The sequence below is a fragment of the Xyrauchen texanus genome, chromosome 3, assembly GCF_025860055.1.
Source record: "Xyrauchen texanus isolate HMW12.3.18 chromosome 3, RBS_HiC_50CHRs, whole genome shotgun sequence".
NCBI lineage: Eukaryota > Metazoa > Chordata > Actinopteri > Cypriniformes > Catostomidae > Xyrauchen > Xyrauchen texanus.
The window spans coordinates 25,939,439-25,998,484 of NC_068278.1; the positions used below are offsets into that span (position 1 = coordinate 25,939,439).

At 39.8% G+C, this 59,046-nt stretch overlaps 1 protein-coding gene across 3 annotated transcripts; it reads left to right on the forward strand.

The window, feature by feature from the left end:
• Positions 1-1,232: 1,232 nt before the first annotated feature.
• Positions 1,233-56,821, forward strand: LOC127622787 (disabled homolog 2-like). Of its 3 annotated transcripts, none has more exons than XM_052096878.1 (14): positions 1,233-5,689; positions 24,507-24,705; positions 32,022-32,170; positions 34,791-34,889; positions 36,302-36,433; positions 36,659-36,742; positions 39,667-39,690; positions 43,787-43,819; positions 44,357-44,419; positions 48,377-48,985; positions 49,616-49,763; positions 50,092-50,568; positions 50,958-51,037; positions 54,776-56,821. In XM_052096878.1, the coding sequence occupies exons 2-14, from the start codon at positions 24,624-24,626 to the stop codon at positions 54,842-54,844; spliced, it is 2,049 nt and encodes a 682-aa protein (XP_051952838.1). In that variant the 5' UTR covers positions 1,233-5,689; positions 24,507-24,623; the 3' UTR covers positions 54,845-56,821. The 3 variants fall into 3 exon arrangements, with proteins under 3 accessions (XP_051952838.1, XP_051952847.1, XP_051952844.1); XM_052096887.1 differs by lacking the exon at positions 1,233-5,689 and adding an exon at positions 8,004-8,193; XM_052096884.1 differs by lacking the exon at positions 1,233-5,689 and adding an exon at positions 10,162-10,346.
• The last annotated feature ends 2,225 nt before the right edge of the window (positions 56,822-59,046 follow it).

Consider the following 59,046-nt stretch of genomic DNA (forward strand, 5'->3'; position numbering starts at 1 on the left):
CACACATCCATCCGCCTAATGGGACAGAGGGCAATTTTGTATGTTCATAACATGATAAAATGTGCCGCTCACAGTTGGGAAGCGGTTCTGTGTAATGTGAGGCTTTGAAGTTGGAAAGCCCTTTATTGAAAAGTGTGAACGTCTCATGCATGTGCAACGCACTCTGTAATTCATTACAAGATATTATGTGCCGCTCACCATTGGGAAATGGTGGGCTTTGAAGTGGGGAAGCCCTTTTTTAAAAAACAGTGAGCGTCTCGTGCGAGCGCTGTTCTCTTCTTTTACAATCTGTGTGTGTTCATACATGATATAATGTGTCGCTCTCCATTGGGAAGCAGTTGTGATTAATGTGAGACACTGAAAACAACATTTTGAACAACAATATTCCTTTCCCGACAAACAGCAGTGGGGAAGAGGGGAACAGTATTGTGTGTCAGGATTTTCCCTTCTCCGCGGGCTTCCGCTGAGGCAGCTGCTTTCGTTTGGGTCAGGGCTTGTATGGTTTTCCCAGCGGCTCAGTGACGACAATTGGCGGCGCTGAGGCAGCTGGTGTGGGGTTTTTAGCCGAGCGCTGGACCGAACCGGTTGCGATGAAGTGCTGCTCCATTTTGGCATAAAATGTCTCAAAGGAGATTGAGGGGCTCGCGGGGTGTGTGCCGGTGTTCTGGCATGTGGACCACCTCAAATTCATCCTTATGGAACACTTACACAACGACATTTAAAAAGACGCGAACACATAAGAAATATATTTATATTTCACCAAAAAATACAATAAACAATTGCTTTGTAAGGATACACAACACCTGCCGAAGCGTTGTGGGGAATCAGGATGCTGAAGCGGCCCGTTCATCAGCCAAGCATCAAGCAGCAAGGCAGAGTGATGTTCGCTGGAGCTCTGCAGGGGAGCGGAGAGTCTTCTCGTTGCCATGAAGATTCCGCCCGCTGACACGTGTAGTCGACGGCGAAGCAGTAGAGGGCTTAGATGACTGTTGAATTGCTGTCTTGAAGGAAGAAAATTCTGAGGACTGGTGTTTGTGCGTCTGTTTTTATAGCGGACAGGGCTCAAACGCCATAGCCAATATTAGAATATTGGCATTATTTTAGAGAGGTTTCAACAAGGTTGTGTGGAAATGCATAAGCACGCAATTTCAAGTGTACTGAGTCGTATGGTAGCTGCCATTGTTTGGCAGTAGAATAATTTGAGGACAGTGACGTAATGTACATATTTCCAATATTTTATTATGTAAAAATCTTTATTACACCTCAAATGACAAATTTATATTAATGTTAATATTAATAAGTAAATCCTCACACTCATTCTCTGGAATGGCTCGGGTATGCCATTCACAGGTTATACGGACAACGCACCACTGATTCATACAAATACAGTAATGTAGCGTATTTAGGGGTTTCAATGAAAGTTCGCTAACTTGTTGATTTAGTAGTGTTGTGTTATGTTATTATCTTAGCTGTACTGCCTTTACAATATGGCGTCAGCAGGTTGCCCATGCGTGGTAAATTGCACCGGAAGGGTCTGTTTAGGACTTTGTAGCCATAGCAACCAACACCAGTGATTGGTGATCTGGGTCAACACTAACAGTTTAATCGATGCCTATGGACGTCAGCATGTGTACATTACCATTATTTGTAAGGGAAACAGCATGTGTGATTTCTACATTACTATGTAAGGAAATTTATAATGGAATCAGTCGCGCTTGACAACGGTTATAATTTAGATAAATGACAAATAACTAGATTATTTGTCTGAATAAAATTCTACACCATTAAAATCATAATACAAAGTCTCGTTGTATCAGATCACAATTTCTACAGTAGGGAATTAGCTTTAATAAGAGAATTATGATTATTTATCTTATTGGAGTAATATTATTCTCATGGCTTATTGACAATAATATTACACATATAGGTATAGCTTTGAAGTGAAATCTTTTAGAAACATGGGTGAGATTATTTGTCAAAATATACCACGGTCAAAATATCTTTAAAAGGAAAACATGAATAATTAATCTTAACTCGTTATAATTCATTATGAACATTTGGATCGGTTAATAGAATTAACTTGAGGTAGCTGAATTAACATTACTATCAATTTATCTGTTCGTCCAGCGAACACTCAGTATTGATCATCTATCAATTCTCAGAAAGGATATTTTCCATGACCACACAAAAATAACTCTTCCTTAGCATGAAGCTGAGCTCGAATCGTTAAATTTACATTCATTTACAAGCAGACCAGAATCAACTCGCAAGAATGTACACAAAAGATTATTTAACTAAAATAATTACACATAACTAATCTAAACAAAGACATACACACAAATCACTCATACATGGGAAAGGGAAAAATTACATTAAATCGGAACAGACTAAGGGGAATTAAGTTATGAAAAGAGTCACTTAGCCATCTGAGGGAACCATCCATTTCTTAATTTAAAAGCACCTTTGTTACAAAGGGTGTTCGCTGTCCCGTTCCGTTCCCATTCGGCCCGTTTCGCAGTTCTCCCGATGGCCAGTCCATCCCTGATCGGCCCCAAATTGCGTTGGCCCACTGGGAAAATGCCCTGTATGCCAGATTACCAGTCCAGCCATGGCTTGATGGTTCATTTGGTCGATGGTGTTGTACATGGCTTGAGGTGTTGAGGCCTGCCGGCCTCGGACCGGATTGTCCCGGTCCCACACGAACAGCAGCAGAGAGTCAGGGGAAAGAGCCAAGGGAAAAGAGAGACAGTAAGAGGTGGGACATGTCTTTTAACTTCTGCTGGAGGTCCCTCCTCTCGAGTCTGGCTTGACCAATGAGAAAGGTGCAATTTCCAAGCGGACAACATTCCTTTGTTTGGAAGCTGACTCATTTGTATGATTGGGGTTAGTTTAAGCCCCTTTATGCTCTGATTAATATAGCAAGCATACAATGCATGCTGTCAAAATTATACATATATACCATTGTGCAGGATGTCACACAAGGATTAATTTGGTAGGAACATGATACTAAATAATTTTACATTAGCTGGTAGTCCTGTCATAAGTCATGCATAAAACATTATACAGTACAAAACAAAAACACTTTATAAGACAGTAATGATCCTATACACAATGTCCTGGGGATACACATGTGAAATTATAGACAGTTTGTCTATAATTTAATGAAGAAATGTCTGTCATTCTGGGCTTTGAGTCCATTTCTTATGGGGGAAAGATTGCTCTGGCATGCAGCAGATAACTTCCCTTGCTTGGAATGTCACTGGGGGTCCACTCTTTGCTGGTCCAGTAGCAGCAAAGACAGTGTTAAGGCTTGATAATGATCAGTGGGGAAGCAAACATAACGGAGTCGGCTTGGGCCTATTTGGACCTTTGCTTGTTACAGCCTTGAGATATCTGTTGGTTTATTCATTAAATAATGAATAATTGTTTGTCTGATTGGTCCAGATGCTACAGTAAATACTATATTACGTTGATTTTCTGAGCAACAAGTGAATTATCATTATTCCATATGCATATACAAATCATACAGTACATATTTTACATGACATTATTTACATTTAACATTGCTATTTGAAAAAATAACATGAAAGTAAACTATAGCAAATACAACACATGAACAGAATGATATGACTATTGTCATTTTGGTGTAGTTTTGAAATTATGTAAATTGTGTTATTATTGTGTTATTAATTTATAGTTTACTAATTTTAAACCATGACATGCACTATACATATGTAATATTGACATTACATTCATGATGTTAGCCAGAGAGGAACGGCCCCCACAGTGAGTCTGGTTTCTCCAAAGGTTATTTTTCTCCCATTAACCAACATCTTATGGAGTTTTGTGTTCCTTGCCACAGTCGCCTTCGGCTTGCTCATTGAGGTTATTAATACAATTATTATTTAATTACTTATTTTTATACACGTATAACAATCATATTTTAACTAATTACACAATGTTGACTCATCGACATTGTAGACATTACAGTTTTATCGTCTGTTAATGCCTGATCTTCTGTAAAGCTGATTTGAAATGATGTGTGTTGTGAAAGGCGCTATACAAATCAAATTGACTTGACTTGTTATTCAGTGCCTGAGAAAATATTGAAATGTATCTTATGCGTAGATTATGTGTTGAGTGTGTCTCAATTTGTGCTTGACAGCCAGTTGCATCTCATTAAATTTTAGTGTGAAATTAAGGAATTCTGTTCTAGATTTGTCCTGATTTATTGATTTATCTCTTTGATATATGGAAAATAAAACATCAAAATATATATTATTTTATTATTTTGTATTGAAGATATTTTGAAATTGTTAAACTATCTGGGCATTTTGTAGGTCCAGTTTTGATAGATACGTGACGGGTCTCTAAAGACCTGAATATGTAAGATTTGTTTGGTAAATTCCGTACATTTAAGGGTTAAGTCGTTTAAAATTCAGTATTTAATATAGTTGTCAAAACAATATTTTTGTCCTGACTGACTGGAGTCTGTTCAAATACTGTGCAAGGATCATGAACTGCCAAAGGAAGTACTGATGCTGTAACCATAAACTAGCATTTATTTTCAGTGAGGTACATGTTGTTCATTCTAAAAACTGACGTCAGGGAACAGAAAACATTCCCTCCAGCAGAAGCAGCAGCAGTGCCCTCTTTAGGGCCATGATTGTAGAAGTTCCCTGGCCTGAGGTTTTATGAGATGAGGGAGTAAAAAAAATAACATGAAATTTAAATACAGCAAAACAAATAACGAACAAAATGAACAACTCAGCATAAGGATTAAATTAATCTACATTCCCCACAGTGTTTCCAATATCATGGTTTCAAACAATGTTCTCTCAAACTGCATAGGCCTACAGCAAAACCTGGACTAACAATAATGTAGATTTAACTTTCATCGTCAATCAAATGGAATACTGAAAAAACAAACTGCCTCTCTCTCACACACACACATGCACATGCTGAGTTAATCTAAAGCATTGGCTACAAATGATCCACAAATCCAAGATATATAATACTTAAAATCAAGAGAATGTAGCATTTTCTTGTTTGAGAAGGCTCAAACAATTCAAACTGTGAAATTGTGCAATGTAGCTATAACTTGTTGATGGTAAGAATTTCCTAATTTCTGTGACTGGAAACAGCAGTGGAAGGTTATGTGGTCATGTCTTGGTACGATTGCGACGATTTGTCACATAGAAAAAGTGCTCAAACGAGCAAAAAATATTATAATGATCGGAGCTAGAGGGAATCAGCATAAATTATGACAAATGCATAACGCAATAAAGCGAACTATGAATTAGCCTTCTGAGAAATTGGTGCAATGCAACATTCATTGAATGATGATGCGTCAGGGAATGTCGAGAAGACGCAAGAGAGCATCATAGTCTGGTCCTCAGAGGGTTCAAATTTCACTTTGAGGGGGAGTTACCGAATCTGCAGTAACATCAGAGCGCACTGCGCAGCAAAGCTGCCACCATCCCGGGTAGAAGACCATATACAGTCAAGCTCTTTTACATACATCCAGGGAATAACAGCCTTTATTGCCAACACCTCAAACACACATACCGGGAATAATACCGGTGACGCGTCGACTCTATCTCGGCTTTTTTCTCTCTGCTCGTTCGGCAAAAGGCTCAGGAGTAGGCTATGCACGGTCCAGGTTCCGCTACATATATGCTATCTGAAGGTGAGTGTAACATTTTCCCATTAATTAAATGTAGCCCGAATTTCAGTCGTCAGAACATTTGGTAGCTATCTCCACCGACCATTGAAATACATGTCTCGTGCGGTAAAATGAATTTCAACAAACTGATAAACGAACTGGAGAAAAAAAAAAGAGGTTGAGGATTTATTAAAAAAAACAAAAAAACAACTCTGGTATGTTTCTTTTTAGGAGCTCGTTGTTAGGTCCGTTATGTTGACTGTATCTTTCGCAATGCCGTTTAGGTATTTACAGATTTCCCGAATCTAAACTCAAAATATCCCCACAGCTGGCAGATGTGCGATGGGTTTGAAGGTTTTATACAGTAGGTTAGGTTACATGTTGCATGTTGTTGAATTTTCGATTTAAGATGAGCTGAAATATGTGCATTTACCGGCATTTCTGTCGTCCATATATTCTTGCCTTTTCAGACATTTACAGGTATTCCTGATCTAGTTTCACAGATCTTTACATTTTATGTTTGTGTAGTCCAATCTCAGATCTCAGTATTTAGAGTATGTAAATAGAACCTGTTGATAAGAAACGGTTCCCTTTGAAATCAGTGTGGAAAATTGACAGTAACAGGCTGGTGGTCTGATCTAAATTCACAGATGTTTGCATTCATCACCAATCTTCTACGAAAAGAGTTCATTATGACAAAAGAGTAAAAGGCTATATGGGTAGCATATAGCAATCTAGTAGGAAAGGCCTAGAGCAGTTGTAACACTTTTTGCTTTTTTGCTGTACTGCATAAATACTGACCCCTATAATCATGCCTTTATTTGTCTACTAACAAAATAAATGTCAAAAACATATACATATTTCCTTTTTTTCCATAATTAGTGTGACAACAAGGAGCATTACAACTGTCCTTGTGCCTGGAACGGTTGTAACACTAATTTGTAATGTTCTAAATTAGATATTAGGCCTTCAGTTAAGTGAAATATACTGACACATTTTATACTCTGTGATTGAATGCTTGCATCTAATGCTTCCTTGCTTACGTAGCAATTCTAACACATCAGCTGGAACTCCTCTCTCGGTTTTCCTAACCCTAATACAAGGCATCCTGTGACATTCACACATATGCAAACAAGCAAAAATGCACATTTACAATCATAAACCTACTTAACAAAATCATTTCAACTGCATAATGTACTCGGTCTGCCCTATTGCATAAAGCAAGTCTTGCAATAGCATTGGGTGTTACTTAATAATCTTACTCAGGATTTTTGAAGGTTTTGACATTATCAGTTTGAAGGGACCCAGGACTGCTCAGAGCACCATATCTTCATAGTCTGAAGTTCGACTAGATTTCTTAAATGTTTACTGTCCAATTTGAATTTTGTAACCTTTTGGCAGTCATGGACATTAGCTTTTGTATTTTGCCATTCGAGGTGCATCATCTGGAACATTGTACTCCACAAATTCAGTTTTTCAGCAGAACCACAGGAGACTATTTCAGGTCTTATGTGTGTAACAACCTTAAATAATATGGTGCATTAGTGGGACAAAAAGGACATAGGGCTTCAGCTGTGCTGTTTTAAAGGGCACATGAGCCTTGGTGACTCAGTTTACTTTTGGTCCCAGGTATGTTTTTAGTTCAAGGGAATGTATGTCATTAAGTCCTGGTTGATCTTAATGGCAGAGCATGATGTGGAAATGGAAAGATGTCAAGTGTGAGAACTGCTAGAGTAGAGTGAGAGTGAGAAGACAACTGAAGAAAATGAGAAAGATTTCACTGACTTAAACTGTAAGACCTAAAGTTTATACCTTTCCCTATTGCTCCACCATCCCCCATAGTAATTTTAGAAGAGGAAATGCCACAGTAAATACATTCCTTTTCCTCACACAAAGCTGGTAATGTTGAAAGTGTAACACTTTTATAGTGAGTTTACTTCCAAAAGTTTAAAAACTTGAAACCTGAAGTTATTAGAAACATTGGTGCAAAATGTCTTTGTCCCTCACATTGGACATGGACACATTCATTCAATCACTGAAAAAGGGAAATGTGCTTCTGCTGAAATATGTGTAAACGACTTTACCAAGGACAAAGAGCCAACACTGAGTTTAACCATTTAAAAACTTGAATTACCATTTCAAAAAATTATGCTGTGTATGATTCAGTTCAAGACGTTCATTTTTCATCTTATGGTACAATGTGGTGCAGTTTTATTGGAACCAGATGTTGGCACTCAACTTAGTTTAGAAGGAAAGACAAAGGGGAAACTATCTAAATCTTTTGATTCCAGCACCTCCCTTATTCTCTCTTAATAACAAGAATACCATATTTCAGTGGAGAAAGTAAACAGAGAGAGAAACAAAGGCAACTCTCCTTTACTTGGTTCTTAATAAGTGTCTTCTCCACTATAACTCTGCTGTCTTTTCCTACCGCTGTGGCATTTTATAAGACAAAAGGGACTGCTATTGTATTTCACTGTAGACAGATGTAGGTCAGTGGAATTTCACTGTGGTGGCCACATGCTGAGGTAAGTGACCTTTGCTCCAAGTGTTTATTTGTACTGCACTTTCCCCTCCTAAAAATGAATAAAATTAGGATTTTTCCTTTATTTCAAGAAAGTGGTTTCGAACCAGATGTGGAACAATTGTTGTGTGCATGATCTACTAGGATAACACTTGACCTGTGCACCTCTAAAGAACAAAAACATGGATGGGCTTTAAAACACACAGCTTTGCTTAATTTAAAGAACATTAACTTGTGAGTCTCTTCTCTGGTACATCAGGTTCAAATTTCTGCATGGTACCCAAGTGACAAATGCATTGAGTTCTTGCTCATTCACTTTCATTGTATGGAAAGGGGGAAAAAAGATGCTATGAAAGTAAATGGTGACTGAGGCTAACATTCTGCCTAGCATCTTCTTTTGTTTTCACTGAAATAAAAAAGTAATGTTGATTTGGAACAACATGAGGGTGATAAAAGGATGACAGAAATTTGAAAGGTGAATCCCTTTAACCTCGTGCGACCCCACCTCCACATGCGTGGACATTGTAATTTGGCTTCGCTATACGCAATGCATAATTTAAATGAATTTCTGACTGAAGACTGTTCACAACACACTAGACTGTCATTTAAGAGTAAAAGTTTTGGCACACCGAGTCACATGACACAACAACATGATGTCGATTTCCATGAAGTGCTTCAATGGGCACAGAGCCAAAAAAAGTGTCTCTGGTAAGAAATGTCTTTAAGTTTTTTTTATTGAAACCTGTTTGGGTGTAAAGAGTAGCATCTCTAAAGAGTTTCGTTTGATATTCCACTATAAAAATTCATAAAATATTTGTGCGCCGGTACGCTGATAAATACGATGTCCACATAAACGGATTTTGGGACATTTTTCCCTCAAAAGTAGAAAAAACATGAATAACTTTCAACATTAACACATCTGTGGGTTATTTCCCTTAATTTTAATATAGATTTGTTTATATTTTATTTTGTTATCACTGTACAATATGGTTCTATTCATTAACTTTAGTAAATGCATTCCTAGATTCACTGTGCATTTTCACATTGAGAATAAATGGGTTCACCCAAAAGCTGAAAAATGTTGCTTTCAGAGGCTTTATACGTGGAGATAGGATGAAAAAAAGTAGCATTTCGAACTGTTTTGAGACCAGTGCAGACAGGAAGAACACTAGAGGTTAAGTCATTTACTAAATAGGGAGCATGGGATCATCCTATAGCTCTCTGGGCAGCTAAGTTCATTCACTATTAAAATCCAACCAAAATGTCCAACCATTGCTTGATATTATTTACAATTTCACAACTTAGTCCCACTGTCTACATATGTGGACAACTATTTTCTCTAGAAAAAAACATATTTTTGCATATTTAGGTGCTACTTGTTTCAAATCAAAAAGGGAAATGGAAAATGGACACAACAGTCACGCTCAGGTCTAGGAGGTTAATATACGGTGTCCGTCCCTCACCCTATCAGACCATTGAAAGGTTGACATCTCCTAGCCCAACTATTCTTGATCTGGACAGGACATTTGGAAATAATCATGTCAATGTGCTGCTTACCCATTAAGACCTTTAGTCTTTCCTGAAAAACCTTTCTTTAAACTTTTATTTAGAGGTTCACAAATTTCATAATTTAATACTCTGTAAATACACTGTGTCCAAGATTACAGAACACAGAAATTCTTAGTTTGTTGGTTCAGTAGTTATTGAGTAATCATGTGTGTTTTTCAACAGTTTGTCCTTGTAATTTCAGTAAATGTTGAACCAAACAGCTTATATGGAGGCCACCTACCTCGATCAGAATTATTGTGTGAAGAGAGGATTTGCATTTTCTCAGTATTTTATGAAGTGTTTGTTGTGTCACTACTAGATGAACCCAGCTGTTATGATGATATGATTAACAGAAGTGTTATGGGTTAGACTTTGTACACCAGGCATTCCAATACTTTTTCACAGGTCTGGAACCCCTGTATGACCACACAAGCAGAGTGCTAAAATTATAGTTTACTGCAATCCTGAAATGTTTTTACTCATTTAAAAATCGACTTATCATGGGAGCCTATGCTGAGAAGATTAAATATGTAATGATTTCCTGTGAGATAGGATTGCGTTTACCTGCATATTACAACAGAAAACAACTCCCAGAGACTTTAACAGAGGGTATGGTTTTCCTCTTCTTCTGTGTTATTAGAGAAGTGACAAACTAGCTGGTATAGTACTGTAGTACACTGCATTGTAGCAATTTACCATTCAAGTATTCAATTGGAATTTGGTAGCACAGCTTGTATTGTTTTTTGTTTGTTTGTTTTTTGCTTGAGTTAATTACTTCTGCTTGTGTTATTCTCATTTGTGAGTCGCTTGGATAAAATTGAATAAACATAAATGTAGTAAAAAAATATATATTTTTGCCTTTGAAGTTTAATTGTGTTTTATATAATATTTTAGAACTATTTTGAACTGGTTTGTCATTTTACTTATTGGGCTGATTATCCGGCCAAAATTAAAGTTCCCCTACTGTCGCTCTCTCCACGTTGTGTCAGAGAAGCGACACTAGGGGTCTCTCGAGTGCCGATATTCACCTCTGGACTATGAAAAAAGGCCAATGAGAGTTGGCAACCAGTATTTGCATGTCCCGCCCCCGGACATACGGGTATTTAAGCGGCGCAAATATGGGAGTTCATTCAGAAAAATTCTTCAGAGCCGATGGTCGTGCATGCAGTCTGCTGCGAGTTACACACCAAGTTCCTGTTTAATCCTCTGACGCTCTGCATGCTGTTGGATCTGACGGCGCACAACAGCGGCTTTCTCATTCGTGCACGGCTGTGCATTCTTGCCCCTGGGCGCTTCGACAGCGCAGACAATTCGAAAGAGTTATTCTAAAAGAGCAAAACACAGCGGCGTTGAACGTCCTTCTCAGGACGCGTCTTTTTGTGTAGTTTCTGGATGCGTTGATTCTCCCCACCTCTGAGGGCCATAAAAACTGCCTTGCATTCCTGGGTTGCGATCACACGCAGGTAGCGTTTTTATGAATGGTCTATGTTTTCAGTACGAGAACATAGCCATGACAGCATTGCGGTCGTAGGCTTTTTCTTGTAGTGAGAAAAAGCCACTTCAGCCGCCCCCCGCGCCTCGCCTCCTTCCTACGGGATTGAGGCAGGCGCCGCGGGCGATGAAAGCGATCTGGGGACAGTGACTGGCTCCGTTTCGCTGGGCGAACCCCCTCGAAACCCCCCGCCTCCCCGGCACGCTTGCTTGTTTCCGTCCGAGCTCGGGATGAGCATTCTCTCCAATGGGTTATGTTTTCAGTGTGAGAACATAACCGCGGCAGCGTTGCGATCTCTGCTTTCTCTTGTAGTGAGAGAGAGCCATTTGGCTCTGGGGAGAATAACGGGACGCTTTCGCCGGGTAAATCCCCTCGAAAACCTCCCGCCTCCCCGGCACGCTTGCCTGCTTCCCCCGAGCTTGAGATTAGTGCGGTCCGCTTAACAGCCTACCGTCCGGTCCCTCGAGCTCCCCGGCATTGGATGATGACATCACCGCTGCATCGGAGAGCGTAACAGCGGCGCCGAATGCGGATAACTCGCCTGGGCCGCCACCTTCGGGTCCCCGCCCAGTCTGAGCCTGACGCAAGAAGGTCCGCTATGCTTCCCCGGGCTTAATTGGTTCCTTGGGCATGTGCTCCGCTCACAGCCGCGCCCCCCCGGATTCCTTCCCGGATGTGCATGACGAGCTGAGCAAGCCCAGCTTCCTCGCTCCTCCGCTCTCGCAACCCTCGGTGGTAGAACGGTCCCAGACCGCTCCCCCCTGCACGCCATGGCCCCCTCCTGCAAGTCCACCGGGCCAGGGCACTTCAAATCTGCACTTGGGTGGTCCTGTTCTTGACGTGCTGCAGGAACTGCACTCAAACAGGCGATGGCCACTCCGTGGTCCAGAAACGCAACGATAGACAGGCAGTACGGGAGGCAGACAAAGCACGCTTTCTCAAACGCCCCCGTCTCCCAGCTCCGTCCATTCGGCGACACCACTTGACGACTTCACCCAGCAGTCCTCAGTGGTGAAGAAACAGACGAAGGCTATTTTCAAGCAAAAAAAAAAAAAAAAAAAGAGCATCCTGCCCTGCCGCAAACCTGCCGCCAGGGGCCATGCCCTGTCTGCTCGCCGAGGGCGTCCTCCTGCGGCTTTCTGTTCCGCACCGCTGCGGAGCCCCGCCGGGTACGTCTAAAAAACCTGTCCCCTTGGTGAGTTTTCACTGCCCAACCTGTCACGCTGGCTGCACCGGACCATTCGACTCGGTTACGCAATTCAGTTTGCCAGGTCTCCGCCCCCCTTCGTGGGCGTAAATTTTTCCGCAGTACACAGCGAACATGCCCACTCCCTGCACAAAGAAATCGCCTCCCTTCTATTAAAGGACACGATAGAGCCTGTCCCTCCAACCAAAACGAAGAAGGGTTTCTACAGCCCTTACTTCGTTGTACCCAAGAAAGGCAGCGGCTTACGACCGATCTTGGACCTGTGAGTTTTCAATCGGACCTTGTCCAAACTCCCGTTCAAAATGCTCACCCAGAAACAAATTCTATCTGGCGTCCAGCATCTAGATTGGTTTGGAGCGGTAGACCTGAAGGACGCGTACTTCCACGTCTCAATTCGCCCTCGACATCGACCCTTCCTAAGGTTCGCGTTTGACGGCCAGGCGTATCAGTACAAAGTCCTCCCCTTCGGCCTGTCTCTGTCCCCTCGCGTCTTCACGAAAGTCGCAGAGGCAGCTCTTGCCCCGCTCCGAGAAACCGGCATACGCATACTCAATTACCTCGACGACTGGCTCATACTGGCCCACTCCCGAGAGTTACTATGCGCACACAGAGACCAGGTGCTCAGCCACCTCAGCCGTTTGGGGTTTCAGGTCAACTGGGAAAAGAGCAAGCTCTCCCCAGTCCAGAGCATCTCTTTTCTCGGTCTGGAGTTAGACTCAGTCCCAATGACAGCACATCTCTCCAATGAGCGTGCTCAGTCAGTGCTGAAATGCCTCGCTTCCTTCAAGCCAGGCGCCATGGTCCCGCTAAAACGTTTCCAACAGCTCCTGGGCCATATGGCATCCTCCGCGGTGGCCGCGCCGCTGGGGTTGATGCATATGAGACCACTTCAGCACTGGCTCCGGACTCTAGTCCCGAGACGAGCATGGCGCCGCGGCACGCACAACATAAGTTACCTCTGCCTGCCGCCAAACCTTCAAACCCTGGACAGACCTCTGCTTTCTAAGGGCAGGAGTACCCTTGCAGCAGGTGTCCCGACGCGTTCTGGTCACAACCGACGCTTCCAAATTGGGTTGGGGCGCCGTATGCAATGGGCGCGCAGCCGCAGGCCGGTGGAACCGAGGCCCGCTGCGCTGGCACATCAACTGCCTAGAGCTGCTGGCTGTTTTTCTGGCCCTGCAGAAGTTTCTTCCGTTAATTCGGAACAAACACGTCCTAGTCAGGACAGACAGCACCACGGTCGTAGCCTACATAAACCGCCAAGGCGGAGTACGCTCCTTCCACATGTCACAGCTCGCCCATCGTCTCCTCCTTTGGAGTCAGCAGCGACTGGAGTCACTGCGCGCCACTCACATCCCCGGCAACCTCAATGTGATAGCGGACGCGCTGTCAAGACAAAGCTTGCCTGGCGGAGAGTGGAGGCTCCACCCCCAGTCGGTCCAGCTGATTTGGCACCGGCTTGGCAAGGCTCAGGTAGACCTGTTTGCCTCCCAAGAAACCACCGACCGTCATAGATACAATCAATCAAGCCAGAGCCCCCTCTACCAGGCATCTCTACGCTCTAAAGTGGCGTCTGTTCACGGACTGGTGTTCTTCCCGAGCCAAAGACCCGCAGAAGTGCGCAGTTAGGTCAGTGCTCATGTTTCTTCAGGAGAGGCTGGAGAGGAGGCTGTCCCCCTCCACCCTCAAGGTGGATGTCGCCGCTATCGTGGCCCACCACGACACGGTAGACGGCAAGTCTCTTGGTAAGCACGACTTAATCGTCAGGTTCCTAAAAGGTGCCCGGAGGATAACTCCCTCCTGGCCTAACCTGTTCCCCTCCTGGGATCTCTCGGTCGTCCTTACGGGACTCCAGAGACCCCCCCTTCGAGCCGCTTGATTCAGTTGGACCCAGGGCCCTCTCTCTCTCAAGACTGCCCTGCTGATCGCACTCGCTTCCATCAAGAGGGTCGGGGACCTGCATGCGTTCTCTGTTAGCGACGCTTGCCTGGAGTTCGGTCCGGCAGATACTTTCGTGATCCTAAGACCACGACCGGGCTATGTGCCCAAGGTTCCTACCACGCCCTTCAGGGATCAGGTGGTGAACCTGCAAGCGCTGCCCCGGGAGGAGGCAGACCCAGCCCTTTCACTGCTGTGTCCAGTACGTGCTTTACGTATTTATCTGGATTGCACACAGAGCACCAGACACTCTGAGCAGCTCTTCGTCTGCTTTGGGGGACAGCAGAAAGGGAACGCTGTCTCCAAGCAGAGACTCGCCCACTGGGTTATCGACGTGATTTCCCATGGCTTGTCACACCCAGGCCGTGCCCCCCTTGCGGGTCCAAGCTCACTCCACCAGGAGTGTTGCGTCCTCATGGGCACTGGCTAGGGGCACTGCCCTAGCAGACATTTGTAGAGCAGCGGGCTGGGCAACACCTAACACTTGCGAGATTCTACAATCTCCGAGTTGAGTCAGTATCGTCCCGTGTTTTCTCAGGTACCGAGCCCGTAGAACTCGGTAGCACGCCCACGATCTGACCGGGTGAATCGCCGGGTGAGTGCGCCTTCATTCCCAGGAGATCTCAGGTTTGGGACACTGGTCGATTCCTCCCTAGCCCTCGTGGGTCGCAGTTCAGCGGAGGAACTCGCCGACCCAAGCCACTGTGGGTACCGCAAGCTACCCTGTACTGGTATAGGTGCTTCACAGGTAAGGCCTCCTTCGGACTCCCCCTGTGTGTAACGCCACGGTTCTGTCCCCTCTGGCGAGCTGACTCCCGTGTTTCCCTTAGGCAGTCACGGCTGCCTCGGTTGCCGTGCTGCATGTTCCCCCCTCTATGAGGCTGGATCCACCACCGCACCAACTTTTCCACATAGGTCCTGAGTCAGGCCTCTGATGGGTTTGCCACTTAAACTTGCCTCCCCTGTCGGGTAGGCGTGGCATCCGCTAGGGTCTTCTCCGCCCTGAATAAGGGCTAAGACCCCCTTCCCTCAATGCGTTTAAGGGCCCCGGCCTTAGTTGCTCTATGCGAGAAACATAGAGAGAAAAGAGGCCCGGCCAGGCTTGGCCCGTTCCCCCCTCCAGGGTAACGATAAGGAATCCTGATGGCTTAAATGGGGCATTGGGGCAGGGTACGTGCAGCCTGATACAGTTGGTTGTCCTGCACGCAAGAATACCTGCTTGCTCCTGTATCAGCAGTTCACGTACACGGCTCAGCGCATGGCACTTTTATAAGTGGACCCCTAGTGTCGCTTCTCTGACACAACGTGGAGAGAGCGACAGAAGGGGAACGTCTGGGTTACGTATGTAACCTCCGTTCCCCTATGGAGGGAATGAGACGTTGTGTCTCCCCTGCCACGTCGCTGAGCCGAGCCACTGTTGTGGCCGGACCATTTCCGGCTCCTCAGAAAAATCCTGAATGAACTCCCGTATTTGCGCAGCTTAAATACCCGTATGTCCGGGGGCGGGACATGCAAATACTGGTTGCCAACTCTCATTGGCCTTTTTTCATAGTCCAGAGGTGAATATCGGTGCTCAAGAGAGACCCCTAGTGTCGCTTCTCTGACACAACGTCTCGTTCCCTCCATCGGGGAACGGAGGTTACATACGTAACCTAGACGTTTTTCTTAGATACAATCAATTCCTCTTTTGAAAAAGTGGATTGTAATTGCTTGAAAACTCCTCGGAGGCTTTGTGTGTGCTGTGTGCCTTACCCTCATTGTGTTTGATTATGTGTCTTGGATGATGGATTGTGTGTTTGCTGTGCAAATCCAGCCTGTAATAGACCCTTTTTACAGACTGTGGTGACGTATTTATGCCTTATTTAGCAACATAAATCTAGAAGTTTTTTATAATTGTTATTTCAAATTATTTAGTGTAAATTTATAACATTATACTCTGTAGAATATTATGAATAATAGAATAATGGGGGGTGCTGAGGGAGTAACAGAAAATTTGGCCTCTTTCTCTCTTCTGACTGCTGTAATCCACTGCTCTCTATTTCTTTCCATAATCACAACATTATGGAAAGTTGCGATTGTGTTGGGAGTTTTTTTATTTTCTGTTGGAGCAAATGGGTAAGCAAAAATTATATTTGCTGTGGTCTCCCATTCAACACTATATAAGTTTACCCATCTATCGTTTTACTACCGTATTCCAAACCCAGATATGTGAAAAGGGTACATTGCACTACCATGAAGACAGTTTCCCATACCTTTATTAATGGCAAATGGGTGCCAAGCAAATTGTAATCAAAAGCGAGGAGGTTAACCCAACGTGACTCTACCATCCCTAACAACCAGGCCAATTTGGTTGCTTAGGAGACCTGGCTGGAGTCACTCAGCACTCCCTGGATTCGAACTCGCAACTCAGGGGTGGTAGTCAGCGTCTTTACGCATCCCTCCTTTTCTTTAAAAAAAAAAAAAAAAAAAAAAAGCAAAAATGGCGGTTACAGTGAGGCACTTACAATGAAAGTGAATGGGGCCATTTTTTGGAAGGTTTAAAAGGCAGAAATGTGAAGCTTATAATTTTATAAAAACACTTACATTAATTCTTCTACTAAAACTAATGTATTATTTGAGCTGTAAAGTTATTTAATTCGTAATTTTTAGTCGCTTTAGGTTTTAGGGTTTGTTGAAATTATATTGTCATGGCAGCAAAGTATTACATTTGAATATAACTTTACACAGGAAAGGTTAGTAAGTGATTGTAAAGGGATCAATGGAAAGGAGGAGGCAGGAACCGGCTTTTCAATATAAATAATAGTTTAATGATAAACTTAAAAGAAGACACAAACACACACATGACGGACATGTCCGTAAACGATCTCTCTCTCCCGCACGATCCCCTGCAGTCAGCCTTTATCCCTCACGGAGACATAATTAGCCTAATACGGGACCGGGTGTGTATGATCACGACCCCGCCCCGCCCTGCCCTGCCACAGATTTGATCACATTAAAATCATGTTAACACACATTTTGTTTACGTCTTGTGGCCATACTGTTAAAATAGTGAGTATTTTAACATTTACCGATTGGCCCCGTTCACTTCAATTTTAAATGCCTCACTGAAACCCATATTTTTTCTTTTCTTTCTTTTTTCTTTTTTTAAGAAAAGGAGGGGCAAGTCAAAATACATTTTTGTGGTATTCATAACTATGCCTCAAATGCTGTCGATTGAAGTTAACTTGTATTGACCAGGGGATAATCCTTTAAAAATTAGTCTAGTAATTTGACTAGAATGATTAGTGTCAGGTCTATTTTGCCAATTATTTGTATTGCTGATAATTAAACTGCATGTTTATGGTTATAAAAGTGCTTGTATAAATATAAATGCATTTTCAGTCAAATCAAGTCAAACCTTCTGCAGACCATTTGCTTTACGTACAGTAAACTAAAATTCTGTCATCATTTACCCACCATCATGCCGTTCAAAACTCATATGACTTTTCCCCTTGGAACACAAAAAAAGTAATTATCAACATGTCAAAGCTGAATTAAAGTGCTAGGAACCAGATGTTACTACGTTTCCCCCCAGCTTCTGCTCTGATCTCTATCCTCAAACACTTCATTATTCTCAGTCAGTTTCTAAAGGAGTTTGAGGTGTACTTACGCCATTAAATACATTGATTGGTCTTGCATGTGGCATGGGGACAATCAGTTCCATGTTTCTGCTTCCTTAGTTCCCTGTGTGTTCCCTCTTGTTATCCAGTGTGCTGTTGACAACTGACAACGCACCCCTGGAGATTTTTTTATGTCGAGCGTGTTTATCTCCAGAGTGAGGTCCGAGATTCCTGGCATAGAGCAGGGGAGGATGTGTCTTAGCTTTCCTTTTTTTTCAAGTCCAAATTTACACATGCTCTACAGCTTATTTACAGTGGGGCCAGAGAGTCAAGGAAGAGGAAAAATGGTGTTTATACTCATTATTTGTCTTCTCTGGGGGTATTCATAAAAAAAAAAAAAAAAAAAAAAAAAAAATCAGGCTCCTGGACCCAGTACTGGAGACCTGCCGAGATGCCAGGCAGGGGATTGAGAGATAACGAGGTCTTGTCTGGCAGCAGCAAAGAGTAAATATTGATGTTTTTCTTGTGCTCAACTTTGGCCAGTAAGTACAAATGTCATCTAAGAGTGGGGAAAAGGTTTTAAAGATACATGTCATCATATACAGTTAGAGTTATGTTAGAGAATGTTTCATACAACCGCATTTTAGGATGAGGAAAATAATTAGCTTAAATGTTACAAATCTAAAATTGCTTCGCTATAGGCCAACTCTAGTTAATCAATGTGACTAACTGGGCAAACTTACAGTATACCTCATCTGGTGACCAAATGGTTGGACAGAACATATTGTTGACTAAGTTTTATTGGCCAGCAGAAGAGCATAAATTCTCTGTTTAGGCCAAACGTTTAACAGACTGTCCAAATTACTGCTTACTCAAAAGCTGTACAAGGCATTCATTGGAGTATTTTCACCACTGTTTGTGGGATGGTTGTGGATGATGTGTTTTTATGATACATTTGTCACTTAATTTAGTTTTTTTATATGTGTTAAAATTGCCTATGGATACTTGATTCTTTCAAGCAAGCTAACATTATCAAAACACCCCACCAGCCTTCAGCTATATGTAAGATTTGTCTTGGGATGCTATTTTGAACCACTAGCTCATGTAAACATATACTTTATAGGAGACGTGACTGAAAATGTAAATTTGTCCACATTTGTCAAGCACCAGAAAGACGCAATAACATAAATCGCAGTTTATACTTGTTAGATCTAATCACACTTTGTATTTTATCTAGTGTTTTTACTATGAACCCTTGCTTTTTGTTTCATTTAGATATTCACTTTTGTGCACCAAAATAAATGCATTATTGAATTGTTTATCACTCTTCCCAGTATGCTGTACTAATAATATGATATAATGCCATTTTGAAGATATCTTTGCACTTTCCAAAGCTTTTTGTATCTCAGCAGTGTATTCCAGGGAACTTCTGTTCAAGTCACATATATGTTTATGTCTGTATCTATGCATGTAAATGTGTAGTTGACATAACATGTCCAGCTTTTGTCTTTTAACAACATTAGGTAAAATGTATATGCATGCAGAAGGGAAAGTGCATACTTTAGTTGCTTTGAGTTGTTTTGTTTTTTAAAAATGTCACCTTTTAATCACCTTGTTTTTTTTACTTTAAATGGTCCTGTAGTGTGATAAATAAAAGTACAAAGTAGTTTTGAGGTCATGAGGTCATACCTGCATGCATAATAGCTATAAAAGAATTATCAAAATGCTGTTTTAAATAGAGGATTCCAAAAGTATTAAATCTCAACTACCCAAAGGTTAGTGGGCTACCACTTTGTAATTATTCTCAATGTCCAGTATCTAAATATTTATTTAGCAGTACTCTTAATTATTTCAACTGTACATTTTCCTCCTTTTATTGACAGCTTAATAGGATCAGGGTATCAGCTATTTAGATACCAAGCCTTGATTCATGTTAGAACATCTATTCTGCAACTGTCTTAATAGAGTGCTAGAATTCCACATACTGTACTTTCTCTTCCTTCCGGTTCTCTTTCCATTTTCCAGAGATGGAAAGTCACATGTCTGTAAAGGACACTACACTTGTGGATATTTTGTGCCAAGGTTGCTCTGTCTCCCATAGGTTGCCAACAGCTGTTGCCCTGGGAAGATCCGCTGGTACTTTTAGCCTCTTATAATAGAATGTTCTAACCAGTTTTAGATGCCCAGCAGAAGTTTAGGGTCATATGTGGGTCGCTGTTGTGAGAGTTCAAGCTGATTATGGGTTAAGTAGTATTTATATCAGGTGACATGCAAAAGCATTTGCATTTTGAGTCTGAGACTATATAAAAGTGTAGACTACTGGAAAACAGAATATAGCCTTTTTTACAAATGTGAATGGGATTTTGTTTGGATAGCTGGACAGCATGACTTTACGGTGGCAATTAGTCTCTGCAAAACAAGTTTACTCCAGTCACTAAAAAAAATTACTCACATCAGAATAATTTTTATTGCACCCTAAACATTTATTGGTCTTCTATCTTTTTGATTCATGAATGACTGCTTTGTTGTTTTGTAATTATGTAACATTATTGCAATGTTGTTTTGAATTCTTGGAACGATATTTAGTGTTGGAGCCTGTTAAAGGTAAATGCATTTTGAGTTAGTGGAGTAGACAGATGAAGGCAAAAACATCCCAAATATTTCCAAGTAGGAGTTGCCTAACAAATGTGCAAAAATAGCCAGCCTGTGGTATGTATAAGGTGGAGACTGAATAGATTGCATTGCAAGGGAAGTTCTGACTTCCTGTCTTTGGGTACAGGGCGGGATAATTGCAATGCAAAGATAGCATGAGATAAAGGCCAATGGTTTTATAAAAATCTGCAAAAGATATCCCAACAAGAATAGGTTAGAGACTACACAAATGTGTTCACAACCTCAGATAAGTCTTGAGAAGCAGTTATCTGTAATAGTAACTCAAAGCATGAATGTTCGGTTGGGTGTTAAAGGCAGCAAGAGGAGTGTATTTATGGTCGAACAATGCTGTGACTCCAGCAGAATGCTCGGAGTCCAGGATGTTTATCCAGCTTCATATTAACACAGCCACTTTGATTTCCATTATTGCTTGTGGATGTACTGCGTTTACTGAGATGAAACCAGAGCTAGTTAACATGTTATTAGAAGGGTTAAAAAGGTGGTCTGTGCATGTTTAGAGAGCAAGTCATCTCTAAGCTCACACTGAACAAGGTCAACCTACATCTTACATGGAATCAGTTATTGTGTAGTCATGCTGTAATGTTTATGCTGACATATAGCCAGTTTTTCTAAGCAGTTCTACTCTTATTTTTTCTCTGGTGTAAGAGTAAAAAGTGGTTGAAAAAAGTGGGTTTCTCTGCATGGTCAAAGCTCACGTTAGCCTGAGAGTTTGGTTTGTTTGATTTATTGTGTAATTTAAAAGGGATAGTTCACCCAAATATGGAAATTATATTATCATGTACTCACCCTCATGTTGTTCTAAACCTGTATGACTTACTCCATCTTTTATGTCAATTTAACAAAGCATAAATGTAACGTCAATTTAGTATGGTATAATAATAATCATTATCAGTAATGTGGAGTGATGTGGAGAGAGAAGTAAAAAAATATGGAAATAAACACATTGAGTGATATTGAGACAATTTGAAATAATCATAGTTATAATAATAATAATAGTTGTAGTTGTCATAATAATAGTAACAATAATAGTAGTAGCAGCAGTAATATTAATTATTACTAACTATAATAGAATTTGGCAGAAGTCGTAGGGCGGGGCCGGATCATGATTCTACACACCTGGTCCCTTATCAGGCTAATCAAGCCTCCGAGAGGGATAAAGGCCGACTGCGGAGGATAGTGCGGGAGAGAGAGAGATAGTTTACGGACATGTCCGTCGTGTGTGTGTTTGTCTTTTGTTTAAGTTTAGCATTCAAATATTATTTATATTGCCAAGCCGGTTCTCGCCGCCTCCTTTCCATTGAACTGCATTACATAGTAGTAGTAATAATAATAATAATAATAATAATAATAATAATAATATAAATCTCAGATTTATGACATTTTAGATCAGTCAATAAAGTGTTTGCCGATGTACACAACTCTCTAGGTCTGGGAGCCGCTCCACTACCGTCAGCGAGTACAACCAACAGACCCCCCGACACAGACACCAATCCCAACACCGATCCACCCTCTGTCTTTCTCTACAGAGGATGCTGGGGCACCACTACAGGCACCTCAAAACCTGAACTATTCCTTTAAAAGAATGTTCCAGGTTCAACACAAGTTAAGCTCAATCAACAGTATAGGTGACATAATGCTGATTACCACATAAAAAAATATTTCTACTTTTAAAAAGTGTCAAAATAGCAGATACATTAATGCACTTACAATGGAAGTGAATAAGGCTAATCCATAAACGTTATAATACACACAGATTCAAAAGTATAGCCACAAGACATAAATATTATAAATGTTAACATGATTTTAGTGCAATAAAATCAGGGATTTAAGGGTTTACCTTAGGGCGTTACATTGTAATGAAAACAAAGTTGCAGTTTTTAATAGAATTTTAGCCCGATAAGGTTATTAAGTGATTTTATCATCTTAAAATGTCTTGTGGGTATTCCTTTGAAATAGTGAGTATTTTAACATTCATGTATTGGCCCCAAGGGCAAGTCAAAATAATTTAGTCTTATGCCACAAATGCTGCAGATTGAGCTTAACTTATATTGAACACAGAACATTCCTTTAAGTTAAAATTGCCATAAGATTCAACAGTGTGATAAGCTACTCTTTGAATTGTAATATTTATGGACTGGCCCAGCAATTCCAGCCATTTTTGGCTTCTTTTTCTTTAAATGAGAGACGAGCAGTGTTGGGTAAGTTACCCAAAATAAGTAATCCACTACAAATTACTAAATACTTCTCTAAAATTTAATCAGATTACTTGTTTTACTTTTAAGTTACTTTCTAATTAACTTAAAAATCATTTTGTTCGTGATCTCATTTCTAAATGACAACGATTCTGCAATGTATATTAAAGTTCCAGTGGCATGAATTTGTAAGGCGGTCAAATTTCAATTTGACATGCACTTCAGGATGCATTTTTAAATGTTGATGAACTTTATATGGCATCTACAAAACGCAGTTCTCCTGCACGAGACGCTGAATAAACTAAAATGCAATGTCAAAAGAAATTTGTCCAGCACAGTGGTTTACAAACTGCAGGGTGCAGCCACGATTAGCTAGGAGTGTGACAGAATCTCTGTTCTGTTCAATATTTTAATAGCCAATGATGCTAAAAAAAATGACAGCATTACCAAGATCTGAATAAATTCACTTCCCATGTGCTGTTTGATTACAGCCGACTGCTTTCAAAAGCTCACATGCGTGTGTCTGGCTGCCCATGCACTTTTGTCTTGTGATGAATGCAGCACTCCTGTACGAGGCCCTGCACTGTTTTTAATCAAAATACCCCTCTTTAGGCGATATTAATGCAAACACAGCTGTTAATGAATTATGAGCGTGTAAACAGACAGGATTAAATCTGCAAAAGCAAACACGGTCGTTAATGTATAAGCAGGCGGGACAAATTCTTCAAAAATGTTAGATCTGTGCGATATCTAAATGTATATAAGCTGCATGCCGTCTGTAATAGGCATTCAGGCATTCTTACTACATCAGATCAGTATTAATGTAGATTTAATAATCACACAGTAAAGAGTCTTTCATTTGAATTAAATGACCTTTTTTAATGTTTTATATTATTATATTTTTAATGTTTAATTGTTAATTTTGCTAAAATATTTAAAGCACTGTTTACGCTGTTCTCTATTTAATTATTGGCTGATTAATAATTCCTTTACAAGCTTGAAGCAATTTTTACAATTGATTCACTGAAGGCCTCATTGTTTTAATTTAAATTGTTAATATTTATTTAAAATATATATTTATTTTAAAACAGTGTTTTATTGCATATTTGCTTACAAGCGCAATGCCAAGTTAACATAGAACTGTTAATGAAGCCTTTTTCTGCTCGTTTTGATTTTAATTAATTTTTTTGTTGTGAAAAACAGGTTAAATAATTTTTTAATATGCAGTTTCTTTAACAGGATTGTTTGTTTTTTTTTTTTGTTTTTTTTTGCAATAATCACAAGGTGCTGTTTGGTTTGTAATGTATTCATTTCGTTCGTAATGCATTTTAAATGTATATATTTGATTTACAAATGTATTTCATAGTATTTTTGTATAGAACAAAGAACATTTTGTCAGAAACTCTATTAAACTACACGTTACTTTATTTAGTACCCTTATGTCCAGGTTTTGTAAATATTTTTCGTGAGTCGTGAGAGACTCGTGATCTTTATTCTATGCAAAAAAATAAAAAAAATTGTGATTCTCAATTTATCCAGAATCGTGCAGCTCTAACCTAGAACAATATAGAAAAAAAAATCTAGGACTAAACTGTTTCCTTGGATTTTTTACTTTCCAGCTTCTACTAAATCTATTTCCTATTTTGCTTTCTTTCCCTCTCTACTTAGTGTGGACAATGCTGAGCGCAGCCCACTGCTGAATCAAGCTGTGGTGCACATTGCAGAGAGGAGCGCATTACCTGATCCTGTCTTCACCCCAGGTTTGCACAAGGCTGGCCTCCTAACATGTCCACAGAAGTGGAAACCAGCACACCCCCAGTGGAGCAGGCACCTATTAAAACACCCTCCAAAAAAGAAAAGAAAAAGGGTATGTAACAAGGCAGGGGCGCTCGCTCTGCACTTCTTAAATCTTGCTTTGTCAATATACATTTTAAACATCAAGCTTCAAATGGTTACAAAACTTTTAGACCATGTGGGTCCATTACAAATGTTTTCGCAATATATTGTTGTAAGAAGGTACAAAAAACTGAGAGTAATTTCATCTTTGTGTGAGCGACCTAGTTGTGTCTTCTAACAGGACACAACTAGGGGGATAGTGAGTGTCTCCTGGTCAACTTTACTGTGAATCTCTGAGTCGGAGCTGCTCCCAGTGCCCACGTCCCTAGAGCACCTACAAAAACCAGGCTTGATCCACAACAAACAGGCAATGAAACTTTTCTGTGAAGTGAGACTAAGCCTTCATAAGAGTTTGCCTGAAAATACTTCTATTGTGCTCGCCTCCTTCCCAGATGAAAAGGCTGCTTGTATAGAGCTTTGATTAAAGAATTTACATGTAGTTAAGAGCTGGTTAAAACAGACCAAAATTTCATCCATGATTTAAAGGTCAGTAGAAGGTGTTTGGCCATGTTGTTTTCTGACTGTACATTTACAGTAGAAACAAATTATTTAATATTTATGTCTTTACTTGAGTTTCTCAGTTTTCCAGTAAACTTGTTTTTTTTGTTTGTTTTGTTTTTTTAGGAAGGTTTCAGTCATTAATCTTAGTGGTGGAATGTTAAGCATGAGAGGGTTTTTGATTTGTTTCAGAGGGTACTGCATTAAGCCTTCTGGCATTTTTACATTGGAATATATTTTGATGTTGACCTCATCTGGGGGCGTTTATAATGTGCACATTTGTAATTTCCTCATTTAGCCAGCTGAATATACTGTAGTACTTTTTTTTTTTTTCTTTAGTCTTTAGAGCAGAAATAGATAGATTGCGCTAATGTTTACATCCTTAACCTCTCTATTGTACAGTCAAAAAGCTTTTAAGATAGTTTTGGATCTAATATTCATTTTGAATCTGATCGTGAAGTGATAAAAAAATGACACTTAAAATTGTTTTCATTTTCTCATAATTTACTTACTCTCATGTTGTTCCATTCTTGTATGATTTACTCTCCTCTGTGGAACACAAAAGAAAATGTTATGCAGATTTTTAGGGAGGGACGGACAGTCTCAGTCACCATTCATCTTCATTGTATGGAAAAAGCTGCATTGAAACAGAATGGTCACTTAGGCTGTCAGTCCATAATATTCTGAATAAATGGTAATTTTTGGGTGAACTACTCTATTTATATTTGTGGTACTTAAATGCAAAGCTGACACAGTAGTAGCATGTATGTGCCAAATTATTAGAGTTGAAGTTCTTTCTGAAAATTGAAAGCACTAGCTCCTCTCAAGAGTTCATCAAGTTCCATGTCATGTAATGTAGCTCAGCACAAAGTTGGCAAACAGCCACCTGCAGAACACTAACATCCTCCATCTAGAACTCCAGGGGCCTCTTTGACCCAATATTTCTCTGGATTTATTTTTCAAGGAACCTGGTGCACAGTGGTATTGTTTGTCTTGCCTAGCTCATTCATACCAACAGAGCGCACTAGTGATGGATTCCATTAGAGTTCTGTTTCCACAATACCTTCCAGCTGCGACTGCAAGGCACTACATGTCTATTTATGAGCCTTTTCCACAGGCATGAAAACAAGCAGAATGATTCCCACAGTGTCATGCTGAGGAGCCAGCAGTGATTTGGGTGATGAGAGGCATCTGGGGTTAAAGGAGGTCTTTCATAGTGATGTTTTAGACATTGAAACAAAAATATATTTATACAGCATCACATGTGTGAAGTTTAAGCCAAGTCGTTATAAATCATGTATAGGCCTTTATTATGTGTGTCTTTAGCTTTTGAGTCCATTCTTAGATTGGCATAGCATGCCAATAGGTTACCTGCATTTTCAGGCTAGTTTAAAGAGGCTTTCACTTTAACATCTCAGCACACCTCATATCAAGAGTTCTGTATAATTTACTCACCCTAATTTTTCCAAACCTTTATTACTTTCTACTTTCCTTAGAACACAAAATGTGCTGTTGGGAAAGCTGTGAGGAAGAATGTTAGGGACCTATGATCTCAGTCACCATTCACATTCATTGCATTTAAATACAATGAAAGTCAATGGTGACTGAGACTAACATTCTGCCTAACATTCACTTTTGTGTTCTTAGAACAAAAGCCTTGCAGGCTTTGTGGATTAGGGACAGTATGAGGGTGAGAAAGTGATGATGTTTCATTTTTGGGCAAAATTTTACTTTCAAAATATTCCCTTAAACTGTGAATTACATGTTGCCACTTAGATACACATTTTCTTTAGCTGGGGGTCTTTTAATCTTGATACCTTTTTTTAGGAATAGACTAGCCCAATTATGCTAGCCCTCAGAAACACAACAAATACCTCTCTAAACTAAGCAAACAAATATAATGGTATCACACTGTATGCACACATTGGGTGGGGGTTGAAGTGGAGAAAACTCTAGCCTATTGAGTCCCTTCATGGGATGAATGTCAGTGCTGTCCCTCAGCTTGGCCACAGCAGGAATGAGGGCTGGGCCTTCACCCGACTGCTCTCAGTCTACATCTGGATTACTCCCTCTTTCTCTGCGTCTGCAATCTCACCAGTGCAACTGGCCAAGAGGGGACATTGCCACATACTCAGCTGAGCTCTGGTTTTGAACTCCGAGAAAGATTGGGGAGTATGAGTTAAGACATGAAGACGAGAAAAAAAAAAAAAAAAGGCAGTTAGAATTAGGTAGTGTGATAGAGAGATACCACAAAAGAAAGAGCCAGGAAAGCAGCTGAGCCACGTATCACTCTGAAGCTGAAAATTTTGTGATTATGAGCAGCTGACTGTAGTGTCCTGCTTAATACACAGCTATTGTACATACCAAATAAATAAATGAACGGACATTTAATATTGTTAGGAGTTTAAATACTTGTATTATATGAGAAAGAGACTGCAGAGTGATAAATGGGAAATTAAATTTTAGAGCTTATGTTACAGAGCCACCTACATTTACACACATATTCCAACATGCTTAGCTTCTGCGGTAGCTCACCTTGAGAGTGTTGTCCTGTAGACTCGGAGACCCAGCTTCGAGCCCAGCCAAGGACGCTTGGAATGAATGTGAAGCGAAAGCACAGTGCCTTAGAAGTGACGCAAAATGACATGATTGCTTCAGTAAATGTGCTTTTCACATCAAATTTGCTTATAAAACACTATCGGTTAGGTTCGGCATTGGTTAAGGTTCACCTCTCATTTATCTTTTAGGACAATATTGTTTAGGCTAAAGTTGTTGGTTAGAGAGGTGCGTTTTACTCACCAAAACATTCATCCAATATTCGCCTTAATTTTGTATGATTACTACACCATTTCACTCACTTTTGGCACCCCTGCAGGACAATTCACTGGGAAACTGTAGCCAAATGTGTAATGAAGCACATCATTTTGGTTTGCAAAAATGTTGCCATTGTCCCGTACCTTTCATGAGATCAGGCTGGATATAACGTAAGAAAAAACAACAACTTACAGACAAGAGAAAAGTTTCTTCCAAGAGAGGAGGTACACTGATTCATGACATAGGGTGCTAGAGGGCTGTTTGAGACACCCCGTTAATTAACTTTAAAAATCAGCATGACACAAATCCAAATAAACACATATTCAGTGCTAAAACTCAGCCAGATAGACATATTGAAACATTGATTGGGAGGAACAGATAAAACCACTTAAGCAAATCAGTGGCTCTCTTATGCACTTTGTTCACTGTAATCAGTTTCCTTTGGGTCTGTGTCAGCGGGGGCGTGGTCAAGCGCCCGTCCGGGAGAAAAAGCGGTAAGGGCGCTTGCACCTGAGCTAAATTATGTTTAACACCTGTCTCTAATTTCAGTGAGCACGGGGAGAGCGATTTAAAAGCAGCCACAGAGCCTCCAGGAGAGAGAGAGAGAACCTGACAAGCCGACCCAATGCGCTTGTAGTTATTGTGTATGTGTGTAAGAGTGTAAGAGAAAACGGCAATTAAAGCCTTACCTGTATTTCCAAAGCCCTGTTTCCTGTGTCCTCCTCTCCTTGAAGTCAGGTCTAGTCTCACAGGGTCTTTTTGCACCATTGAGCAATCACTATTTTGTATTACATTTTGAGTGATTCTGAGATTCAGAGGCCTAAACACTACTAGAGATAACACGGACTCTCAGTCAGCTGTATACATCTGTATGCTGGCAACTAAAGCACTACACAAAAGCAAGAACTGACACTGGAACAAGTAGCAAGAGGATATATACAAAAGGGCTAACAAGGAGACAAGGAACACCTGGAATACAATTAGACATAAGAGGAAGACACAAAACTTCAAATAAGAGTCTCTTATAAATTATAAACAAGTCCTTGAGTGGAAAACACAAGAATGATGTGACAATAATAAGTCTAGTATTCACAGTGTAAAAACTAACCTGAAATTGCTATGTCAAGTATCTATTACTACCTGATTTATTCCTTGCAATTTGTTTAGTTGGTGTAACCTAATGTAGCAATGTTGATTCAGACATTTAAATAATACTTTTGACTTAAATCAAACCAGTTAACCACATGAAGCACATCTTTGGGTTACCCATTTTCTTTTTCAGTGCTATGTTTCAAGGTGATCAAGGTGAACAAAACTGATGAACTATTTTATCAAGCTGTTTGACTGTAAATATTAAATTATTCCTACTTGTTCAAATATTTGAACACAAGGTTTTGCAAAAGCTTCCAAAAAGATTACAAAAGGCACTATTTTAAGAGTGTTAAGGGCAGCGCTATGCCATAATCATACATGTAAAGTCAGTGGGAATAGGCATCAAGTTTTGGTATTTTCATGCAAGAATGCACTATTTTTTAGGTGCAAGTGTGTTTGGCAAAATTATACCTGCTAATGTGCTGGGACAAGTGCAGTTACTGTAATTGGGAGGTTCTTCTCTGGTTTTTGAACCATTTGCATCCTATTATAAATGTAATTTCCTGTCAAGCACCAGCGATACAGAGACAGAGCACATCCATAAAAAATTGGTAGTGTAAATGGATTCTATGCAATGACTTTAGAAGAATAAAAATATGGATTTATTTTTTTACTGTGCGCTTGAATGTCAGGCATATTTCTATGACAGTGACACGCTCCTTTTATTCGCTTGGAAAATGTGGTTCTCATCAGGATTTATGCTCAGTTAAATTATAGAGAATGTAAGTATTATTAATCATTTTCATCTACTGACACACAAATCATGGCTAGGATTAACAGTGATTGTATCTGAACACACTTCACGTCTACTGGCCGATTTTGAAAAATAAATGTTATTGAAACTCAACAAATATTTTACAATTTTTATTTTATTTTATTGAAATTACACTTCAAAAGAAACAAAAATATAATCAAAATAATGAAGTGGTCAAAAAATATCATTCCAAATCCAAACATTTTACTTCTTCCACCTGCCCCATTGCAGTGACTTAAAAATCTCTCTGCATGAAAGGAGGATGATTTTCCAGGGGTGATGGCGGGAGGTGTGGCGCGTAAGATTTGCTTTACGCAGATTATATTTTATTATTCATCTCCGTACATACTAGATCTATGCCTTGCCTCAACAGAATTATTAATTCCTTTTCTAAATTATCAGGATACAGAGTGAATTGGTCTAAATCCAAAGCTTTGTTTCTGACAGCCTATTGGCCGGTAACAGCTTTTTAGACGTTTAATTCCGAGTGTTTAATTCAGACATTTAGCCTCGAGCATATGGCTGAACCCAAATTTATGTATTAATAAGTCCCCTTTCTTCTGGACAGAGTGGATTGTGAGGGAGATTAATATGCTCTGTGACCTATATGAGAGTGGAGTGTTGGGATCCTTTGAAAATATGGTTCAACATTTTTTGATTCCCAGGTATCAGTTCTTTAGGTATTTACAGCTGCGCCACCTGCTCTGTTCTATTTCTGGGAGTAGTATACACCCCCCTAAAGCAGCAAATATTCTGGGAGTGGTGATTACTGCTTTTGGAAAAGGTCATGAGGCATCAGTGTATTACTCACTGCTAATTCAGAGTCTGGGGGACGGAGCTTCAGCTTCTCTCAAGAGATTATGGGAGAACGATCTAAACCTGATATTGAGGAAGGAGTGTGGGCTCGGATTCTAAAAACATCAAGTCTGCAACTAGAGATGCAAGAGTGCACCTTATGCAGTTTAAGATTTTACATCGATTCTATTGGACCCCCTCTAGATTTTATAGGCTTGGTTTTAAAGACACACCCACATGTTGGCACGGCCAATCAGAAGATGGGGAAACAACCCATGTTTTTTGGTGGTGTGTTAAGATCCAAGAATTTTCGTTGAGGGTTCAGAGTTTTATGTGTGATGCATTGGGCACTCAACTTTCATTTTGCCCCAGACTCTGTATTTTAGGAGATGGGGCAGTCATTGATATATTGGATAAATACAAAAAGAATTGGGTCCTGGCCAGTGTTATGATCAGCAGACGGTTTATTCTTAGGGGATGGAAGTTGGCTGGAGCGCCCTCATTTCAAGAGTGGTGCACGGAGATGGGCAGGGTAGCGGCACTTGAGGAGATGTAATTTAGAAGGCTGGGCAATCTGGGTTTATTTGATAAAACATGGGGCAGATATTTGACCTCACGGGGAGGGGCAGTGGAGATGGATCTGTAGTTTAAAATGTGTGTGTGCAATTTTGTTGTTTTTTGAAAGTATACTTTTTATGTTATTTTTAAATTTTCTAAATATTTATGACCACTTTGTGCGTGTTTGTGTACAGGAAATGTTCGGGGGTAGAATTTTCTGTTATGTTTATTTAATTTGTTGAATGGAATCAATAGACATTGTTAATAATAATAAATAAATAAAAATCTCTGTACGACAACAGGTGGAAAATGCGAATACAAATTAGATTAGAAATAAAAAATAATAATAATTGAAAAATAAACCATGACCTAAAAGTATTATACAAATTTCATAAATATTTGTTTCATAAAACAGCAAAACAGTGATCGTCATGGACATAATTTGATGATCCACTATATTTTCAAAGTTTGTACATGAATTTTTAGCTAATTTTTAGCTAATTGAACTTAGAATTAGCACCCTCACAATAATTGGATTAAACATTGTGTGTCTTACTGTGTTTTACACACTTGTGAAAATAGAGCCCTAAATATTATTTCCCAGTGGAATTTGATATAAAGAATGCTAAATATGTTCTACTCTCAAACTTCAAGAGACTTATGGTGCTAGGCTTAAAGAAACCCAGACATATAATATTCTTTGTGCTTTTTCACAGCTGCAGCAAGCCCAGAGAAAACTGATGAGTTCCTATTAGCCAGGTTCAAAGGGAATGGAGTTCGCTACAAAGCCAAGTTGATTGGTGTAGATGATGTCCCTGAAGCAAGAGGAGACACGATGAGCCAAGACTCCATGATGAAACTGAAGGTCAGTGAAATGTCATGTATGTTTGTGTTTTAGTAAACACTTCCTATACTGACTGGCCAAAAAAAAGTCGCTGTTTGGATTTAAATAAGCAGATACTTAAGAGCCTATGATTGCCAATTTATTTACCCTAACTTGTGCAATGTGTAGCTTCTCATTTCTTAAACAACCATGTCAGAAGTATCCCATGGTCGTGGAAGAGTTTTTACTGTGTTTCAGAAGGGGACAATTATTGGCCTGCATCAAACAAAGACAACACCTAAGGAGATTGCTGAAATCACTGGAATTGGATTAAGAAATGTCCAACACTTAGTCGTTAAGTCATAGGACTTAATGACTACAGACCTGTCACTCTCATGTCTGTGGTCAAGAAGTCATTTGAGAGACTGGTTTTGGCCTACCTGAAAGACATCACTGGACCCCTGCATGACCCCCTTCAGTTTGCTTACGAGCAAACAGGTCTGTGGATGATGCTGTTAATATGGGACAGCATTATATTCTGGAACACCTTGACAGACCTGGGACTTATGCAAGGATCCTGTTTGTGGACTTCAGTTCAGCCTTCAATACCTTCATGACTGATCTTCTCTCAATCAAACTGACCCAGCTCTCCATGCTCACCCCACTCTGTCGATGGATCACCTGCTTTCTGACAGATAGGCAGCAGCTAGTGAGACTGTGAAAACTCACGTAGGGAAACCTCACCATTAGCACTGGTGCTCCTCAGGGATGCGTTCTCTCTCCACTACTCTTCTCCTTGTACACAAATGACTGCACTGCAAAAGACCCCACTGCTCAAGCTTCTTAAGTTTGCAGACAACACCACGGTCATCTGCCTCATCCACAATGGTGACAAGTCTGCAAACAGATGGGAGGTTGATCAGTTGGCTGTCTGGTGCAGTCACAACAAAATTGAGTTGAACCAAAAACACTGGAGATGATAGTGGACTTCAGGATAAATTCCCCCGCTCTCCTCCCCCTCACCATCCTGAAAAGCACTGTGGCAGCACTGGAGTCATTCCGGTTCCTGGGGTCTACCATCTCTCAGGACCTGAAGTGGGACACCCACATAGACTCCATTGTGAAGAAGGCTCAGCAGAGGTTGTACTTCCTTCACCAGCTGAGGAAGTTCAACTTGCAACTGAAGCTGCTGACACAATTCTGCTGAGAGGAATATCGGAAAAGCCCCTTCCCACCCTCCAAGACTTCTCCAGAGTGAGAAAACGTGCAGGCAGAATCACTCTGGACCCCACAGACCTTGTGTATGTGAGAACACTTAGCAATAAAGCTCATTTTGATTCTGATTCTGATTAAAACCTGGAAGGATAGTGGTGAACAATCAGCTGCGGGAGAAATGTGGTCAGAAAAAAACTTGAATGATCGTGATCGGAGATCACTAAAACGCTTGATTACATCGTAAAAAGTTGACAGTAGAACTCACGGCTATGTTTAATTGTGAAAGTAAAAACATTTCTACATACACAATGCAACAAGAACTAAACAGCTAAGTGGCCACATGAAAGCCTCTTGATAGTGAGGCTAATCGGAAAAAACTATTTCAGTTTGCTAGGGAGCATAAGATTGGACTGTGGAGCAATGGGAAAGGTCACGTTGTCTGAGTCCAGATATACCCTAGTCCAAAGCGATGGGTATGTCAGGGTAAGAAGGGAAGAGCATGAAGAGATGGACCCATCATGCACAGTGCAGACTGTTCAAGCCTCTGGAAGCAGTGTTATCATCTGGGGTTTCTTCAATTGGTCAGGTCTAGTCTCAGCAATGTTATGCAGCAATAAAATGCCAGCTGACTACCTGATTACTGAATGGACTGAATGACTAGGTTATCCCATCAATGGATTTTTTCTTCCCTGATGGCACAGGCATATTCCAGGATGACCTTAACCCCTTTGAAAGTCTTTGGGATGTGCTGGAGAAGACTTTACAGAATGGATTGAATCTCCCATTATCAATACAAGATCTCGGCCAAAAATGAATGCGACTGGATGGAAATAAATGTTGTAATGTTGCATAAGGTTGTCGAAACAATGGCACTATAAATGTGCAGCGTAATCAATGATAAGGCGGTCCAACGTAATATTAGCATATGCTAGGGCTGTGTACAGGCAGTGTACTTAACGTCTTGTCAGGTCAGGCACAGCCCCCCTGGATTTCAAAATACATGCTATATCAAAGCTTTATTGAAAATAGTATCTTTATGTCCTCAGTAAGTAAGCAAAACACAACTGTGGAAAGAAAAATATCACTAAGATGATTTGGATTTTTAAAGAAAAAGACCAAGACTCAGCAGGGGAAGCTCATTCTTCTCTGGCTGCCACATATTTAAATAAATGTTCATGATCCAACTTATAAGTAGCTACTTCTTTTAAACAAGATCTTCTTTCATTTATAATTGTTCATACACTTAAATTACTATCATTATCACAATGTTTATCTTTGTACTGCACAGTCATGCTAACCCCCTCAAGAGCCCTGACACAATTCAAACAATGGTTTATAGACAGGTTTATTTAGCAGCCACAGGACACTGACCACACCCTAAATCAAGAAATAAAAAAAAAAAAAATGTTGTTAAATGATTAAAAACCTATTGTCTCTGTAATGACAGGGCAAGGCAGCGGCTGCTCGCTCTCAGGGCAAACACAAGCAAAGAGTTTGGGTGAACATCTCTCTCTCAGGAATCACTGTTACAGATGAGAAAACAGGGGTGAGTTTCTCTCTCTCACTCACTCGTTAATCATTTGTCACATCAATCTAAGTAAAGACAAGAATGAAAATTAAGTCATTATTTACTCAACCTTATATCCTTCTGAACCTGCATGACTTTCTTTCTTCTGTGGAACACAAAATAATATATTTTAAAAAAATGTTGCAACTGCTAAAAAGCAACCAAAAGTGTCATAAAGTAGTCCATGCGACATGTTTGTCATATTCTAAATATTTTAAAGGCATTTGATATAATATTGTTATATGATTAAACATTTAAAACTGAAATATTAATTGCTTTGATGAAGATAAACAACACTCGTATTCACATATTTTGAATGAATGAATTTTACACTTAAAGCACTTTTCTGACACTATACTCAAAGTGCTTTTAAATAGAGAATTACCAGTTTATTTTAAAATGATCATTCAAGTGTTTTATCTACTATTAATGTTTGTATTGTACTACACTTATCAGTTTAAGAGGCTGATAAGAATTCAATAGAAGACTTTATTATTATTATATTGTACAGCCTCAGTTGATAATGCAGGTGAACTGTAATACAACAATAGTATGTCTATGCAATGCTCACAAAAACACAGTAAACTAAAAACATAAAACCAAGGATTCAATAATGATGGGGATAAAATATACTTAATTAAACGTGACTTTAATATTCTTAAAAATGCAATGTAACAGTTACAAGTTAATTTCAGAAGTCTTAATACATAAATATTAATACATGTGTGTCCACAGTAACTTCTCCCAACAACGTAGATACACCGCGATCGGTTAACACATGAGCATTGTTCGATTCATACAAGCATGACAAACAATTTTAACCTCAACAACCCTACCAGACAACATGTCCAAGGGTTAAAGCAGGTAAACAACTTTGCCAAACGGATAACAGATAAACATCCATCCAGATTGTTGTGATGCTGTCCCAAACTGTGTGAGTGTGACAGACTGAACTGTAGTTTCTTCTTTTTAATGGCTCCTCACAAACTAAAACAGTGCATTCCTGTCGTCTACTGTTTACATGGGAACAAGATGTACGTCATAAGCCAGTGATTTTGTGCCAAATCAGAGTCAACGGCTGAAAATTTAAAAAAAAATTATAGGCTTACAGTAATTAATCGGGGTAATGTAAGAACATTGTTTTGAACACTGATTGTTTATGTACTCAATCAATAATGGCAATTTGTTAATTTTTTACCAAAAAAAATCTTACATAGTGCAGCTTTAAAATACCGTATATCCTTTTGTGTTCTGCAGAAGAAAGAGAGTCATATTGGTTTGAAACGACATGAGGGTGAGTAAATGATTACAGAATTTCCATTTTTGGGTGAAGTATCTTTTGAATATCTCTTAAAAACAGTATGTATTGTTTTTGGTTTTAATTTCCTCAGGCTACAATACTGGAGCATGCTGTGAATAAGATCTCCTTCATTGCTCGAGATGTTACTGACGGCAGAGCATTTGGCTATGTGTGTGGTGCGGAGGGCCAGCACCAGTTCTTCGCCATTAAAACTGCACAGCAGGTCCATTGAGATTTTATAGAGCATTGCTCTTTCCTTTTTCACACATTCATGCCTTGGGCACACAAACTCTCTTGTTCCTTCCATTATCTCTCTTTCTGTAGTTCTCATTCACATTTCCCAGTAGTTCATAAATACACACACAAAACACATCCTTGAACAAAAAAATATCACTCTTAAACCTTTTGGAAACATGCTGTTTCACACGCTGTTTGTGTTTCCACTCAGGCGGAGCCTCTTGTTATTGACCTGAAGGATCTTTTTCAGTTAATCTTCAAAATGAAGAAAAAAGAAGTTAAAGGTTCCAAGAAGGTAAATGACCCCTGCAAATAAATGTAAACTCTGATGACAAGACCTATTCTCTAGGCTATTCTCATGGTAGTCTAGTTTGATCCTGGTCTAGATGGTGGACCAGCATAGCCATGTTGTTCACCAGCAAAACATGCTGGTTAACCAAGAAATTCATTCTGATTAAACACCAGCACCTCTGTTATGGACCAGCATTGAAAACAAAACATATGCTGTTTACTAGCTATGCTGTTTTCCCTGTTTTTAGCAGGGGGAAAAAGACCCATTCAGATATGAGCCATTCAATATCACAAACTTAATTACTGAAACATTTATTTATACCACATTAGTGTATTAATGTATACCACATTAGTGTGTGCCCATTATTTTCTAGCTCACTTACATAGCATGAAGGCTGCAAAAATTGCCATCTAGTGTCAGTTTCTGTACATCTGTGTTTTAGTGTTTTTCAATCTCTTGATGGGTAGCTTGCAGCTTAAAGGCCGAAATATACTCTACCCCAGTATGTTAATCCAGATGCATTCTAGCTAGGCAAGCTCAATTCTGTGCAGTGTTGTGTTCCAAAATGTGTTGGACCGCAATTCATAAAAAGTACTCGTTACATTCTCAACATTGCTGCACGTTTTCTCTTTCAAGCCAACTACTGCCATGGCAGAGCAACAGTTTGAATAAAATATTGCTGAGCAAGTAAAGTCTATATACTGTTATTATAGCAGCTTACCTGAACAATGATAACGCATCCAGTTTAATGGCACAGACTTTGAAGGTATCTCTATTGCCCACTTGAGTACTGAGATTTGTCACCACCACAGTAAATCAAGAAGTATAAAATTTAAAGAGTTAAAGAAATAGTTAACCCAAAACTGATAATTCTCTGGTCACTTACTCACCCATGTGTCATCTCCAACTCGGATGACTTTATTTCTTCTGTGGAACACAAACAAATTAATTTAATGTAGGTATAATGTCTGTTTTTCCATGCAATTCAAGTGAATAATGATGACCAAATTTTCAAGCTCCGGAAATGACAAAGACACAGCATAAGACTCCAGTGATATAATCCATGTCTTCTGAAGAAATCGAATCAATTTTGAGTGAGAACAGATCAAAATATTTATAAAAAATCACTTTAAATCTTGACATCAGCAGTCTCCTTGGCAATCATGATTTCAAGCTTGATTACACTTCCAAAGCACGCGCAAGCACTTGGAAGTCAAGTCAAACTTTATTTCAGTATCAGAATCAGAATGAGCTTTATTGCCAAGTATGCTTACACAATCGAGGAACTTGTGCACAAACATTACAACAACATGCTATAGATAATGAAAAAAATAGAATAAAAATAAAAAGTGAATAGAAAATATAAGTATATATAGTATATAATAAGTATATATAGAAATACACAATAAGACAAAAAAAAGAAGAAAAAAATATATATATACTTATGTACAAATCTGTTATATACAAATGCAAGGGCAGAAGAGGTAGGGTATGTTGGATAAATATAAATAGACTAAGCTGTGTATTTCACATAATCATTGCTCAATGGGGCAGTTTAAACTGTTCAAGAGATGGATAGCCTGAGGGGAAAACTGTTCCTGTGACTGACAGTTCTGGTGCTCAGTGCTCCATAGCGCTGTCCAGAAGGCAATTGTTCAAAAAGGTAGTGGGCTAGGTAAGCGGGGTCCAGGGTGATTTTTTATTTTCCGGCCCTTTCCTCACTCTGGAAGTGTACAGTTCTTGAAGGGAGGGCAGGGGGCAACCAATAACCCTCTTAGCAGTCCAAACTGTCCTTTGTAGTCTTCTGATGTCCAGTTATGTAGCTGAACCAAACCAGACAGTTATTGAAATGCAGAGGACAGACTCAATGACTGCTGTGTAGAACTGTATCAGCAGCTCCTGTGGCAGGTTGAACTTCCTCAGCTGGCGAAGGCTGGGCCTTTTTCACAATAGAGTCTATGTGGGTCTCCCACTTTAGGTGCTGTGAGATGGTAGTGCCCAGGAACCTGAATGACTCCACTGATACCACGGTGCTGTTTAGAATGGTGAGGGGGTTCAATTTTGGGGTGTTCCTCCTAAAGTCCACTTTCGTCTCCACTGTTTGACAGCACCAGTGAGCCAGCCGTTCAACCTCCCTTCTGTTTGAGGTCGAATAATATGTATATGTACAATATGTATCATATAATATATCAGGCCGATGACAGTATTGTCATCTGCAAACTTCTGGAGCTTGTCAGAGGGGTCCTTGGCGGTGCAGTCATTGGTATACAGGGAGAAGATTAGTGGGGAGAGCACACATCCCTGGGGGGCACCAGTGCTGATCGTACATGTGCTGGAAGTGAATTTCCCTGTCTAATCAATCTTGAAATCATGATAGTTGCTAGAGACTGCAATGGCAAGATTTTTGGTGCAAAGGGAGTAATATATTTTGGACTGTTCTCTCCAACAACTGATTAGATCACTTCAGAAGACATTGGTTAAATCACTTTGGTTTTCCTTTATACTGCCATTTCTGGAGCTTAAAAAATTGGTAACCATTCACTTGAAATGTATGGACAAACAAGCATCATATGTACATTAAAATATCTTTGTGTTGTGGTGAGTAAATGGTGAGATAATTATAATTTCTAGGTACATTTTTCCTTTAACTATGTATGGCCAAGCACTCTGTGTACGTGTACTTGTGTAAAGTATGTTTCTGGCCAAAAGGGGCACTGCATTCAGCAATGTTTTTCCTCATTAAAAAGTTTAACTTGAAACATATAATAAAAAATCACACGAAGACTCCAGTCATAACAGTAATCTTGTAAAAGCAGTTTTATTCTACATGGATAGGGTAAACAATAAATATTGTTGATGCACACTTTTGCTTGTCATATTATTCTGATTATTTTTTGGCTTAATTATTAATCTTGTTTCCTCTCTAGGATGAATTAAATAAAGTGTTGGAGGTGGGTATTGACATATTTTAAATAAAACAGCTGCAGAATGTATATATTATATTGTTTTTGCCAGTGCAACCTACAGCTCTGGAAAAAAATTAAGAGACCACTGCAAAATTATCAGTTCCCTATCAAAAAGCTACACTTTGATGCTGCGCTGATTTAGCGCTTTGGGAACATCTTTAGGAGTGACCAGCTGTGAATATGTGTGCAACACGTCAATGAAATTGACTAGAATTTATAGCCTCTGCTGGTGACATCATAGGATGCACCTGTAGCAGGGCTATAAATAGATGTGCCACAGGTGCATCGTCAGGTCTTTTGTCTTCAGACCACTCTTTGTGTGTTGTGCTTCTCAAGCTGTCAGAAATGTATTTTCCTCTGTTAGGAGTTAGAATTTGTTAGGCAGTGCGCAGAAAACCTTTTCTCTCTCCAAGAATGAGTGTGAATCAAAGCAAACAGTGTGTGTTCCCGTGTTTACACTCTATGTCTGAAACGGACACACACCAGTTTTGTTTTGTGTGTTTGGGGAAAGAGCATGCTGCTCTTGCGTTGGGGCAGGGCAGGTGCGAGCATTGCGATCTGTTTACAGTCCAAATGCTTCGCACTCGTCTCGCTTAATTCCAAGAGCCAGTGGCCCACTCTTTCATCGTGGAGCTCTCGCATGGATCTGGCTGAGGAGCGAGAGGCGAGTCCCAAGATACAGCTGGTCCTTCTCGTGAGCCTGAAGCGTGCCTCTTCGGTTCACGAGGGGGACGCTGAATCTCTTGAGTCTGCAGACTTTGAGCTACCCACCTCTGAACATTCCACGCACAATAATAAAGCGGCTGAAGAATTGCACGAGGTGGTTACTCGGGCTGTGGCTAGGCTACAGTTAGACTGGCCACGTGATCAAGAGACCCCCAAACGCTCCAAACTAGAAGACAGATTTCTGTCTGGTGGCCAAAAAAAATGAAAAGAAGGAAGGGAACGCTATATCAGTCCCTTCCTTTCTTCGATGACCTCCATAACGAGATTTCTCGTTCATGGAGGAATCCTTATACTTCCCGTGTCTTCGTGCCCTCGACGTCGACATATTCGACTGTCATGGGTGCTGAGACACAGGGGTATTCCACGATGCCGCCGGCAGAAGAGACACTTGCGGGTTATCTCTCGCCTGGCTCGGTATCATTTCTTTAGAGACCCATTCTCCCAACAAAGCCGTGCAGGACCACCTCCACGATTGTGGGAAAAGCTTATCAGGCAGCAGGTCAGGCTGGGGCTGCTCTGCACACTACGGCAGTGTTGCAGTCATACCAGGCTGACCTGCTGCAGTACGGTCGACGAAGAGGCTTTCGCCGAGCTTCGTCGTGCCACAGATCTGTGTCTCTGGGTGACCAGATGGCTTGCACCATTGGCCGGTCTATGTTTGCTTTGGTCAGCACAGAAAGACACTTATGGCTAAACCTTTCGGAAATCAAAGACAGGGACAGAGTGTTCCTCCTCAAAGCCCCGGTTTCGCCTTCTGGCCTCTTTGGTGATGCCATGAACACTGTTATCACCAAGTTCCAGGAGGTGAAAACCATGAGGAAGCCTTCATGCAATTCCTCCCTCACGGCACTCGGGGAGGAGCTGCCGGCCACCCAGCCCCGCCCCGGTCCTTCTAGAAGGAAGGCTCAAAAACAGAGTGTGGTGAATCGCGTCCCCCCTCTCAGAGACTGGGGACCGGCTCGTCGCCCTCAGCAGCCCCCAAAGCAAGACCTCAGGACCACATCTCTAAGAAGAGAAAGCCCTGGTGGTCTTGCGCCCAGCAGTGGGGGTTTCGTGTAAAACATCCAACAATACCCTCCCGATACCCCCACGAAACCACTCCATTCCCACCGCCTCTGGCATTTCGGGAGTTAGCAGTTTCCAGAAAAATGTTGGGTGTTCCGTTGCTTCCTGCAGGACACTCGACATCCACTCAACAGGAAGTGTCAGAATAAAAAAAATGGCAAAACCCATCTCAGAGAACTAGGCAGCATGGAAACTACTACCAGGTGTTTCTATGAGGGCCCTCAGAACAGTAGAAAAAGGCAACAGAATTAAGTTTGTTCGCCGTCCTCCGCATTTCAACGGCGTGGTTCCCACTACCGTGAAACCGGAACAAGCAGGTCTACTGTGGGAAAAACTGCAAATCTCTTGGTCAAAGGGGCCATAGAACATGTTCCCCTTCCAGAGAGGGAGTCAGGTTACTAAAGTGATACTTCCTGGTCACCAAGAAGGATGGAGGGTTGCGTCCGATTTTAGACCTTTGATGCTTGAATCGCTCAGAGGGCGTTCAAGTTCAAGATGCTAACCGTCAAGACGGTCGTGTCTCAAATCCAACATCGCGAGTTGTTGGTCACGATCGATCTCATGGATGTGCACTTTCATATAGAAAGTCTGCCACAACACAGGAAGTTCTTGAGGTTCGCTTTCGGGGTTTCCAATATCGGTTTCTTTCATTCGGTCTAGCCTTATCACCCATTCACGGAATGCATGGATACAGCACAGGCTCCTTTGCGACTCCGGGACATCCGCATTCTGAATTACATAGACGACTGGCTGGTACTAGCACAGTCACAGGAACTGGCATTATAGCACAGGGATATCATCCTAGCTCATCTGGTTTCTCTGGGGTTCAGGCTCAATGCCAAGAAAAGCGTCCTCTCTCCCACTCAGAAAACTACCTATCTGGAGATCGTATGGAATTCAATCACAATGCGGGCACAATTGTCTCCCGCTCGAATCGAGTCCATTCACAACACTCTGAGCAAAGTCAGGCTAGGCCAAGGTTGCACTGTTCATCAGTATCAACGATTCCTAGGTCTCATGACAACTGACTCCTCAGTGATCCCCTTGGGCCTTTTGCACATGAGATCGTTTCAGTTGTGGCTCAAAGCCAGGGGATTTCATCCAAGGGCCAGTCCCCTAAGGCAGATAACGGTTATGCGCCGTGTGCTACGTACCCTTTCTATGTGGTTCAGAACCCGGTTCCTCACTTTGGTTCCCACTCTAATGGCGTCTTGCCGTCGCAGGTTGCGAACGACAGACTCCTCCCTGACGGGCTGGGGAGCGGTCTTAAGTGGTCGTCCAGCTCAAGGGGAATGGTAGAGTCGTCAGCTCGATTGTTATATCAACTGTCTCGAGTTGACGGCTGTATTTCTAGCCCTGAAATACTTCCTCCAGAGGCTGCCATGTCTTGGTGCAGGTGGACAACACAGCGGTAGCCTGTTACATAAACCATCAAGGAGGACTACATTCATGCTAGCTGAACAGACTGGCACAGCAGATTCTCCTTTGGGCCCAGGGCAAGCTCCTGTTAATCAGAGCAATTTATACCCTGGATGCCTGTCCAGGCAGAAGAAGCCGAAGGGGGAGTGCAAACTCCAACCCGAAGTAGTGAAACAAATCTAGTTGAGATTTTACAGAGCAGAAGTGGACCTCTTCGCCTCCCAACAGTCCCCTCTACTTCTCTCTGAGTCACCCAGCCCCCCTGGGTCTGGATGCGATGGCACACATTCCCAAAGTTTGCGGGTGGCGGTTGCTAGTTTCACACCCTGGCCACTGTTTTATATTTGGCAGCTTAACTGATCCATGATTTCTCCATTTCCCGATACTGTCGATACCCCTCTGAGCTGCTTGAATTTTTGTGCCAAGAGTGGCATAATGTCAAAGTTACCCAACAGCAATGTGGAAGACTGGTAGAGAGCATGCCAAGATGCATGAAAGCTGTGATTTAAGATCAGGGTTATTCCACCAAATATTGATTTCTGAACTCTTCCTAAGTTCAAACATTATTATTGTGTTGTTTATAAATTAATATGAACTTGATTTCTTTGCATTATTTGAGGTCTGAAATCACTGGATCTTTTTTGTTATTTTGATCAGTTGACAATATTTTTATTTGGAATTTGGGAGAAATAGTGTCAGTACTTTATAGAATAAAACAAAAATTTGCATTTTACTCAAACACATAACTATAAATAGTAAATCCTGAGAAACAAAAAAAAAAAAAAACATTTTGCCTGAGATTATTTTGCAGTGGGCACTTAATTTTTTCTGGAGCAGTATATCTCAATTACTGTCAATCTTTCCTCCACAGAATGGCACTGAAGCCTTACACAATGACAGAAAAGTGAGTAAACATTGTTTAATCATATGGTTACTACTTAGAATACATTGCTATGAAGTTTACATGTACCAACCAAATGGTCAACAGAGCTCTCAACACCCTGTGAAAGACTTTTGTTAGTGGCCACTATACTGAAGTCTCCACATTCACTGTAACATATGCCAGTATAATTCTCTTTCTCTCTCTGGCCCGGTTCATAATGCCCCCTGCTGGGTTGTCTTCAAGTTGTGTTCAGAAACACCACACTGCACTTAAATTACTCTACTCAGGGGGTAAAAGCTAATAAAGTTAGCAGACAGGAAATCTCTGAGACGCATCACATAGCAGCTTTGGCTATTCTGACTCCACTCCTTTCACTCACAGTCTTTGGAAAAACACAATTCTCCTCATTCTCTCCACCCCTCAGTTCCTTTCATTAATCTGCCTTCTGTGTTTTGGCATCTTAGTATGAATAGCTCTTCTATTTGGTGTTTGGTTGCTCTGACTCTGTTTGGCACAGAGTTAGTCTGGTCAGGTTTATGTTTTTTGACTCTGTTATAGGGTGTTGAACAGCTGGACTTGTTTGGAGACATGTCGACCCCACCTGACTTAAACTCTCCCTCGGTAAGACCTTTGGGCAAGACTAAACAGAATCAGTCAACGCATATTGATGTTACAAGACTGTAAATATGCTAATACAGTTTTTTTAAGACATTTTAACTACAAAGTCTGCTTATTAAAGTTTTGTATGTACAATGACATTCTACTTTATTGCATACTCTGCTGTATTACATTTACATTAATGCATTTGACAGATGCTTTACCCAAAGCATGGTTTTATCAGTATGAGTGTGTTCCCTGGGAATTTAATCCATAACCTTGGCATTGCTAGTGCAATACTCTTCCGGTTAGGCTACCAGAACAAGTTTTAATTGTGTGTAAATCACAAAAAAGCACACTAATATTATTTAAAGGGATAGTTCTCACAGAAATGAAAATGTTGTCATCAATTACTCACCCTAATGTTGTTCCAAACCTGTATGACCTTCTTTCTTCTGAGGAACACAAAAGGAGATGTTAAGCAGATTGATAGCCTAAGTAACCATTTACTTTCATTGAGCACGTTTACATACGTGATCTTATACTGATTATGCTTTAAGGAAAAGTTAAAAAAATCACTCATCATTTACTCATTTGCATTCCTGATGTGTTTGAATTTCTTTCTTCTGCAGAACACAAATAAAGATTTTTAGATGCATATTTCAGCTCTAGCGGCATGGTGGGTGTAGCATTGTCGCCTCACGGCAAGAAGGTCCCTGGTTTGAGTCCCAGATCAACTGGCCCTTTCTGTGTGGAGTTTGCATGTTCTTCCCATGTTTGTATGGGCTTGATTTTTGATAGTGATCAGCATATCGATGTGCATGTTTACATGCTGAAGGTATGGAAAAAAATATGCAATTAAAGTAAATGTTAACTGAGGCTGTCATTCTGCCTAATATTTCCTTTTGTGTTCCACAAAAAAGTCACACAGGTTTGAAACACTAAAGTCCACTAAATAATCTATTAAACAGTGAATTAACCAACTTGTTTACCAGACCAAAGTAACATTATCCAAATGAGACACAGTATTATACTTTTTTAAAGAGACTAGTGCCATTAAGACATTATAACCTCTCATATCCTGCTTTTTGTTCTTATTTGGTCTCTGGTTGTGTTCTCACAAAGTGCTTGATTAACCTCAAATGAAGAAAAGGCGGTCATGAGGACCTGTGCACAGGCCAATAAAAATAACAAGCACAAGAAATTCAACAAGGCTTAGTTGTTGGGTGAAGAATTGCTCACTAGAGGTGCTTTTAGGCCGTATGAGGCAGGTTTTTCCTCCTATATGATGGATTATAATGCCTCTGAAATTGTTAACTGTGCTGCATTGTGAGGTATATGTTTTTGCAAGTAACCACAAAACGAATTAATCTTTCTACAGAAAATACAAGAAGAAATCAGCCTCTGCTAGCATATAGTGTTATGTTTTGCTTAATGTTTACATTAATTTTATAATATTATAGACACTTTTAGTTAGGGATTTTTTTTTTTTTGTGGAAATTATGTTGATGCATTGTTCTGTTCTTCTGTTAAACATTGCAATGGCTGTGAGAGATCAAGTTAAGGTAATTTCAAGTAAAAAAAAAAAAAAAAATATATATATATATATATATATATATATATATATATATATATATATATATATATATATATATATATATACACTCACCTAAAGGATTATTAGGAACACCTGTTCAATTTCTCATTAATGAAATTATCTAATCAACCAATCACATGGCAGTTGCTTCAATGCATTTAGGGGTGTGGTCCTGGTCAAGACAATCTCCTGAACTCCAAACTGAATGTCAGAATGTGAAAGAAAGGTGATTTAAGCAATTGTGAGGACGGCATGGTTGTTGGTGCCAGACGGGCCGGTCTGAGTATTTCACAGTCTGCTCAGTTACTGGGATTTTCATGCACAACCATTTCTAGGGTTTACAAAGAATGGTGTGAAAAGGGAAAAACATCCAGTATGCGGCAGTCCTGTGGGCGAAAATGCCTTGTTGATGCTAGAGGTCAGAGGAGAATGGGCCGACTGATTCAAGCTGATAGAAGAGCAACTTTGACTGAAATAACCTCTCGTTACAACCGAGGTATGCAGCAAAGCATTTGTGAAGCCACAACACGCACAACCTTGAGGCGGATGGGCTACAACAGCAGAAGACCCCACCGGGTACCACTCATCTCCACTACAAATAGGAAAAAGAGGCTACAATTTGCAAGAGCTCACCAAAATTGGACAGTTGAAGACTGGAAAAATGTTGCCTGGTCTGATGAGTCTCGATTTCTGTTGAGACATTCAGATGTAGAGTCAGAATTTGGCGTAAACAGAATGAGAACATGGATCCATCATGCCTTGTTACCACTGTGCAGGCTGGTGGTGTTGGTGTAATGTGTGGGGGATGTTTTCTTGGCACACTTTAGGCCCCTTAGTGCCAACTGGGCATCGTTTAAATGCCACGGCCTACCTGAGCATTGTTTCTGACCATGTCCATCCCTTTATGGCCACCATGTACCCATCCTCTGATGGCTACTTCCAGCAGGATAATGCACCATGTCACAAAACTTGAATCATTTCAAATTGGTTTCTTGAACATGACAATGAGTTCACTGTACTAAAATGGCCCCCACAGTCACCAGATCTCAACCCAGTAGAGCATCTTTGGGATGTGGTGGAACGGGAGCTTCGTGCCCTGGATGTGCATCCCACAAATCTCCATCAACTGCAAGATGCTATCCTATCAATATGGGCCAACATTTCTAAAGAATGCTTTCAGCACCTTGTTGAATCAATGCCACGTAGAATTAAGGCAGTTCTGAAGGCGAAAGGGGGTCAAACACAGTATTAGTATGGTGTTCCTAATAATCTTTTAGGTGAGTGTATAATTTACAATTGTGACGTTCATTCATCCATTTTGTATCCATCAGTTATGTGTAACATTTGAACAATAACACGCGTAGTTGTTTGAATTATTTGTTTTACATGCCTTTTTTAAATCTATAAATTCCTAAACAAATTGGTACCTCCCATACAAATAAAAATGTGCCCCAGCGATCAACAACACTTTTACAATGATTTAAAAAATATATGAACTGGCTAGAGTGAACGTTGGTTATGGAAAAGCATTGGTCAAAAAGTGTGGGAGTACTATTTATTAGGCTACACAGCATCTACCTATGGAGCAAGTTTATTTTACTTCATGCATGACTTCACTTCATGTACAGTTGAAGTCAGAAATGTATATACACCTTAGTCAATTACATTTAACAATGGCATTTAATCATATAAAACATTTCCTGTCTTAGGTCAGTTAGGATTTATTTTAAGAATAATAGTAGAGAGAATTATTTATTTCTGCTTTTATTTCTTTCATCACATTCCCAGTGGATCAGAAGTTTACATACACTTAGTTAGTATTTGGTAGCATTGTCTTTAAATTATTTAACTTTAACTCACAATAAGTTGTTTGAATTTTGGCCCATTCCTCCAGACAGAACTGGTGTAACTGAGTCAGGTTTATAGGCCTCCTTGCTCGAACATGCCCACACATTTTCTGTCAGCTTTGTGATGACCACTCCAATACCTTAACTTTGTTGTCCTTAAGCCATTTTTGCCACAACTTTGGAGGTATGCTTGGGGTAATTGTCCATTTGGAAGACCCATTTGCAACCAAGCTTTAATTTCCTGGCTGATGTGTTGAGATGTTGCTATATAGTCAAATTAAAAGTCAAACAATCTGTCTGTAAACAATCATTGGAAAAATGACGAATGTCATGCACAAAGTTGCTGTCCTAAATGACTTGCCCAAACTACAGTTTGCTAACATTAAATCTTTGGAGTGGTTAAAAAATGAGTTTAATGACTTCAAACTAAGTGTATGTAAACTTCTGACTTCAACTGTATACCACAAAAAAGTGCTCGTATTTATTATTGACTTCAGCCAACATATTTATCTTTTTGTCTTATAAATCTTCTTTCAGGAGTCTGAGGACATCCTCTTGATGGATCTGTCCACTGAGATAGACAGCAATCAAAATTGTGTTAAAGGAAACCCCTTCACCTCATCTTCTGTCCCCAGACCCCCACCCAGCCTCTCGCCTGAGAATTCCTTCTCCTCTCAGCTCAATTTCTTCCCCACCCCTATCCATGACCCGTTCAGTGATGACCCATTTTCCAAAAGGAACGACCAGCCAATCAAGGAAGACCCTGCCACAGCCAACCACAGCCCTAATAGTTATTTCAATGGTGGCCCTAAGAATGGTGTCTCTGACTACTTGGGCCAGCAGTTTGACCAGATCTCCAACAGGACAGTCATCCAGGCCCTGAGTAATGGCCAGTGGCCTTTAGATGGTAGAGTTGTGGAAGCGACAGCCTGGACTCAGAAGACTGTGCCAGTTCGGGAGCAGAATGGACATGGGCATGTGACACCTAATCCACTTCTGGGAGGGTCTGAGAAGATCCAGCCAGTGCAGAATGGAGTAATGCATGAGAATGGAAGCATTGGTGACCTGCCTGTCAATCAAGCCATGGATGCGGTCATTATAAGCCCTCCTCCACTCAATACAAAAGCGGGGAGGAGGAGTGTAAAGGTGAGGTTTTGATTCAGATCACAAGTTATTTGAGCCACAGACCTCTGTAGGATGTTTTTCTGACTCATATTAAAATAATGGTTTACCCCAAAATAAAATACTGTCATAATTTTCACCCTCATGTTGTTCCAAACCTATATGACTTTCTCAGAACACAAAAAGAGATGATAGGCAGAATGTCAGCCTCAGTCACCATTCACTTTCACTGTATGGAAAAAAATGCAATGAAAGTGAATGGTTACTGAGACAGATACCATTGTCAGTCTCTAAAATTCTGCCTAACATCTCCTTTTGTGTTCCACGGAAGAATGAAAGTCCAACATGTACCACGAATTTGGTACAACATGAACATTTGCATCACTCTGGTCTTAATGATTCATAATTTGCATGTCCTTTTAAGCGCTCTGATTTCAATTTAAATATATGCAACACGACCTAATGATCTGGTAATGTTGTTTACCTCAATTTTTATTGCTTCAGTGATTTGTGCCTATAAGGTAAGGATTGATTTGCTAATGTCTTTTCAATCATTTTACATGTGAATATTTTCCAATGCACTTCTCTGGTGGAAAAGGTAATACTTTGTTTCATATAATAAATTATCATGCTTGTTTAATCCCTGTTCTGAAGTCTCCTTCAAATGAAAAACCTGGGACAGATCCATTTGCTTTTCCTAACCAATCCGAATCACCATCTCCTCAACAAGAGAATGGCACTGTTAACTCTATCAGTCTTTTCAGCAAGAGCCCCACCTCCACTGAAACACTCACATCTCTTGGTAAGAAGTAATAAATAAATAAATAATTATACATTTGTGCTTTTTCAAAATATCACTGCTTCTTATTCAATGCAAATTTGAGCTTAGAATGAGTTTTGTCATGCCCATGCATTCATTAATTTGGTTTGCAATTGAAAAGTGCTTTAAGATGGTTAGTTGTTTTTTAAAACTATTTTAAAAAATGCTAGAATATTGTAATTGTAAGACCTGCAATTCCACAGTAATAGGTTTTTGGTTTAAATTGCATTCATTAATGCTGCCTATGCCTAAATCCGCCACTGTTATATCTGCTCTTAATACCGGTTGCCTCTACATTCTCACCCTTCAGTCTCCACTCCTGGGGCAGCTCCATGGAATCAGCCCCTCTCCTCCATCTTTCCCAGCACCACCAGTGTCTCTCAGCCTTTCACCCAAGCACCTATCTTCCCTAATTCTCCTGTGCCTGCCTGGGGAACAACTCCGGGTGGTTTTGAAACCTCTCCCATTAGCCAACTAATTCCCTCATGGAGTCCCACCCCAGTCTCCCGTGGATCCAATGCATCCTGGACCCTGCATACAACCCTGGGGAATCCCTTCCAGACCAGTGTATCTCCACCAACTGCATGCCTTGGGCCTGATGTACAGCTGAGCTCCAGTCCCCCTCCACAGGTTCCTCCTCGGGCTTTACCCACCAAAGAAGCTCCAAAGGTGGACAGTAATGCTTTTGTTGACCTAGATCCTCTAGGGGAAAAAGAGAAGAGAGATATCAAGGACATGTTTAAGGATTTCCAGATGGCAAAGCCACCAAACGTGCCAGCAAGGAAAGGTTAGCTTTTACATCATACCTTATTTTTTTATTAGAATTTCATCCGTTTTTAATTCATAGCCTATGACCACACCCACACTGTATCTGTTGCTGCTGAACTCTACAGAAGTATCCACATATTTCAGCAGAATCAGAATTTTGCCCATCAGTCATAAAATTCGACACATCCCTGCAACTTACATGTTCATTTACTAAACATTTTGGCTAATTTAATTTTGATTTCAGCTACCAATTAGAGTGAGGTACTCTCAGCTCACATTTATGTCGTGTTTAAATGCATTCCCCAAAATTATACAATGTGATAAAAGTCAGCAGATTCCTCCTGGGCCTGCTTATGACTGCAATGGTTATATTTTTGTAGTCATATAATTATTATTGTCACTACACAGAGACACCAAATGTAGGAGGTCAGAACCCATTCAACAACTCCTTTGGAAAAGATCTGTTTGGCAAATCTGTACCTGTCACTGTAAGTATATGTGTTCAGATCATTAGAATCCATTATGAAACATTTTATCGTATCAGCCTGATCTCATGAAAATTACGTGACTGTTTTTGCAAAATAATAGTACGTATTGCTGCAGTTGCAAGTTGAAATGTCCACTGTGTGTTTTCTCCCAAACAGATGAGTTTTGAATCAACAAAACCTCTCTTACCTAAACCTTAAACTTAAACCTAACCAATAGTGCCATTAAAAGTATATGTGACATAAAAACAAATGACGTTTTTAAAGGGGTTAATTTCATGCATTTTTTCTAATTGTGTTATTTTCCCTGAGGTCCACTAATAATTGTATAGTTTTTTAAAGTAATAAAGTTTTTTGCACCAAAAACAGTCAGAATTTAGTTAATACAGTGTAACGCAGTTCAATGGAAAGGAGGCGGCGAGAACCGGCTTGGCGGTATAAACAATATTTTAATGATTATCTTAAAACAAAAGACACACACACACTCTCACACACACAGCACCGGTAGAGAGAGTCAGCAGTTTCAAGTTCCTTGGTGTCCACATTACTGAGGAACTCACATGGTCCGTCCACACTGAGGCCGTTGTGAAGAAGGCTCACCAGCGCCTCTTCTTCCTGAGACGGCTGAGGAAGTTTGGAATGAACCACCACATCCTCATACGGTTCTACACCAGCACCGTAGAGAGCATCCTGACTGGCTGCATCACCTCCTGGTACGGAAATAGCACCGGCCACAACTGCAAAGTCCTGCAAAGGGTGGTGCGAACTGCCAGAAACATCATCAGAGGTGAGCTTCCCTCCCTCCAGGATATATACACCAGGCGGTGTGTGAAAAAAGCTCGGAGGATCATCAGAGACTCCAGCCACCTGAGTCATGGGCTGTTCTCACTGCTACCATCAGGCAGGCAGTATCGCAGCATCAGGACCCGCACCAGCCGACTACATGACAGCTTTTTCCCCCAAGCAATCAGACTTCTGAACACTTGATCTCTCAGGATCAATAATTACCACTGCACTTTATTCATCTATAATCTCACACTGGACTGTCAACATATTCTCCTCAATATACTACTTCATATATATATATATATATATATATTTCATATACTCCTTACTTATTGTATTGTATATTGTGTGTATTGTTTACTGTACATTGTATATAATTATTGTGTTGTGTAAGTATGTGTACATTTGATATGTAAATTGTGTTGTGTAAGTATGTTGTTTACTGTAATTGGTATATGTCTCGTCACTGTCATGACTGCTATGTTGCTCGGAACTGCATACAAGAATTTCACCTACTGTTGCACTTGTGTACATGGTAGTGTGACAATAAAGTGATTTTATTTTATTTGATTTGACATGACGGACATGTCCGTAAACGATCTCTCTCTCGTTGCACCACCGTCCGCAATCGGCCTTTATCCCTCTCGGAGGATTAATTAGCCTGATAAGGGACCGGGTGTGTATAATCACGACCTGGCCCCGCCCTCCGTCCTGTCACATTCAGTAATAAGGATTTTAACCCTGTCTCTGGCACTCTGACTGAAAGGCTCTGTTTTTGGCTCTCTTTCCTTTAAGACCTCAATGTAAACGACCACTTATATTATTGGCCAATATTGTAATACCCCTCAAATACTGTCAAATATGTTTGAAACTCATTCAGAAGAGAGAATGAACTTGATCCACAACAACAAAAACTATATTTCTGTATTTGCTCATATTGCATATCCAACATGATTATAACAATATCAACAAAATCAGTGAAACACATTGCATATGAATGTATCAAACTGTTTACTTAAGCCCAGCAGCACCATAAATATCAAACAGTCATCATCAGATTAGACGTTCATGAATAAAACTGGTCACTTACGGTTTTGCGTTAAGGTCCAACGGTGTTTTTAACTGTCCTTAATCTGTACATAAGCAGCTCCATTCCACGCTGTAATAAGCCATGCAGACATACAGTATAATCAAAGTAAATCATGCCAGACATATACATTATAATCCTGCACTGGTGCAATCTGGAACTGTTATACTTCAGTTTCTTGATCTTTTCTAATGTTGGGATGCATCAACTGAGGCCAAATGAAAGGAGCTGGTCTTCAGAGCCACGACATCCATGTACAGTATGTTACACAAAGGACAGGACGTGGTTCTCTCAGCCAACAGCAGCAATGGAATGGAGCAGAGCAAGATATGTATTTAGAAGTTGAACTTGTTCCACTCTTAAAACACGCCGCACATTGCCAGGAATGCATCGAAACAATCAAAGACGTCATCCATCTAGTGCATGTTTACATAGACCAACAGTTAAAAATAGCACAAATGGGCACAAGAACGCATCCAGGACATCCTTTTAAAGGTTAGAACTTGACACAGCATCTTTTAAAAGTGGCGCAAGATGCATGATGATGGTCAAAGGCATCTGTGTAGTGCATGTTTCAAGAATTATTCAAAATAGTCCGTATGGGCAGAAAAAGGTATCCTTTGTAATTCCACTTAGGACCAAGAGGCCAAGGGTACAATGATGTAAAATTAGGCAATGATCTCTTTGCTGTGGAGGTGATCATGAATTAACCAGCCCCCAAGAGATGTGGGGAATCCAAAGAAGTTGATAACAAGCCGTTTTTGCAGCTTGGTTTCAATAAATGCTTTTATTTTTTATATATATTTTTTTTTTTTTCATTGTGGAGAGAGTTTGGAGATCTGAAACGTATGTTTTGATTACCTCTTTTATGCCAAATTATGAAGGAAAGAAATGTTATTCCTTATGACGTGACCCCTTTAAGGTTATGCTTTATTGAGTTCAAAAACTCAACAAAACTAATCTCCCTAACCTAAACCTTAAACCTAAACCTGAAAAATGGTGTCATAAAAAGCAAATGTAAGATGAAAAAACACAAATGCTAAAGCATAATTTTGTGGTGCTGAAACTTTCGGTTCACCGGTAGACTTGTGTGCTCTTCTGGACTTGTACCCAACACTGTAAACTACACTGTAAAACGTATGTGAAAGTATGTGAAACTACTTAAAAAGGTTTGGTAACAATATAGCACATAATCTTTTTAAGCCTTGTTTTCTTTTTATGAATACTTAATTAAATCATGTGAAGTGACCCACATTAATTAGTTTTTAAGCCACACAAATTTTCCCAAAATAATTAGGTTGTATTCTCTCTTTATTTTATTAGTTAAATTGGTGTCCGTAAATAAACCACAAAAATGCATGAATTTCCCAAAATAATTAGGTTGTCTTCTCTCTTAATTTTTTGAGTTGAATTGTCATCTGTAAATGAAATCACAACATAGCACACATTTTCTCAAATAATTTTTTATACAGTACAATGCTGAGCCATAATTTCACCTCGTGTTCTTATGTTATAAAATGTACTTGATATCAAATCACTTTGTACAGTGTAGTCTTTTGTATAGCAAGTGAAATGCTCTTTTGTTATTTGATTACTCTTAACTTTTAATCTGCCATTTTACTCATGATTTGTGTGGAAGAAAATACAAGTCGTTGTTGTTGTAGTGCCTCTAGTGTTTATTTCACAGGAGACTAATGCGATATGTACACGAGTCATATAAAATTATTTTGCAAAAATGTAGATATAGTTATATGTTTCGATGAGACCAGGTACAGTATTTTGTGGTTCTCTTGTTCTGAGATCCTGGAAAATAGCTGAGCCTTACACTTGAGGTTTTTTTTTTTTCTTTTCTTTGTTTACCTTTGCAGATTTCTCCTCCCATAAAGGCAGTTGGATTAGACCCTTTCAGAGACCCATTTGGAAATCCATTTGCATGAAAGCCAGCCACCTTGATGACTCCAAAGGGTCCAACTAAGGATTGAATAAAAGTCATTGAAATTATGCAAAAACACTTCCTTCCCCGGTGTTTGTTACAGCTTTATAATGTTTCTGTTGAGCTTCGGATGCATGGCCACAAGTCCCCAATACAGCTTTTAGCGGAGCGCCTTATTTAGTTTTCCCACTAAAGTGCATCCTGTTCAAGAGCAGGTCTCTTAGCTTTGATGTCACATCCATCCTGTAACAAGTCTGAGAACCAAATTAAGTCTGTGTAATTCTCCTACATAATCATAAACCAGGATCCATTTGGTGGTAGTGGACAGCCTGAAAAATAAACCAAAATCCAGTGTTGAGTATGACATTATCACTTACAATTGCACATATTATAGAAACAAATATGACTTGTGCAGTTTGTGTTCTAAATGATAGAATGGTTTTCTGTATTGAAAAAAGCACTCAAAAGCAATGTAACGTTTTGTCATACCTATACAAGTTTTCTGTACCAGTAGACAATGCAATTTTTTTCTTCTTGATGTATTATGTTTGATATTTGTATGTTTATGTTTAAAATTCCTTATGACATTAATCAAAGCTTTAGCACATGATTGACATTTTTACAACTTACACTTGGCATATAAACTTAATTAAATCCAGATATTTTTTTGCTTTGCATCTCTTGAATGTTTGTCACAGACTGCGTAGTATTATATGAAATGTCCAAACACAAGCTGACATGATGGAAAGTAGAGAGACAGTGTATATCATTTTTGTAGGAATGCTTTGATATGATAACTGTGCAATCTACACCTTATGATATGCTCTGTACTGATCACATACTGTACAGACCTGTTTATTAAAAGAGAGCCTGGTAGATTACACAATGGTGCTGGCTCTAATCAACCTGTATTTAAACTGAATCCCTTGCAAGTTCGCTTTGATTTTATTTTCTTTGATCTTAGTCAGTGATCCGTTATTTGTCAGGTGGCAAACATGTTTTATTCACAAATATATACACGATGTACTGTCATCAGGTTGAAAGTTCTTTGTTTTTATTTTAATTTTACAATGTATTGAAAGAGTAATCCATAATTTCTACCATTGGCATGTTGTCAATGGTACTACCACTATAAACAACTTCAAAAATAATATGTACCCATAACATTCATTGATGATTATGCCTGTATTTTGTACAGTTCAGTTCATACTGTTTAAAACATGTTGATGCTCATTGAACCCACCCATGGGTTTGAATATACTTTCCTTAAATGAGTTCACATTTACTATATAGTGTGCTGTTTATTAACACTATTAACTCTTTTTTGACTAGACTATATAGTAAATGTGAACTAATTTAAGCAAAGTGACATCAGTTCTGGGGGGTATGCACATCAACGGGTTAAGCAATTATGGATAGCATGTACATTGTTTTGGGAAAAACAAGATCATCCAGAATCATTCAGGTTTTACTTGATATAAGCATATTGATATGTCTACCAAGATCGATGACATTGTACTACACTGCTCTTTATTATATTTGTATTTGGTTGGTGGGGATGTAATCTTTTCCTCCAGACAAATTAAGTGTGTAAACATATGCCGTTGCAAGGCTTAAACAGTGTAAACCTTGTCCATGATCACTGATATCCATTTAACTCAGTGGATTCAAGATTTAGTAAACAAAACTAAATGTTTGTACTATATTGACTGTACAGGATGTTGAAGCCTTGTCAGAATGAACTATGTGATTGTATTTGTGTGTACATATATAAATATCTGCTCTGTTATGCACTATGCCATCTCTACCTTGGATGTTTTAAAACTAAGGTGTTTAAAAAATCTAATTGTTGCAATAAACTGGAATTTTAGTTTTGCGGAATAGATTCCAAATTGTTCTATTTATCTTTTACGAGGTTTGTATTCAAGTCTAGAAGACCAGTTAGGTCTACTTCACAATAAAGTGATGACTAGCTGAATGATTTGGTTGTCACATTCATTATATTTTCATTTTTAATGTTTGGTTGGGGCTTTAACGGTAAGGAATTGAATTGACATTTTTCTAAACACAGATAATATTGCAATTAAGGCCATAAGTTGTGTCTTCTTTAACCTTAATAAAAAAATACAGTAATTAACATCATATAACTCACAATTGTTAGTACTTTCCCATTATTGAATAGCACAACAGAAGCTTGCTTGATTATGTTCCAGTTATGTTCTAAGTTTTATTATCATAACGATCACTACTAGATTATGCAGGTATGCTAATATTGTGTAAAGCTCCAAATAAAAAGCAATGTACTGAATTAAAGAAATAGCTTGCTTCTGTGAGAATGGAATAGAATTCTAGCATACTGAACAGTATATACTACCTACATTTCACAAAAATAGTAAATTATAGGAATCATTATGCAGAATGTAACAATACCTGTTTAGAAAAGCAGTATGCAACATTGCTGTCACATGTTTAATTTAGCCCCTCACTGAATTAAATATTGAATGTTTAATTCAGCGAGTGGCGACTGGATATCATCTCAGAAATAAAATTGTATATTTAGCAATTTGTGTCTAACTGAGTGTAAACATGTCTTTATTGTGTGTAAAACCATGTTCTATAATATATACGGCACATTTTGGTAAATAGTAGGTTATCCTGGTATTATATAAATACGGTAAAATTGCATACTCATCACAGTATACAATACTATCAGCATGTTACTGCAGAAATAAAAAGAATAGTATGGTAGTATGCTATTCTACATACTACAGAAAAAGTAAGAGTAGTACAGTAGTGTGCTATATACTGTAGAAATAGTAAGAAAATTATGATAGTATTCTTTTCTACATATTGCAGAAGTATTAAGAGTGGTATGCTATGCTATTCTACATCAGAAATAGTAAGAGAAGTACAGTATAATGCTATTCTACATACTGCAGAAATAGCAGTAGTACAGTATAATGCTATTCTACATACTGCAGAAATAGCAGTAGTACAGTATAATGCTATTCTACATACTGCAGAAATAGCAGTAGTACAGTATAATGCTATTCTACATACTGCAGAAATAGCAGTAGTACAGTATAATGCTATTCTACATACTGCAGAAATAGCAGTAGTACAGTATAATGCTATTCTACATACTGCAGAAATAGTAAGAGTAATATGGTAGGGGAGTCACGTCGAGTTCTGCGCACTTTGCAGGTTTTAATACTTTTTATGTCATAAACCGGTGATATTCTATACACCCTATTCCATAACTGTTCTAGGAATACAATATGACCACATGTAACAACACCTGCACAGGATCGGTACATCCGACTATCACACCTGCGGGACAGGTACAGGATAGCAACAACAACTGCCCGAGTTACACCAGAAATGCACAATCCCTCCATCAGTGCTCAGACTGTTCGCAATAGGCTGAGAGATGCTGGACTGAGGACTTGTAGGCCTGTTGTAAGGCAGGTCCTTACCAGACATCACTGGCAACAACGTCACCTATGGGCACAAACCCACCTTCACTGGAACAGAGAGTACTGGCAAAAAGTGCGCTTCAATGACGAGTCATGGTTTTGTCTCACCAAGGGTGATGGTCGGACTCACGTTTATTGTCGAAGGAATGAGAGTTACAAGATCAAATTGAAGTTCACGGCTTTTTAACACTTCTGTGTACAAATTTTAAGGCTGTTTATTGGATAAATATGGGTAAACGTCATATTATGCAACTACGCATTAATTTACGGAGAGCTTACAACCTACTATTTAAGTTTTGCCTTAAGGTGGTGCAACCAAATTAAGCACTGACTTAGTTACAAACTAACTAGAAGTTACTAAGCACATAGTGTGAAGTTTATGTCCCAACTTACATGAGACCTTACACACAGCTGGTGCAACCCTACTCTGGTCTTTATTTCAGAAAATGTGATTCCCAGTGGCAGTGTGCACAGTCTTTCAAAATTACAAAGTGAAATGTTGGTTACAGTGTTTACTTTTTGTATTAACAATTTCTTTATTTGTGGAAAAAAATAAAATAAAAAATACTATAGGCCTAATAAGATAACAGAATCAAGAAATTTATATTTAAAGTATAAATCAGTTTTTTTACAAATGTATTTTTTTATCTAGTTCAAAATATTAAAATTGATTAATTTTCCAATAATTTTATTTCAAGCTATTTTAATTTAAATGCAGCAATGTTGTGCG

Coding starts and splice junctions, on each gene's coding strand:
- LOC127622787 (XM_052096878.1), top strand. CDS start 24,624: ATGTCCACAGAAGTGGAAACCAGCACACCCCCAGTGGAGCAGGCACCT. Junction 36,743..39,666: donor AAGTTAAAGGTTCCAAGAAG/GTAAATGACCCC, acceptor TTTCCTCTCTAG/GATGAATTAAATAAAGTGTT. Junction 44,420..48,376: donor CTGACTTAAACTCTCCCTCG/GTAAGACCTTTG, acceptor ATCTTCTTTCAG/GAGTCTGAGGACATCCTCTT.